Source organism: Panicum virgatum, chromosome 2K, assembly GCF_016808335.1.
Source record: "Panicum virgatum strain AP13 chromosome 2K, P.virgatum_v5, whole genome shotgun sequence".
NCBI lineage: Eukaryota > Viridiplantae > Streptophyta > Magnoliopsida > Poales > Poaceae > Panicum > Panicum virgatum.
Window position 1 is genome coordinate 12,182,153 of NC_053137.1, and position 71,775 is coordinate 12,253,927.

The window sequence follows — 71,775 nt, forward strand, 5'->3', positions numbered from 1 at the left end:
GGTAAGAGCTTAAATCTCTGCATCAAGATAGTTCGATGTGCATGACCTGTCTGTTATCCCCGTGCGGTACTTCATTTGTGATTGAAACCGTTGTTTTGTCACTTCTTTTTTGCGCTAAGAAAACATGTTGTCAAGGCACCCGCAAATATTTTCTTTGTGCCGTTGTTTAACATAGTGGAAGTATGAAACTATTACTACATTATCAAGGCTTTATTCTAATTCTTGTTGTTTCTTTGTAGGATGGATCGGAAGCAGCGTATGGGATTTGTCGCTTCGCATATACTTGTTACGGGGTTAGAGGCTAAGTGGGTTACATTTTCCATGAAATCTATTGATACATTCACGTCACATTCAAACTCTTTTATGACCATTCATTGTGTGTTTCCAATAATTGCATCATGTACGTTTTTATTTTGTTACGGAGGATGGATTATCAGCGCGGCCTATTTTGAACATTTCATCCACAATATTGTATCTTATCAAATTTGAAGGATTGAGTCTGAGTTAATAATATTTGCAAGGAATTAATGTTTGATACATAACTACTACCCATTGTGACCCAACAAAAGTTTCTGACGTCTGTGCATCTTGAGGTTACTTGAAAAGATTTGCTCTGGAATCTGGATTGATTATCCCAGAGACCAAGATCACGCCCTGGGTCTGGATGCATCCAGACCAGGCAGCGTATCTGCAGCCCGGTGACCCCGTTTTTCTGAGCTCATTTGTTTTTTTTTGGAAACCAAACTCTTTTAGTACAAACGGTTAGGGTGGCCTCACGGGTGATCTCACCCTGTTTTTTTTTATCAAAGGAAGAATTGTATTATATCAAAGCTGAGTACATCATCAAGTTACACACAGCACTCTCAAAGTACTCACGCACTAAGCTGCTTCAAATCTCAATCCCAAATCTGTGTAAAAAATTAAATAGAAGGCCACACAGGCAAACACTCAGCAAGCAAGTTGAGATCAAGCGCCCAAAGAACGGCGACCACCATCCCTGTAGGCTGGAACGAGTACAATCTTTTTCTTCCTTCTTGCGTCTTTCTTCTTCCTCTTTCTGCCACCGATGAAGAAGAGAGACAGATCCCAATCTATCCAATCCAAGACTGATCGACATCAGCTTGGGAGACAGACTTATTCTCACAAGCCTTTCACCGTGGTTGGACCTAACCACGACAAAACGAAGAAGTTGCCGGAGAAAATTATTCTACGACGACGGCACCATCCCCGTCTCAATGATGCCATCTGGAAACCTAATTCTCCATGTCATCGCCCCAAGAAAGTTGCCGACACCATAGATGCCGCCACCTCATTCATCGGAGCCGCCATGGAGAGACCCAATCCACCCTATCTCTTCATGGTTGCCGGAGAGGAGGAAACAAATCTCCCGTAACACGAAACGCGGCATGGAGAAATTCTAACCCTAACCTAAACTGATTGATCTATTAGAGACTATTGGACGAGATGGATCCCCAGAAGTGGGAAGGGAGGGGGACCAAACGGTGGAGGAGGTGAGAGCCGGTGGATCGGTTGGAGGGGACGGGACGCGCTGCCCGTGTCACTGGGCAGAGCGGTATGTGGTTTAATGGCCGGCCGATCTCAGCCTAGTTAGTATTCTAGAAAGTTGGCAGCAACATGTTACATGGATCAAGAAAGTGCTAGCTTAAAATTCTTTTTGGTTTATTTTATCTATTATAAGAAAGAAATTATAATTTACATAAGTACTAATTGATCGACAACTTATATGGAAGGAAGAAATGAAATAAGCCCGGAGAAACATTAGGCCCACGAAGGACTGGAATGGCCTGCCTCAGAGAGCCTTAATACGACAAAACATGTCCCCCGCCACACGGCCCGTCTCCTCTCCTCGCCAAAAAACCCTAGCAGCATCTCAGCCCTCCTTCCCCTGCAACCAGGTGGCAGTGCGCTCCCATGACTTCTTCCTCTATCTCACTAATCCCTACGAGCGGAAGATGGCATGAGTTCCTCATCAAAATCTCTGTACCTGCCCATTTCTTTTTTTAGGGTCAACGGGAGGGGAGAGAACCCCCCACCTGATTCATTTCATTGTGGCCCCTAACGGCAAGCATGATAATCAAAGTTTTACACCATTTGTCTAGCATAAGATGAAATGTAGCATAACACATAGCAACATGTCATAGCTCAAGGACTCAACCGTGACATAACCACTGATAAAAGAACTACAACTCACACCAGTAGGCGTTGCATTTAGAAAATGGCAAGCATGTAGTAACATGATGTGCAGAGGTGGGCACCTTCCCGCCCCACGCACCGGGTGTGACGCTTTTGCTGCACATCGGTCATTACTTACAGGCCATGTGTGGGAGGGGAACCGTAGCGACGACGCCTCTAAGGAGGTGAACGGCGCCAAGGGTGTTGTCGTCATCGAGGCTGGCTAGATTTCGGCAAGGCTTTTGCCAGCGATTCTACTAACCATTTACCTCATTGCTTGAGCCCTCAGCGGCTCGAGCGTTGCAGCAAGGTACTCCACCATTGCTCTCATTACCATACTCCGGCCGCACCCCGCTGTTTGAATAATTGGTGATTCGCACAAGCAGCAAGGCGCAACATCGTGAGTTGTAGCCATGGTGCCACCCGACCGCTTCATTCAGAGGGCATTGATGCGCCAGCTGCACGCAGCAGCTTCACAGCTGTGTCGGCCACCGCCTCTGGCCAGACAGCACAAGAGGCCATTGCCGACCACAGCTGCCGGCACTGGCACCCGCTAGCGTTTGTGGCCCCACCTCCGCGTCCATTGCCTCGCTCAACCTTGATGTCAACCTAGCTTTTTTCTCTCGATTTTCAAATCTCAATTTCATCTTCGAGGGCAGCAATCTTGGCTTGCGCTTTTGCAAGCATCTTGCTCTTCTCATACAAATCATCACCCATTTGATGCATGTGCTTCCTCATGAACTCTAGTTTGTCGAAGGAGTCGGATGAGTCATCGTCGCCGGAGGCAGGCCTCGAGCCCCCGGATGCCGCCTTCTTCGGTGGCCTCCCGCGGGGCCGTTTAGCCGGCGGCGAGGCCATCGACGGAGCTCCGCTGGGTCGCTTTCTCGGTGATGAGGCCACACAGGGTGCCAAGGCTGAGGAGGTCGCCGCATCCTTTCGCGTGCGCCCACGGGGGCCCTTGTCTGCCGGCGATGCCGCGGAGAGCGACGCAGCCTTTCGCGGGCGCCCACGGGGGTGCTTGATCACCGGCAAGGCCGAGGACAACGATTTAGCCTTCCGCGGGCGACCATAGGGGCGCTTGGCCGCCGGCGAGGCCGAGGAGGACGACACAGCCTTTCGCGGGCGCCCACGAGGGCTCTTGACCACCGGCAAGGCCGAGGATGGCGACTTAGCCTTCCGCGGGCGACCACGGGGGGGCTTGGCCGCCAGCGAGGCCGTGGAGATCTCCTTCGACGTCGGTGCGAGACCATGGGGCTGGTTGGCCGGCTCCAACAGTTGCAAGGCCGCCGTCAGATCGGCCGCCGACACGGGGAAACCCATGCTGGAATCGGAGTCGGAGTCGCTGTTTACCTCGATGAGAACCATACCGCTCGCCAGGCTGGTGGCTGGTGGCTGGTGCTGGTGCTGGATACAGATCCATTCAGGGAGATTGGGGAAAAAAGGGAAGAATGGAGAGATGCTCAGGGGCATGTAAGTAATTTCCATCCATTCAGATTAGGCGTGACCATGCGTTCAAGACTAGGTTGTTGACGCGTCTTGCCACATCCCATGACAAAGAACCTTTTTGTCCTTGCCTTATCCTTTAGGACAACCCGAGAGCACGGACCCGAGCCAGACGCGCCTCACTGCGCATCTCTGCTTGCCGCTAGAATCTGCCCCTACTCACCACCCGCAATTGCCGCTGGCACAAAAGGATGTCGCGTGTTGTAGATTCCTCATCTGGATGGAGGCAGTGTAGGGAAATGGGCACCGAAAAACAAAATTTTTCTACCCATACCCAGGAATTACTACTGTTATAGATCACGAGATTACCACTAGACGCGCGGCTTCGGAACTTTTGCAGCGCATCGGTGTAGTGCAGATGGAAGCCGGCAGTGCAGTTGCGAGAACCTCCTCACGTTCGGCTCGTCCTTGTGCAGCAGATGCGACACCTCCAAGGTATCCACACGTACGGAAAGAAGCGTCATGCTCCGGACTACTAGATCCACAAGAGCGACCTAGGGCTTCAGAGCGCAGGAGGGGCGGCAAGCAAGAGGGAGCGACTGCCAAGGAGAGAGGCTAGGGTTAGACCTCTTGGGTGCCCCCTTGTTTTTATAGCCCCTAGGGGTGCCCCCTAGGTGGGCTCCCCTTGGACCCCACCTTAGGCGCACCTTTTGGGCCTGACGAGGCCCATTAGTGCACCAAATCCCAGTTTAACTTGGATCTCATCCTTATCAGGCTTCTTTCCCTTAAGTGTGTGACCCTATGGGCACACATGCGAATAGACATGGCCCAAGTACTCTTACACGGTCCAATAGTAGACAGTGGCCTCTAGCAAGACATGTCAACTCCTATACGCATGCAAAGATCATATCAGACGAGCCGTCACAATGTCATATACATGTTGTTCCTTTTGCCTCACGATATTTGGTCTTGCTCTAAGCTGACATCTCTTTCTCGATGCTGTGATTCAGATCCTTGGTTAACACTTAACCTTCGCATGGCCATGCACTTCTTGATCTGAATCACTCGAGGAGCCCAGAGATATCTCTCTCAGGTAGAGAGGGGCAAATCCCATCACGACTGTCCATGTCTCACAACATGCTTCTTGACTAACTCGAAAACCACCTTTATAACTATCCAGTTACGGAGTAGCGTTTGATGGCTCCTAAGTAAGTCAATTCACATCTTGAGTACATACGACAATCTCAGATCTAAGGACACAACGTACATGTTGTGTAATGAGAAATCACCATATCTTGTGTTAGGTCAGTTCGAACTCATGTCCTACATGAGTTCACACTATTAGTTTGACATCTCCATGTCTATGACTTGTGAAATATAGCCATCAACTAATACATGTGCTAGTCTAATATTCATGTGTGTCTATGCATGAACTCCGACTAGGAACATCTTTGGAATATCCATACAAGTAAAGAGTTTCACAAACAATTCACATAATCGTTAATCAATACAAGTCGCCTTTCATGGATATTCAATGAACACTTTATTAATCATGAATACAAGAAAATATGATCATCTCTATGATTGCCTCTAGGGCATATTTCCTACAGTCTCCCACTTGAACTAGAGTCAATCTAGAATGTATCTAATACCCATAGCTCTTATGTGAGCCTCATGCTTAGGCTGCGGGAATGGTTTTGTCAACGGATCTAAAACATTCAGATCTGTGTGTATTTTGCATATCTTGATCTCACCCCGTTCGATGAACTCTCGAAGAAGATGGAATCACCGCATAACGTGTTTGCTCTTCTGGTGATTCCGTGGCTCCTTTGCTTGCGCAATAGCCCCACTATTGTCACACTAAAGATCCAGTGGACTGGATGCATTTGGAAACACACCAAGCTGAATAAGGAACTTCCTTATCCAAACACCTTCCTTCGCAGCTTCCGAAGCTGTGATGTATTCGGCTTCTATCGTAGAATCGGCCACCGTCTCCTGCTTGGAACTCTTCCAGCTAACATCACCACCATTTATTGTGAACACGTAACCTGATTGGGACTTTGAATCATCTTTGTCAGTTTGGAAGCTAGAGTCGGTCTAACCCATTACAACGAGCTCTTCCTCACCTCCATAGACCAAAAACACATTCTTAGTTCATCTTAAGTACTTAAGAATGTTCTTCACAGCTGTCCAGTGACTCTCACCCGGATCGGACTGGTACCTGCTTGTAACGCTTAGAGCATAAGAAACATCTGGACGGATACTTATCATTGCATACATAATAGATCCAATTGTCGAAGCATATGGAACTTTGCTCATGCGATCCCGCTCATCAGTTGTCGTAGGGCACTGACTCTTGCTAAGATGTATGTCATGTGACATAGGCAAGAACCCTTTCTTCGCTTCTTCCATGTTGAACCGTTTCAACACTTTGTCGATATAAGTATCCTGGCTTAATCCTGTAAGCCTCCTTGATCTATCTCTATAGATCTTGATGCCCAGAATGTATGCTACCTCCCCTAAATATTTCATTGAAAAACTATTTTTCAGTGAAGTTTTTACGGACTCAAGCATAGGAATATCATTTCCAATCAGCAACATGTCATCTACATACAGGATTAGAAATGCAATAGATCTCTCACTTTCCTTCTTGTAAACACAAGCCTCTTCTTCGTTTTTAATGAAGTCAAACCCTTTGACTACTTCATCAAAATGAATGTTCCAACTCCAAGATGCTTACTTCAATCCATAAATGGATTTACGAAGTTTGCATATCTCTCCAGTATTGCTTGGATCGACAAAACCCTCGGGTTGCATCATATATACGTCCTCGGTCAGATTTCCATTAAGGAAAGCTATTTTGACATCCATCTGCCATATCTCGTAATCAAAATATGCAGTAATAGCTAGAATAATCCGAACAGATTTAAGCATCGCTACGGGCGAGAAGGTCTCATCGTAGTCAACTCCTTGAACTTGTCGAAAACCTTTTGCAACAAGTTGAGCTTTGTGGCTGTGAACATTTCCATCCATATCTTTCTTCTTTTTATAGATCCACTTGCACTCTATGGTTTTGACACCATCAGGTGGGTCAATTAAGTTCCAAACTTGATTTTCCCTCATGGATTCTATTTCGGATTCCATGGCTTCTTTCCACTTCACGGAGTCAGGGTCTACCATCGCTTCTGCATATGTTGCAGGCTCATCGTTGTCTAATAATAATAATTCCTACGCTTGGCGGAGCCTTGCCGACCTTCGTGGTTGTGGCGGTGCATCCCTTGCCATAGGCGCCTCAACTTGTTCAGCTACATTAGCATCACTTGTAGAGTCTAAACCTATTGGCTCATCTCGAACTTCTTTGAGTTGCACCGTTCTTCCACTTTTCTCTCCTTTGAGAAACTCTTTCTCTAGAAAAACACCGTTTTGAGCGACAAACACTTTCCCTCAGATCGGTTGTATAAATAGTACCCTAAAGTTTCCTTTGGGTATCCCACGAAAATGCACTTATCCGATTTGGGTGCAAGCTTGTCAGACGGCAGACGTTTGACAAATGCTTCACAGCCCCAAATTTTCAGAAAAGACAAACTGGGACTCTTCCCAGTCCACATCTCATATGGTGTCTTAACAACGAATTTAGACGGTACCCTGTTTAATGTGAAAGCTGTTGTTTCTAGAGCGTAACCCCAAAACGATAACGGTAGGTCCGACTGGCTCATCATCGATCGAACCATGTCCAACAGAGTTCGATTACATCGCTCAGACACACTGTTTCTCTGAGATATTCCAGGCGGCGTAAGTTGTGGAACAATTCCGCAACTCTTTAGATGACTGCTAAACTCGTGGCTCAGATATTCGCCTCCACGATCAATCGTAAAGCTTTAATTTTCTTGTCACACTGATTTTCAACTTCATTCTGAAATTCTTTGAACTTCTTAAAGGTTTCAGACTTATGCTTCATCAAGTAGACATAGCCATATCTACTCAAGTCATCAGTGAAAGTTATGAAGTATTGGAATCCACCTCTAGCAGTCGAGCTCATTGGTCCACACACATCAGTATGTATGAGTTCCAGTAAGTCCGATGCTCTCTCTGAAAAATCTGTGAATGGCGTCTTGGTCATCTTGCCTAGCAAACAAGCTTCGCATGTCTCGTATGACTCAAAATCAAACGAAGTTAGAAGTCCATCCGAATGGAGATTCTTCATGCATTTCTTGCTTATATGACCGAGACGACAATGCCACATGTAGGTAGGATTCAAATCAGCAAGCCGAGGCCTTTTAGCATTTATATTACAGACAGGTGAATCATCAAGATTTAAAACAAATAGCCCATTCACAATGAACGTAAAAGCCACAAACATATTATTCTTAGAGATAGAACAACCATTGTTTTCACTCACAAAAGAATATCCATCCTTCATCAAACATGAAGGAGATAGAATGTTTTGACTCAAACTAGGAACAAAATACCAATTACTAAGCTCCAAGATAAATCCTGACGGTAGGTGAAGTTGCATCATCCCGACGGCCACAGCAGCAACTCTTACATTATTGCCAACGCGGAAGTCAACTTCTCCTCTTCCAACGCTTCTACTCTTTGTTAGTCCCTGCATCGAATTGTATATGTGAGCAACCGATCCGGTATCAAATACCCAAGAATTAACATAAGAATCAGCGAGAAATATTTCTATAATATGAATAACAAATGTACCTGAGGTGGAAGAACGATTCTTCAACGAGGCGAGGTACAACTTGCAATTCCTCTTCTAGTGTCCCTTCTCGTGACAATGAAAGCACTTATTTTCTGCAGCTGGTCCAGGTTTAGCCTTGGATGCAGAGTTTGGCTTAGGGTTCGCAACCTTAGCCTTACCCTTCTTCTTCCAAGAAGAACCTTTCTTCTTGAAAGCAGGTTTGTTCTGGATAGCCATCACATGGCCGCCGCTTGTGCACTTCTTGATGTCACTCTCTGCTGTCTTGAGCGTGCCACATAGTTCAGTTAGGCTCTTTTCAGCCCCATGCATATGGTAGTTCAAGATGAAGTTCCCATAGCTTGGCGGTAAAGAGGCGAGAATGAAATCAGTGGCCAACTCTTGGCCAAGTGGGAAGCCCAGCTTCTCTAACCTCTGTGTGTAACCAACCATCTTGATTACATGCAGACCCACTGTTGCACCTTCTGCCAGCTTGCTCTCGACAAAGGCCTTGGACACATTGAACCTTTTCGTCATGGCCTGAGTTTGAAACATGTCCTGAAGCGCCACGATCATATCATGTGCCTCATGGTTTGTCTCGAACTGCATCTGTATGTCAGGTTCCATGCAAGCGAGCATAAGGCAGCTTACTTCAAGGTTGTTGTCACAAGCCTTTCTGTAAGCAGTCTTTTTCTCAGCAGGTGCATTATCAGCAGGCTCTTCTGGTAATGGGGTATCCAGAACATCTTCCTTTTTCTCTGCCTTGAGAACAATTTTCAGGTTGCAGATTCAATCCGCATAGTTAGTCCCATTCAGTTTGTCCTTCTCAAGGACCGAATGCAATGGAAATGATTGGGTGTTGTTGCAGACCATGATCTACAATAAAATAATAATGCAAAATACTAAGACAAACGTATTCATGATGGAGTAAACGACATTAAGTAATTAATAGAATTTACTCCTACTAAAACCAATATCCCTCTATTGATTCTTAGCGATTCAAGACCCACAACTATCAAGTTGACTAGTGAGCTTTAGCATCACCGCTAGAAGACTAGATAGATCGGTAAGCAGCTCTTTGCTAATCATATCACATATGACTCTTATTGTTGGGTGACATCTCTATATCTCGGCTCCCAACCTTTATGCCCCAAGGTCCTTAACCATTAAGATAACCTTGTCAAGCTAACCAATCTTTATGCGTGTAAATATCCGATACAAACATGTCTAGCCAAGGAAAACTGGTGGCGCCCTAATTTCATAGACCCACCACCAATCGTACCTGATATGGGACAGTGCAAAGTTTAGTTGGTAGGGGATGATAACTTAAAATTTGTGAGGGATCGATCATTCTACTTCTACCGTATGCATAAAACTCTTTATTGCATATTGAAGTAAAACGACAAGAACGGCAAGCACATGGTTGTGAATCAGTATAGCACATGTTCTTTTGGTGATCTCCATCTCCATAGAACCTATTCACCATGTTGATCTCCATCTCCATGACTTATGTGCATCATCCTCCATGTGATGAAGCCTCCAAGAACTATAACTACCTTAATCTAGTTACATTGTTGGTACGGATCAACACAAGTTGGCACGCAGGCCATTACATCAAATGTAACAACTCATATGGCTCCTGCCGAATTGTCATACTCATGACACATAGGTCATGAAACAATTACACACATGCATCTCATACACATACGGGCCATACCGATCACAAAATCCTGCAAAACCGAGTTAATCGCTTCCGACGTCCAAACTAAAATCGCCGAAAACTCGCTCTTCTTGGCTGAATTTCACAAATCTAAATTTGGTAAAACTCCCATTGGTAGTCGGCATCATGTGTAAAATTTTCTGTAGATGAATTTTCATATAAAAATCGCCTCAATCCGAGTTCGTATGCAAAAGTTATGGCTGTTTTACCGAACAGCGTGTTTTTGCCTCTCTATCACAACTCGGTGAGCAGATCCAATCTGCCTTGTGCATCTCATGCATCTGGCGAACCATCCAAAGTTTCAATATGATCAATCTCCTTGATCTCCTCATGCTATGACTGGGTTTACGTGCGTCACTTAACTCAGATGGCGGATACCCGACCGGTATGAGTAATTCGTCACATGACCATTGTAGCGACGACATGAAACAAGGATTAGGGTTTCATCTACGCCATGCATATCTCCATATGCATGCACCACGAACCTATAACAAGCAGCATCAGCTCTGATACCACTATAGGGAAACGGGCACCGAAAAACAAAAAATTTCTACCCATACCCAGGATCTACTACTATTATAGATCATGAGATTACCATTAGACGCGCGGGTGCGAAATTTCTATAGTGCGTCGGTGTAGTGTAGATGGAAGCCGGCAGTGCAGTTGCGAGAACCTCCTCATGTGCGGCTTGTCCTTGTGCAACAGATGCGGCACCTCCAAGGTATCCACACATACGTGAAGAAGCGTCGCACTCCGGACTACTAGATCCGCGAGAGCGACCTAGGGCTTCGGCGCGCAGAAGGGGTGGCAAGCAAGAGGGGGCGGTAGCCAAGGAGATATGCTAGGGTGTTGACGGTCACTAACAGCCTATTTTGACTATCAACTCCTACACAAAAATGAACCATAATGTGAAATAAATGCTAGGATAGATTTATTTACTAATGAATTCCACAGATGATGTTCTAGAATGTGTGCAGGTGATTTCTAGCTAATTTTGCAGCATAATGGTGTGGTTTGATCCAAGACACGATGTTCCAGTGAATCAGGACGCGACACGTGTCAGAATATGGAGTAGAGGGCCCACTAGAGCAAGAAACCGACATGACAAAAGCCAATACCCGTGCCAATGACAAGTGGGCCCAGGAAGGAACTCATGGACCAAAAGGGAAGGTTGGTGGGCCCACTGGGAGGCCGGCCGACCTGCCCGTGGGCCCCACCGACTTAAACTGGACACGTGGGGGAAGCTAATTGGATGAATACATCGGTTTGCCAAGGATCAGCTGCAGAAGATGCCTCTCTTGGCCGTGGCTCCCTCCTATAAATATAGAGGGAGGGGGGGTGAAGAAATGAAACACAACACACCACACCCAACTCAACTCACCCTTCTCCCTTGGAGCTTGTGTCCTTCATCCTAGATGCTTAGGTAGACTAGGAGGTGTAGAAGAAGAGGAGGAGAGTGAGGAGGAGTCGGGGAAGTGCCGGGTCTATCGGCACTCTTCTCCGCTTGTACCTCGACGGATGCTTATTCGGTTGTAAGTGTTCGAGACTTTCTTTGCTTATTTAGAATTAGAGTTTAGATCGCAAGTTATCATCTCTGCCTTATATTAGTTGATGTGTATGCTAGCGAGTAGCATTTGATCTTAGCTTAAGACCCCGGATAGAAAAGGGTAGTCTTGGCCAGGGCTAAGGTTAGTAGTGAAAGGCGTAGACATGGTGTCTAGGCTGGACTATACCACTCAGTTGTCTGATAGTCCCATAATTTGTAGAGGTAGCCGGTAGGTGGTGACAGCCCTGTTCGAGCCCTAGTAATCCCCCACGTTCGGATATTGGATAGAGCACTATTACTAGAACTATCGGCTTGTATAAGCCGGTCGAAACCGGTAGCTCGAAGTATAACGGCGACGTGATCTCTTCTTCTAGGCATAGATTCTAGATCTAGAAAGTCCTCTCCTTTGTGTTCTCCACACCGGCATGTGTGTCCTTGGATGAACCTGAACCCGTAGATAGCGTACTCACGTTCCTCAGTGGATACATTACCATGAAATACTCTTGGGTGAAAGCTACAGCGGTATCCGTGCGCTTGTGGATTTTATTCGTGACGTTGCAAAGTACCAACATAGGGTTAGACCCCTTGGGCACCCCACTTGCTTTTATAGCCCCTAGGGGCACCCCCTAGGTGGGCTCCCCTTGGGCCCCACCTTAGGCGCCCCTTTTTGGCCTGACGAGGCCCATTAGTGCAACAAAGCCCAGTCTAACTTGGATCTCATTCTTATCAGGCTTCTTTCCCTTAAGTGTGTGACCCTATAAGCTCACATGAGAATAGACATGGCCCGAGTACTCTTACACGGCCAATAGTAGACAACGGCCTCTAGCAAGACATGTCAACTCCAACACGCACGCAAAGATCATATCAGACGAGCCGTCACAATGTCATATACATATTGTTCTTTTTGCCTCACGATATTTGGTCTTGTTCTAAGCTGACCTCTCTTTCTGGAAGCCGTGATTCAGATCCTTGGTTAACTATTAACCTACGCATGGCCATGCACTTCTTGATCTGAATCACTCGAGGGGTCCAGAGATATCTCTCTCAGGTAGAGAGGGGCAAATCCCATCTCGACTGTTCATGTCTCACAGCATGCTTCTTGGCAAACCCGAAAACCACCTTTATAACTATCCAGTTATGGAGTAGTGTTTGATGGCTCCTAAGTAAGTCAATTCACATCTTGAGTACATGCGACAATCTCAGGTCTAAGGACACAACGTACATATTGTGTAATGAGAAATCACCATCTCTTGTGTTAGGACAGTTCGGACTCATATCCTACATGAGTTCACACTATTAGTTTTACATATCAATATCCATGACCTGTGAAACATAGTCATCAACTAATACATGTGCTAGTCTAATATTCATGTGTGTCCATGCATGAACTCCGACTAGGAACATCTTTGGAATATCCATACAAGTAAAGAGTTTCACAAACAATTCACATAATCGTTAATCAATACAAGTCGCCTTTCATGGATATTCAATGAACACTTTATTAATCATGAATACAAGGAATTATGATCATCTCTATGATTACCTCTAGGGCATATTTCCTACAGGAAGATGGCAGAGCTTCTTGGTGAGGAAATTGGGTTGCCCATGGTAATTTGCCTGAAGTGCTCGAGGGCAAGCATGCGTGAGGCTCGGTCGAAGAAGGAGAATTTGAACATCGGTCGGGTGTATATGAAATGCCCGGTCAGTGAATTGAGTTTTGATTTGGTTTTTGTGCTTTCAGATCTCTGATAGGGTGTAACCAAGGGTTTCTTGTTCATGCAGTCTTGTGGTGACTTCAAATGGCAGAGGCGTTACTTGGACGATTTGATTAAAGCAAAGAAGGTCCAACTACGTTTAGATGATCAAGATGGGATTCAAGAAGTCTATTCCATGGAGCAGATCCATGCTGCTGGGAGCTCTGTTCCCATGGGACCCCTCAGTGACGGTTTCATGAAGAGCAACGAATTGGAAGCAAAGGTTGTGAGATTAACCCAAGCTATGATTTTCTGTGGTGTGTTTGCTGTAGCCCTTGTTGCCATGGGAGTTGGTTATTTGTTAAAGTAGAATGTAACGATTAGGTGTTGATTTCCACATTCCTAGCATCAGCTTTTGCTTGACTAGAAGAACAATGGCAATTTCAAAAAAATAAATAAATAAAGTGTGTTTCCATAGTAAAAGACTTTGATTTTATATGCAGTTTACAAAAGAATCAAGTAATTTTGAGGTTTTACAAGGGAGAAAGGCTAATCCAAACTTCGAATCGGATATAATAAAGAGAAACAGTCATGTTCCCAACAAATGGTCGCAACATTCATAAAGGGTTTCCACTAACACCGACGTGTGGGGTCCATTGGTCAGTGCGACATGCGCGCCGCGGTTTCAAATTTTACCGGGCGTCAATTCTGCCGCCGAAGCCGAAAGCAATTGTGCGAAATGTCCCTCCTACCCCTCGGGCAAAAGGCCCACCGGCACCTGCTACCCCATCTCTCCACGATATTTGTGAGAATCTCCCCCAGCTCCCCATATCCATGGCCCCTTCTCTAGCGCTTGGAACCATTGCGCATTTCCCCTCCAGTCCACCTCTTGCCTTTCCTCTCTGCCCCTCACCTCCCCCGAAGGCCACGGACCCAAAGCTGCCACCTCGTCGACGACACTGTGCGCATCGGAGCTGCTTCCCCTTCGACGACGCTCGTCGCACCGGATCTGCTACAACATCGACGACGGGCGGTGCACCAGATCTGCTACCCCTTCGATGAATCCCGTCCCATTGGATCTGCTACAACGTCGGTGATGGCCGACTCACCGGATTTGCCACCCCTTCGACGAATCCTGTCGCACCGGCTTTGCTACAACGTCGACGATGGCAGGCTCACCAGATCTGCTACCCCTTCGACGAATCACGTAGCACCAGATCTGCTACACTCTCGTCAGCCAGTACCTCCTCACCGGATCTGATACAAGTACAAGTAATATGTTTGCAATGCTTGTGAATTCTCCCTTTCGAAGTGTACAGATTCCTAGTAAGGTCTGTGGAACGAGGACAAGAGGTGCAGCCATGGCGCCAGGAGGTAGGCAATCGGAGAGGATGAGGTCAATCGTTCCTGCAGCTTCAGCACGGGTACTGCGGTCATCATCAGCACGTCAACACCTTGTGCCTGAACAATTTTCACCCAATTCAGAAAACAGTAGTGGAGGTGAAAATGTTGTGCAGGAAGAATTGACAACAACTGCGGACAACAGTAGCTGTCATGAGAACTTGAAAAATCCAGATGGTGCTAATGGCATCAACAAAACCGAGACTGGATGGAATACCGACTCTGGGCAGACTAGTTCCCGCTCTGAAGGTTGGTTGTTGTGTTTCACTCAAGAGTTTTAGAGCTGTTAGTTTTTAATTTGATGAATAGTGTGAATTTGAATGAAATCACTGCATTACCTCCACAAAGAGGTGGCCGGAGGAAGGCAACCAGGGGAGTTTTGCTTGACAAGATGACCAAAGCTATGGGGAGAAGGATGCCCATCTCTGTTGCTGAGGGGAACCTAAGGCCGCATGAACCGGTGCAAGCTGCCAAGTTTGCATCAGAGGCTGGTGTTATCGTTAGGTCTCAAGTTCCTACCTTGACCCATTGGAATCAATACATGGAACGGACTGAGCATTTTGATGGCTTCATGGGAAGGCTATCTGTGAGTGCCTACATACTAGTTCTTTTACATTCAACTCTTTTTCCTATGGCAGTTGTGCATCTCGAATTTCATTTCTGGTAACCAGGGGAGGTTAGCAATGGACACAAGCCACAAGGCAATGGCACATGCTTGTGCTAGCATATTCAAGGCAGCCATACGGCAGAATAGGTATAGGTTGAAGCAAGATTACTTTGTTGGCATCCCTGCTAATGAGATCCCTACAACCTCTCCTCTCCCCATCATGAATGATGGACAGTGGCGTCAACTTGTTCACATGTGGTCATCTCCAGAGAGCAAGGTATTCTCTCTTAGTGTGCTTTCAAACATGTACTTATGATGTATACCAACACTTGCATCTCTTGCTGGGAGTTTTAGACCAGAACAAGTAAAACCGTGCTAGAGTCAAGTGGCCTACAGCAACAGGATCTCGCTGCTATGTTGCTCAGTTGTATTCATATGTAAGTGTCAACAGTCTTGTGATGTAATCTCTCCACTCTTCTGCTTCCTTAAATGAGTACACACATGCACCTCAGATGTCTCTCGAAGCAAGTCCCATTATCAGCTATTCCTGGTTTTGCTGCTTGTTTGACCACCATTTTGGTGCATCCATCAGAACAAGAACAAGAAAAACTCTATAAATGTCACTGAATTCAATGAGGAGGAACCCCAGGAGCAAGTTGGTGAAGCTGACAAAGAAATCGATGCCGTGGAAGCCTTCAAGGTCTGCCATACCAGCTGCAAGAAGGGTATGAGCGACGCGGCTAGGGAATCAATTGTAAGTCTTAGCACATGCTTATTTTCCCTTCTAGGATTTATCTAAATTGATTGAAGTTTGTACATGTAATTTCTATTTGTTGCCATGCTCAACAAGTCAGTACGACCAAGCCTTACATGATTCTTAAACTATTCATCAATTCTTTTCTACTTTGTCCAACACTCTCTTTACATGCTGCATCATAATCATATATTTTACACTCTTTTTACATTACCACTATTTAATAGCAGTTATCCAATATACTTTTGTTCCGAGTCTCTTTAATAGTTCATTTTTTTTCCATTTTGTAGTTGTCAATGAAAACTTTGCGGGCACAAACTGTTGATGATGGGCAGGCACCAATGCCTAGTGCTCAGGTTGTTTTCAAGGTCTTGTCGCAGAACAGCTCCAACAACATATTCTTGAAAAATGCTGGTCTACCCACTCCTTCCTCAAAGTCTTCTCCATCTCGTGAAGCGGCGCTACGTCAAGAACTTAATGCTCAAAAATAAAGTTCAACTGTTCTCCATGATCACCTGGAAGAACTAAGGAAAAAGACTGCAGCAGCAGAGGAAGTGTTGGAAAGAACTGCAAGCCTATTTGATGAGCTCCAGAAGCAAGAACAGGAGAGCCATCTCATGCTTTAGAAATTCGGGCACGTCATCACCTCTGGCTCACTTGGTTGTGTCATGAACTTATTTGGTTGTAACATTATCGATTGTGGTTTGCTTTCTCAGAATAATAACGCTAATTTCTTGGAATAATAATGCCGTTTCATTGGTTCTGTGATGAAATGGATCTGTATTGGTTCTGTGATGAAATTGATCTGTATGAACGTCGACATGTGATGGTCATAAAGGACAGGTTTAACATCCAGGTTTCGGACATGTGGCGGTCCGAAACGGGCATTCTCGAGAATGAGAAACGGATGCATGGTCCAATAAGAAACTGCAAGTGGTCCAATAGGAATATGGCTCCTGTCGGAACCTCGAGGCGACACGAGGCCGCATAGAAACTTGCCACGTCGACGCCACGTGTCGCTACCAGAAAGGCACATGTGGCAGAATGAAAAAAATGACACGTTGATAAACGGGAAGACGACACGTGGCACAATAACAAAGCGGCACGTCGAAGCATACGGAGACACCGCACATCCAAACTCGGTGCCGACACGTGTCACAACAAGATGGTGACATATGAATAAGTACGGAAGCGGCACGTGTCACAGACCAGGCGGCGACATGTGGTGAAACTTAGTAGGGCCAAGTGGACAAGTGTGACAATGCCACATGTCAGAACCTGGTGGTGACACATGGCCACACTATTTAGTGCCATGTGTGCAAGTAACCAGAAGACACATGTCACAAATCTGGAGGGGACAGGTGGCCGAACCATCAAGTGACAAGTGGACAAGCAGGAAAGTGACAAGTGTCCGAACAAGGAGGCTCCTAATAGGTGGACACGTGTCGTTCTGCTAGCCCGCCTCGTGTCTGTCCGTTGGCGAAACGGGCTGCCAGCGCGGCACCTAACGGCGCTGACTGCGTTGACGGCATTGATGGGGACACGTGGATCCGGATGTCCGGTGACGTTCTTGAGGCACGTTGCCAAAGAAAAAATGGTTAGGTGACGTAAGTTCCTTTGTCATCGAAAAAATCAGTTTCGTGACGTTTTTTCGGGTTCCATCATTGTGGAACAAACTTGACGCGGCTTTCACGACATATTAAATTTCTTCATTAATTCGTCACCAAACTTTCTTTATGATGAATTTTGGCCCTGCAGTCAAGAAGAGGGAATCCCATCTTGTGACGTTTCGTAGTAGACAACACTCGAGCCAGATCGACTTTATTCTTGCTAGGAGGGAGGACAGACGTGATTGCTTAGATTGTAAGATGATACCTGGGGAGTGTGTTGTCCCTCAACACAAGCTTGTGGTGGCGGACTTTCACCTTCGGGTACGTGTCCACCGGGACAAACGTGCCAAGATTGCGAGAACAAAGTGGTGGAAGCTTAGAGGGGAAGTGGCACAAGCGTTTAAGGAGAGGATGCTAGGTGAGGGGCCTTGGGAAGAAGGAGAAGATGCAGATGACATATGGCTAAAGATGGCAACATGTGTTCAGAAGGTGGCCTCAGAGGTGTTTGGCGTGAGTAGGGGAGGCAAACAGGAGGGGAAAGACACCTGATGGTGGAACGACGAGGTGCAAAGGGCTATTAAGGAGAAGGAGTGTTTCAAGCGCCTTCACCTTGACAAGAGTGTAGCCAATATCAAGGGCTATAAATTAGCGAAGAGGGTTGCAAAGCGAGATGTGAGTGTAGCAAAGGGTAAGGCGTATGATGACCTGTATCATCGGCTAGGCACGAAAGAAGGGGAGAACGACATTTATAGGATGGCTAGGATCCGCGAGTGGAAGACAAGGGACATCAACCAAATCAAATGCATCAAGGATGGGACAGATCGACTGCTAGTGAAGGATGAGGAGATCAGGGATAGATGGAGAGAGTACTTCGATAAGTTGTTTAATGGGGAGAGTGAGGGCCCTATCCTTGAGTTAGATGACTCTTTTGATGATACCAACATACGCTTTGTGAGGAGAATTCAGGAGGTAGAGATCGGGGAGGCTTTGAAGAGGATGAAGGGAGGTAAAGCGATGGGCCCTGATGGTATCCCCGTTGAGGTGTGGAGATGACTAGTTGACACAGCAATAGTATGGTTAACTAAGCTTTTTAACCTCTTTTTTCGGTCAAACAAGATCCTGGAAGAATGGAGCAGAAGTATATTAGTACCTATCTTCAAAAACAAGGGCGATGTTCAAAGTTGTACTAACTACCATGGGATTAAGCTGATGAGCCATACGATGAAGCTCTAGGAGAGGGTTATCGAGCATCGCCTAAGAAGAGTGACAAGTGTGACCCAAAACCAGTTTGGGTTCATGCCTGGAAGGTCAATCATGGAGGCAATTTTCTTAATATGACAATTGATGGAGAGATATAGGGAGCAGAAGAAGGACTTGCACATGGTCTTTATTGACCTCGAGAAGGCGTATGACAAAGTACCGAGAAATGTTATGCAGTGGGCCTTGGAGAAGCACAAAGTCCCAACTAAGTACATTACCCTCATCAAGGATATGTACAAGGATGTGACGACGTTTGTTCGGACATGTGATAGCGACACCACTGACTTTCCTATTAACATAGGCCTACACCAGGGGTCAGCATTGAGCCCTTATTTATTTGCTTTAGTGACGGATGAGGTCACAAGGGATACATAAGGTGAGATCCCTTTGTGTATGCTCTTTGCTGATGATGTGGTGCTAGTTGACGAGAGTAGGGCATGAGTTAATAGGAAGTTAGAGTTGTGGAGACGCACGTTAGAGTCGAAAGGGTTCATACTTAGTAGGACCAAGACCGAGTACATGATGTGTGATTTCAGCGCGACTAGGCATAAGGGGGGAGATGTTACTCTAGATGGGCAAGTGGTGGTCCAGAAGGATACTTTTCGGTATCTAGGATCGGTGCTACAAAAGGATGGCGACATTTATGAAGATGTTAGGCATAGAATTTCAGCTGGCTGGTTGAAATGGCGTCAAGCTTCTGGCATCCTTTGTGACAAAAGGGTGCCATAAAAGCTAAAAGGCAAATTCTATAGAACAGCAATTCGCCCGGCGATGTTATACGGTGCTGAATGTTGGCCTACAAAAAGGCGACATGTCCAGCAACTGAGTGTAGCAGAGATGCAGATGTTGCGGTGGTTTTGCGGGCACACAAGGAGAGATAGAGTCCGAAACAAAGCTATTTGGAATAGGGTCGGGTGGCACCAATTGAGGAGAAACTTACCCAACATCGACTGAGATGGTTTGGACATGTCCAACGGAGGCCTCCTGAGGCGCCGGTGCATAGTGGGGTTCTTGAGCGGGTCGATAATGTAAAGAGGGATAGATGTAGACCTAAACTGACTTGGGATGAGTCGGTTAAGAGAGACCTTAAGGATTGGAATATCTCTAAAGAGATAGCTTTGGACAGGAGCGCTTGGAGACTAGCTATCAATGTGCCTGAATCATGCCCTTTATTTCTTTTGGGTTTCATCTCTATCCTACCCCAACTTGCTTAGGAAAAAAGGCTATGTTGTTGTTGTTGTTGTTGTTGTTGTTGTTGTTGTTGTTGTTGTTGTTGTTGTTGTGACGAATGTCGTTTGTCACCGATGCATCAATTTTCACTAGCCGCCGGAGTCGCCTGAGTCGCGCGGCACAGGCCGGGGGACGCCGCCACCACGAGCCACGAGCCCACTCCTCTTGCCACGAGTCACAGCCGCCGCAGCAGCTTTAACGTGCTGCAATACGGGGGGTGGAGGGAACCACCACCGCTGCGTCGCGTAGGACCAGCCCCGGGGTCAACGGATCTAGTCCCAGGACGCTGGACCCGGAGACCTAGGCCGCCATCGCCGCCATGCCTGCCTCCGGCTTGTTGTGACCGCCGACGGTCCATGCGCTGAAGCAGAGGGGGAAGCCGCTACCACCGCAACGCGCAGGACAAGCCCCGGGGTCGCCGGATCCAGTCCCCAGGACGCCGGCTCTGCAGCCTTGGGCCGCCGGCGCCGCCTCCATGCCCCGGCGCCTCCATGCCCAGCGGTGGGAGATGTCGAAGGGAGTCGAGGAAGACCCCGTCGCCGCCTTCCCAGCAGGCACACGGGCTTCCGGTGCCCTGCTCCAGTGGCGGTGAGGGTGAAATGAGGTCGGGAGGGGTGGTGGCGGCGGCGGAGGGTGGGACGCTGCCCGAGTTGCCTTCGGAAGGAGACGACCACCTGCCCGTTTCTTCATCTTGGTTTCCCGAGTGGCGAAAGGAGTGATAGCCCCTGATTGCTTCGGTGGTAGACCATTGTAAATGTTTTGCCCTGAACTATTGCCGGTGTTTTGGGAAGTACCTGCGTTATTTGAGAGTTTCGTTTCGTGGTAGTTGCGCCAACTGTACTGCTTGGGATGAAAATATTTTGTTCGGTCTCCGCTCCGACCCGTGAATGATTGAATTTGTCAGAGAGCAATGTGTTCTTGAGAGAGTGTGAGAGCAAGACATGCTGGCGATGTCGTCGACACAAGTGCTTAGTGATCAAATTTTTAGTCCTTAGCACATTTTTGAGAGTGTTAGTGCTAAGACTTGGAATTTAGGGTTTAGTGGTCCATCAGTGGCCGGCCGGCACGCCAAGTACGTGGACGTGGCTGACTCAATTACCTCCTCCCCTGGCCCTAGCCACTGGTTCGCGCGTCGCCGTCCATCAGCGGCCGGCACGCTGCACGGCCTACGTCCTCCCCGGGCCGCCGGCTCGCACGTCGCTGTCCATCAGTAGGTAGAGAAATGCTAGACGGCGGCACCCACTTGCTGCCATGATCGTAGATGGAAAGCAACCAAGCAGGACGGCCGGCCAGGGTGATCTCAGCATGTTTACTGTTATTCTGACTACAAAATATTCTCATTAAAGCACTGCGTCAACACTAAGTTGCACTATCTCATATTCTCATTAAAGCACAAATTAATTAGTTTACTTGTTGAATTATCATACATGTATTAATTAGCTTTTCCAGATCAATTGAGTGTTGACTTGAATCTAGCTATTTCCTCTTGAAACATTATTCTTCCGCAAATTGACCGTTCCTGCTTGCTCCCTCAAATTTATTGAATCTCTATGTGGTATGCTCCTTGGAATGTATATTTGATATATATATATTAATTGAACTATTTGTTTGTGAATTGGTATTCTTATCTTTTTCATCGTACATGAATCGATAGTGACACATATTGTGGGTAGTGTTCTATATAAATAATATATTAATAATGATAGAAATAGCAATTTAGGATTTTATATTGGTGCACTTCAATATTTTACTATAATTATATAATTTAGATTCATATTTAGGGGTTACTTTAACCTTTAATAATGATACAATTGGATAATTTATGTGCAAATATTTGGGGAATTATTTGCATTATTTTTATAACAGCATAGTGGGTAATTTACATGAAGATTACGGGGTTCTTTAGATTTTTTTTTACAATGACAGAGTTGGATAATTTAGATACGGGTTACTTTAGTCTATTTTCATAATAACAGAGGTGGATAATTTATGTCACACCCGGTTTTAAGGACAAAACCGAATGCATAACTATATGTATGTCAGGATCAAGTTTCATACATATAGAGACATAAGTGAATAATCAGTAACAATATCACGAAAAAGAGAACTAAAATAAATAAAAAACTATCAGAGTTATACAGCTTATCCTGGAAACGAAGGCTCCAAACTTCACAGGCAATCGACTGGGGGTTGCGTACGCCTAGAACTCAGCAACATCTTCAATAGACTCCACCATAACTTTCTCCTTCTGAGCAGCAGTAAGCAAGGGTGAGTACACTTATGATTGGTACTCAGCAAGACCACAAGAAATAAACAGAAAGTGATTTAAATCCATCTTTAAGTTTATTAATCATATGAGGGTCCAAACCGCTCTTGACCGTGAGCACGGCTGATATATCAGTTTTACACTCTGCAGAGGTTGTACACTTTCACCACAATTCGCGTAAAAGTTCTGAAGAACTTTGAACCCAACCACGCATGTGCTAGCTAGTCACAATACCACACTTCCAAGGTGTGATTGCATAGGGACTCTACGAGACCTTTACAAAGATTCCCTAACTCGTGACAATCCGCTAAGGTTTCAAGCCAAAGCGGTCATAACACTGTCCAAATGAGGTGGTACCTTGCCAAAGGACCATTAAACAATACCAATTGCCCCAAGAGGACCGAGCTATACCCCGTCGATGCATCCCCTCTTGCCCTTTTGGTAAGATTGTCACAAGCTAGAGTCTCTAATTAATCAGCCAAGACCAGAGCCATATAGTATTGTGGTTGTACTGTTTTCTTGGGTGGTTCTCCATGTTCCAATTAAACATATAATCTTATAAATAAAGCATAGACAGAAATATGGTTAGGGTCACTTGCCTTTCTCCAATGAAAAGCTACTCTTACTTCTCTTCAGCTTTTGCTCACTTGGAACTCTTGATCTTCAATCTTCAAACAGCGATCCTTCTACTCGGAGCAATCAACGAGCAACCATACAAAGCAAATAAAAAGATACATCTAAGAACAATACACCAAAACAAAGAAAGACTTTAAAAGAATGCACTAAAGGATAGGGCTCGTTGCTATGGTTACGAGAGCTCAAGAAACGCAGAAAACGGAACTAAAACGGAGATTCTATAGACTAAACGGTGCTTCAGGGATCTAGTCGCGATTAACTATAGAGTTAAGAGCTAGCGGAAAAAGTTTGCAAGATACATAAAACTGTGCTCACAGAGGATAACAAGGTCATAAAACTATTGCACACGTTGCAAGGATCACGTGAGCGCAAGAATCGATGAAAACGGAGTTAAAACGTGAAAGATATGGCTAAAACAATGCACCAGGGACTTGTTAGTGACAGTTTTGAACTTCCAGGGGCTAGCATCAAAAAACTGAGGGTCTAAACATAATTAAACATTAAATGCAGGGGCTAACATGCAAAAACTCGAGCTCTGGACGGTGGGTTCAAATTTATAAAAGCGTAGGGGCTAAAACAGAAATAAAAGGACTTAAACAGAATTATTTTTGAACAGAACAGGACGGCGGGTTGATTTTGAGAAAACCGAGGGGTCTTTTTGCAAAACATCTAGGGTTGACCGGTATCCAGGACATTGACTCAGTTTTAGATCTAATCTCGCCCGTCGATTTTAGATCGGACGGCCTGGCTACAAAAGAGGTGATGGGTGGCGGCGCCGACGACGGCTGGCGGCGGCGAGCGGCGGCGAGCTCGCCGGAGTTCACCGAAACGGTGACTCAGGGCTCGATTTCAACTCGGGTTTGGGTCAGGAGCGAGCTAGGGCCACGCGGAACGTGTCTAGGGGATCGTTTGGTCGAGTGGGAGGCCGGACAGGGGCTTGCGACGGCGAGAGGCGGAGCGGCGATGACGACGTGCGATTACCGTAGTGAGGAGGCACAAGAGAGTGGGAAAAGAGGCCGGCGAAGGTTCTCACCATGACGTGAAGCTCCGGAGGCGGTTTGTGGAGGCGACGGAGCGGCGAGTTGGCGGCGGAACCGAGCTCAACAAACTTCAATGGCGGCGGCGGCTAGGGTTTCGCACGGGGGGAAAAAAGGCGGCGGCCTGGGCGTGCGGATCAAGGGTGTGGGGGGGCGATGCTATTTATAGGGCCCGAGGGACCTCGGCGTGCGGGCCCGGGCTTGGGATACAGCGGGGCGCGTACAACGGCCGGACTCGGACTAGCGTCCGGTTCGGTTGCGAGCTCGTGGGGAAGAGGGTCCGGGTCGGCGCGCGCGCGGGGCAGAGCTGGAGAGGACCTCGGGTCGGCCAGCTTGGACGGAGGCCCACGGGCAGTGACGGAGCACGGCGTGGGGCCAAAAACAGAGGCACGGTGCGGGCGGGAGAAGGAAGACGACCCTGACAGGTGGGCCCCACCTATCAGCGGCAGATCGGGTGATGAAGCGGCGTCGGGCTGGAGAAGGAGGCGGGCCGCAGAGCTGGGCCGCTCGTGAGGAAATGGCCCGCGGCGTTGGCCTTTGGCCCGTGGGGAGAGAAAGAGAAAGGGAGAGGGAAAAGGAAAATGAGAGTGGGTTGGGCTGAAAGGAGATAGGGTGAGGGAGAGGTTTTCTTTTTTTTCAACAAAAGATTCAAACAATTCAATTCAAATTTAAATTCAAGAGGATTTAAACTCGAGTTGAATGCAACACAAAAGAACAATTTTATTTAATTTATTTAGAAGACAATCAATTATTATTATTTTTGTACAAAATTCCCTGAAAAGAAAATAAATGTTGGCAATTTTTTAAAAAATTATGAGAAAATTGTTGTTTTATTTCTAATTTTAATCACATCCTGAAATCCAAAAAATTCAGGGTGTGACAATTTATTAGGAAATATAACAGTTCCAATATTTATTATAATTAAAGTTATCGAATTGATGACATTATTTTTTTGATTTTTAAGAGAATTTTTGGAATATCTCTATTTTTGTAAAGTATTATAGGTGACTCCACGTAGAGCTTTAAAATGAGCCTCCCCACTCCCCACTACGTCCAGTGCTGTTCACACGAACACTAGATCAGGTCGACGGAATCTTTTCAGGCCATCCGAGGAACTGCAAGCATGCGGCCCATGTGATTCTTGTCCAGATTCAAATTCAGTTCAGGCAAAGACCGGTGCTGGAGGCAGCGCCGCATGCGCATGGAGGGGCGCCGGCCGGCTAGGCCGCCGGTGGGCAGCAGGCAAGGTGCGTGCAGGGCATGTGGGGCCACGAGCCCTACACGCCTGACCACCGGGGCGTGGAGGCGCAGGGGCAGTGGCGACCGGGGCGCCAGCGCGGCGGCACAGGACGCGGGAGGCGACAGCGCATACGTGTGCGAGGCGACAGCCGGGGTCATGCACGGCGGTGAGTGTGCAGGTGCGCGCACGAGGTACGGGGTGTGCACGGCGGCCGGAGCTGTATGTCACGACACAAGCTACTCCGGCTGTGGAGGAAGAGCTGGGCCGAGGAAAGCGCATCAAGAAGCCCGTCAAGAAGCTAAACCTGTGAAAGTCGTTTTGGGCTTGGCCCATTCTGCTATGTAATATAAAGTGAGGGAGAGCTGAAGAGAGGGTCCATCGAACATGTAAAACCCAGACATCGACTCCTTCCCCAACCTGTTCTCTGTTCTTCTTCTTCCCCTCCTCCAAGACTTCTCCAAGACCTCTGAATTCTACTAGATACTACCCCATATTATCCTGTGTTGCGTGATCCACATCACTCTCGTGACATTTGGCATCAGATTCGGTCGATCCCTTGGTTCTCAGCGTCGATCTATCGAAGGGCAAGCAAGCGGCGGCTCTGAATTCGCGGATCGCCATGGCGGAGTCGGATCTGAAGACCATCAGCCAGAAGCTCGACATCATTCTCGACATGATCGACGGCATCAACAAGTGGCGCCCATCGGTGGACACGGCAGTCGAAACCTTGTCCCACTCTGTCACCACTCTCACGTCGTGCATCGAGGTGTTGGAGAACACTCATCTCCAGCATTCCAAGGTCCCGCTGCGCGAGGAAGAGGGACGGGCCAGCATTCCAAGGTTACCAGGGGTCTGATAGGGCTCTGATCCCTAAACAGCCCCTGGTCAAGGGTGAGTTCTCATTGCCACATATCACCAGTCGTGTTTACCATGAGTTTGGAGATGCTATAGGTCGTCCTTACAATTCATATGGAGGTCATGGTAGTGGATCTTACTTTCGGATGCCTAAGACTGATTTCCCTAGTTTTGATGGTGATAATCCTAAATGGTGGAAGGATAAGTGTGAGAAATACTTTGAGATGTATCAAATTCCATATCATGCTTGGGCTAGTTTTGCTTCTATGCATTTTGTTAAGGGTGCTGAGCGTTGGTTCCAAACTTATGAGGCTATGCACAAAATAGAGTCCTGGCCTGAACTAGTTGTGGCTGTTTTTGATAAGTTTGGTAGGGATCAGTATCAGAAATTCATGGATGAATTGCTCAACATTAAACAATCAGGTTCAGTAGAGGATTATCACCAAAAATTTGATGAGCTTAAGCATAGAGTTTTAGTGCGTAATGGCAATCTAGATGAAAGTTTCTTTGTTAGTAGATTTATGCAAGGAGTTCATGATGATATCAGTTCTGTCATTAAGTTGCATAAACCAAAAAATGTTGATATTGCTCTAGCCCTTGCTATCACACAGGAAGAAGTACTGAGTTGCAAAGAACTTCTTAAGAAGAAGAATTATTACAAGCCTGATTCCAGGGACTCTTACAAGAAAGAAGTTCGGCAGCCCAATACTGCTAAAGGATTATTAGGGTCTTCACCTGATCAGGCTGGTCCATCTGGTACAAAAGTTGAGCCTAAGAAGAGTGAGGGCAGATTTGACTCCTTGAGAGCCCAGCTGCGAGCCCAGGGGCTTTGCTTCAAATGCAGAGAAAAATATGTCCCCAATCATAAATGTCCTACCAATGTCTCACTGCATATTGTGGAAGAATTGTGGGAAGCTTTACAGCTTGATCAAGAGGGCCAACTGGAGGTTGATTCTGGTGGTTCATCGGATTCAGAGGAGATTTTGTTGAGTTCATCAGTGGCTGCACAGGAGGGAACATGCCATAAGAAGACCATGAAGTTGATGGGCACAGTGGCCGGCCAACAAGTGTTAATTCTTGTTGACTCAGGGAGTTCTGGGACTTTCATCAGTGAGAAGTTGGTGCAAAACCTTGGATGTACTTTGACTGAAGTGACTCCTGCTAATGTGGCCATTGCTGATGGTAAAACTTTATTGTCTACATCTATGGTGGCTCATCTGGATTGGTATACTCAAGGCCAGAGCTTCACCTCTAACATGAGAGTGTTGCCCACACACTGTTATGACATTATTCTTGGCATGGACTGGCTTGAGCAATTCAGCCCAATGTGGATCCATTGGAGAAAGAAACTAATGAAATTCACCTTCCAAGGAAAGACAGTCACTCTGAAGGGTATCCGTGACAAGGTCAAGAGTTGTAAAATGATTTCTGCTCACCAACTACAGCACATCATTCAGAAGGAGTTGGCTCAACTCATCCATCTTTGCAGGGTGTCCCAGTCTGCATCTTCTGCAGAACACCCAATGGAAATCTCCCAGCTTCTAGAGCAGTATGGTCATATCTTCCAAGAGCCACAAGAGTTACCACCTGAAAGACCATGCTCCCACACCATTCCCTTACTGCCAGGCTTACCACCCGTTCAGTTGAAACCATATAGATACTCTCCTCAGCTGAAAGATGAAATATAGAAACAAGTCAAAGAGATGTTGCAGAGAGGCATCATACAACACAGCACCAGTCCATTTTCATCACCTGTGCTTCTTGTCAAGAAAAAGGATGGCACGTGGAGATTTTGTGTGGATTATCGAAAATTGAATGCAGTCACAGTGAAAAATAAATACCACATGCCTGTGGTAGATGAACTCCTAGATGAGTTGAGTGCGGCCAAATGGTTCACCAAACTGGATTTTCGCTCAAGCTACCATCAGATATGTTGGCCAAAGAAGATGTCCACAAGACAGCATTTAAAACCTATGAAGATCATTATGAGTTCAAGGTCATGCCCTTTGGGCTGACTAATGCACCTGCCACCTTTCAGGATGTGATGAACCAGGTGTTTGCTGCCCTCAACAGAAAGTTTGTGCTCATTTTTGTGGATGACATCCTGATATACAGTAAATCCTATGCAGACCATGTGTAGCACCTGCAGGAAGTGTTTGAGATCATATCACAGCACAATTTCTTTTTGAAGCCCAGCAAATGTTCCTTTGCTCAACAACAGTTAGAATATTTGGGACACATTATTTCAGCTCAGGGTGTTTCTACTGATCCTCAGAAAATTCAGGTGATCAAAGAATGGCCAGTCCCTGTTAATGCTAAATAGCGCAGGGGGTTTCTTGGCTTAGCTGGTTACTACAGGAAGTTCATCAAGCATTATGGGGTCATTAGCAAATCTCTCACTGAACTACTCAAGAAGAATGTGATCTACCAATGGACTGACACACAACAAAAAGCATTTGATGCTCTCAAGCAGGCTCTCATCTCTGCACTTGTGCTGAAACTGCCTGATTTTTCTCAGGAATTTGTCATTGAAACCGATGCTTCTGAGCAAGGCTTTGGTGCTGTACTCATGCAAGGAGGACACCCACTAGCATTTCTGAGCAAAGCACTAAGTCCCAAAAATAGAGGCCTCTCTACATATGAGAAGGAGTGTCTGGCTGTTCTCATGGCAATTGATAAGTGGCGCCAGTACCTACACCATGCTGAGTTCACTATTCGAACTGATCAAAAGGCACTCATACATTTGGAGGACCAGCACTTGAACACTCCAATGCAACAGAAGGCATTCATCAAGCTATTGGGCCTGTCTTTCAAAATCCAGTATAAGCAAGGCACCACTAATAGAGCAGCAGATGCATTATCTAGATATCCACATGCTGCTGAGGCCATGGCTTTGTCTGTCAGTCATCCTACATGGATTACTGAGGTGATGAATGGATACTTTCAAGATGAACATGCTCAAAAATTACTCACTGAGTTAGCAGTTGACCCCTCTCAGAATCACCATTATTCTCTGCAAGATGGCCTTATCAGATACAAGGGCTGACTCTGGATTGGTCACAACACAAAGGTACAAAACTCTATTCTTACTGCTCTGCAGAGTAGTGGATTGGGTGGCCACTCTGGCATCACAGCGACATACAACAGAATCAAATCCCTGTTTGTTTGGCCCAATATGAAGAATCAAATTGAGGCATTTGTCCAACAATGCACTGTGCGCCAACAAGCCAAAGTGGAACATGTTAAATTGCCTGGATTATTGCAGCCTCTGCCTGTCCCAGAGCAAGCTTGGTCTGTGGTGAGTCTTGACTTTATTGAGGGTCTTCCCAAGTCTCAACAATATGACACTATACTAGTAGTCATTGACAAGTTTTCCAAATATGGTCACTTTATTCCATTAGCTCATCCTTTCACTGCTCCACAAATTGCCCATCTTTTCCTGACCAATGTGTATAAATTGCATGGTATGCCCATAGTCATCATCTCTGACCGGGATCACATTTTCACTAGCACGTTTTGGCAAGAGCTTTTCAAAGCCACTGACACCACATTATCCATGAGCTCCTCCTACCACCCACAAACTGATGGTCAAACGGAACGTTTGAATCAGTGTCTTGAGACATATCTGAGATGTTTCATACACTCCTGTACTTCTAAATGGTCTCAGTGGTTACCCTTAGCGGAATTCTGGTACAATACATCATACCACTCAACTGTGGGCAAGACTCCGTTTATGGTTCTGTATGGTCAAGAACCACGACAGCTGGGCATCAGGACAGTTACTTCCACACCAACCTCTGATGTTGATGAGTGGCTTTCCCAAAGGAATCTGATGACTCAACTCATTCAACAGCAGCTGCAACGAGCACAGCAGAGGATGAAACATCAGGCTGACAAAGGCCGATCCGAACGGGAATTTCAAATTGGTGATTGGGTGTTTCTCAAGCTCCAACCATATGTGCATATGTCTGTTGCCAACCGTACTAACCAGACACTGTCCTTCAAGTACTTTGGGCCTTATTTGATCACTGACATGATTGGTGCTGTTGCATATAAGCTACAACTTCCTGCTAGCAGCCGTATTCACCCTGTGATCCATGTCTCCATGTTAAAGAAGGTAGTTCCACAGGAGGCTCAGGTAAGCATCGACATTCCACCAGCTTGTAACCCTGAGACTGATATGATTGCTCAGCCTGAACAGTTTCTGGAGCGCCGTCTCGTGCGCACTGGTGACAAGGTGATCATGCGTGTTCTGGTCAAGTGGAAGGGCTTAGCAAAATCACTGGCTACCTGGGAAGATTTATCACTCATGCATGAAAGGTTTCCCTGATACTCTGGCTTGGGGTCAAGCCATTTCTTATGGAGGGGGAGATGTCACGACACAAGCTACTCCGGCTGTGGAGGAAGAGCTGGACCGAGGAAAGCGCATCAAGAAGCCCGTCAAGAAGCTAAACCTGTGAAAGTCATTTTGGGCTTGGCCCATTCTGCTATGTAATATAAAGTGAGGGAGAGCTGGAGAGAGGGTCCATCGAACATGTAAAACCCAGACATCGACTCCTTCCCCAACCTGTTCTCTGTTCTTCTTCTTCCCCTCCTCCAAGACTTCTCCAAGACCTCTGAATTCTACCAGATACTACCCCATATTATCCTGTGTTGCGTGATCCACATCACTCTCGTGACACTGCAGCGGATCGGCGCTGCTACGATGGATACTGGCCGGAAGGGGGGTGATGAGCTGGCGGCGGAGGTGTGGCGTGGAGGGGCGGCGGTGGATCGGAATAAGGGCGGCGTCGCGCCGCGCCGAGCTGGCAGTGTCCGCTTGAGTACTGTCCGAGAGCGGACAATATTATTGGAGACGGACCAGCGAGCTACGGATCGCTCATTGAAGACGCGGCCACGCAAGCAGCATGTCACCGATGTGGAGTTCCTCATCGGAGACGCGCACAGTTAAATTCGTGTCGCACTTTACGAACACTATGGATGACGCTGGTTTTTAAGACGCGTCACCGATTGTCCAAGTCCATTTTTGGCGTTTGTTTCATATGTGTCTCCGATTCTCCGATATAGGTGACGCATTTTGAATTTCATCGGCTGTAGCTGGTATATAAGTGACACGGCTAGTTATTAAGCACCACTAAAATAGTTTTGGTGACACAGTTCCATTCCGCGTCACCTAATATGGTGTCTCCTTTGTTATATTCTGACACAGTGGTCCATCATCAGTGTGCCCGGCTGGCACGCCTAGCACGTGGACGTGGCTGACTCGATTACCTCCTCCCCTGGCCACCGGTTCGCGCGTCGCCGTCCATCAGCGGCCGCCACGCCGCACGGCCTACCTCCTCCCCGGGCCGCAGGCTCGCACGTCGCCGTCCATCAGTAGGTAGAGAAATGCTAGACGGCGGCACCCACCTTGCTGCCATGATCGTAGATGGAAAGCAACCAAGCAGGACGGCCGGCAGCTTTTTTTTTTTGCGAGAATCTCAGCTTGTTTACTGCTATTTTGACTACAAAATGTTGGTACGCTCTACGTCGTCGTCTAGCTGAATATATATGCCATGCGTCAACACTACGTTGCAAATTGGTGTGGCCACTAAAATCACCAACGACCCCTTTTTTAAAATTGTTAGACAAATAATAATCAAACTAAAAATGGTCTACAGAGATCCTTGGGACACCAATATAATCTACACTCTGCATTCAACATGTTCAGATGGGATGAAACAGCGCTGACAGGGGTTCGCAATTCACAGAAAAGTTTACGTCCATTTGCAAGGGGTTTTTTTCGTGAGCACTCCTATCTAATAAACACTTTTATTAAACCATGCACAAGTAATAAGGTATCATCCCACTACGTACTACCCGGCCCAGCGCATGCTGTTCGCACTAGATCTAGCAATAGTAAAGCAAGTCGACGGAATCTTTTAGGCCATACGAGGAACAAGCATGTGGCGCCATGTGATGCTTGTCCAGAATCAAATTCAGATCGTGCATGGAGATCTTCTCATCCTCGAGATTAGCTTAACACTTGCATTAAAGATGAACCGCCCAATGCAAAGGATCAGAACAAAGCGCGCTTTTCTAACCCCCGCAGTCTACACCACTGAAGTTGTACAGTAGTTTAAACAAGAATAATACCATTCGTACGATTGCCGTGTGCAGCCGCAGGGCATGGTGACCGGTACGGCCCGTGCCTCTTTTGACGCCGTGACCCTGACGATGCCAGTCGGATGCTGGAGTAGGACGTATAGCAGTGCTAGCTGTTTAAACAAGTGACAGAATCAGCTGTATCTTCAGGCCTACACTTGAAACAAGCAGGTCCCCATATCCATCATCTTATCTCTGGTCACACTTGTGTGAGAAATGGCCGTCTTCGCGTTGATCTTCGCCTGCAGCTTTGAGGCCACTTGAAGCTGCTCGCGATGATAGTGATGAGCAAGCTTGATTCGCTCGATTAGGTGAGGTTGGGTGAGATAGCACCCAGATTTTTTACTATCTTTTACATGCTCGATAGGTAATGGAGTCTGTTGCGCCTATTCAGACGATGTTTATGCTTTGTTTATTTGCTACTTGCAGTTGGATCAGAAAGATTTTGTCCACAAATTCTTATGTTGCATATTCCTGCAAGATGCACTGAATTCATGGACTGATGAAGGGCATCTGTCTACTGGTGCAGATCTAAAGCCCCAGATCTCCTAGCTCCAACCTACAAGACATACACTAGCTAGCAAGTCTGTCACTTAAAGATAAGCCAAGATGAACATCGCTACAGGGGCAATGGACACACTCCTTCCCAAGCTTGCAGAGTTGGTGGTGGGCGAGTACAAGCTGCAGAAGGGTGTCAAGGGAGAGATTCAGGAACTCGAGAAAGAGCTGAAATGCATAACTGCCGCCCTCCGAAAGGTGTCTGAGGTGCCGGCAGACCGGCTTGATGAGCAGGTCAAGATCTGGGCCTGTGACGCGAGGGAACTATCCTATGACATCGAAGATGCTGTTGACACCTTCATGTTGCGCAGCAAGGGCCGCCAGCAAGAAGGCCAAGACACTTCCAGCCTCAAGGGTCTCATTGGTAAGGCCGCCAATTTGTACAAGAAGGCCAAAAATAACCATCAGATCCACAATGTTGTCAAAAACATCATGGACAAGGTCAAGAAGGTCAGTGAGCGCCGTGATAGGTGCAAGGTTGACAACTTTGCAGCCGGACCAAGTTTGGTGTCTGTTGATCCACGCCTAGAAGCTATGTACAGGAAGGCAACAGAGATAGTTGGAATTGATGGGCCAAAGAAGGAGCTAGTCATGAGGCTTATGAATGAGGACAGCTCATTGTTGAAGCAACCAAAGATAATTTCTATAGTAGGATTCGGAGGCTTGGGGAAGACAACTCTTGCAAATGCATTGCTTCAGGACCTTAAATCAAAATTTGATTGCCACTTTTTTGTCTCTGTATCCTTTAATCCTGATATAAAGAAGATTTTCAAGAACATTCTTCTCCAACTTGATGAGAAGGCGTACGGCAACATAGATGAAGCATGTGAAATAAATCTTCTCATCAACAAAATTATAGAGTTCCTCAAGAATAGAAGGTATGTTTCCATTTTATACCTGCTCTTCATCGTCGAAAATAAATACTTTTCCCATTTCATTGAGCAATAAATTTATGGAGCAGCGGGTCTTTTTCAACTTCATGTATTTTCTCTAGCCTGTGGTTATTAGATGGTATTTTTTGTAAACTAACGATTATTTCGTGAAACTTTCAATAGTCATACACTTGTTAACAATTTATCCAACAAAATTGCCTTACATGTAGGCTGTAGGATAACCATCATTAGAAAATAATGTTCAGGTTTTATTTAATGACACTGCAAAAGTAAAAATAATTGCATTTTCGTCTAAGATAGGAGGGATACTTGGCTTGTGCTTTGTTTTTGTTAGGACAAACCTTGACCTAAAGTTACCCGGTAAATGCATAAACTTTTTAACAACCAATGTTGCAAGATCCGTATTATTCAAAAATACGTACTTATAATTATGGATCTGAAATTATACAAATCATATTAGTGGATCGGAGTAATGTAGGTCAAGCCCTTTCCTAATGAAATAAACGAAACCGTACATTTTGGGATGAAGGATGAGGAAGCCTACTGTTGGTCAAAGCCTTTCCCAATTCATGTTTTGTATTGATCTTCCACCTTTCTGAATCTTAAGGTGATTATTCAGGCATCTTGCAGTTCACTTTGCTACTCATCATAACTTTTTCATTATGTGACATGTCAGACTTTTTATTTCTATATTCAGATAGGCTTTCAACCAATTACGTCTTGGTTTCATAACATGACTGTGAACACTATTAACCATTACCAGGTGCTTATGCTTGATTGATGACTTTTGGAAAGAATGGCCGTGGGATACTATCAAACTTGCGTTGCAGGATGGTAATCGTGGAAGCAGGATAATCATAACCACTCGCAATAAGGCTGTCGCGGAACACGTTGGTGGTGGTATTTATGAACTAAAACCTCTTTCTACTGATAACTCAAGAGAGTTATTCTACAAGCGGATATTTAAATCTGCAGATGATTGTCCTCCTGATTTGAGCAAAGTTACTGGGAAAATTTTAAAGAAATGTGGTGGCGTACCATTAGCCATTATTACCACAGCAAGCTTACTGGCTAATAAACCGAGGTGTTCGGTGGAATGGGAGAAGGTGAATAATTCTATTGGTTCTGGATCTGAAAATAGCCCCCATATGGGCAAGATGAACTCAATATTAAGGCTCAGTTACAATGATCTACCTTTCCATTTGAAGATTTGCTTGTTGTCTCTGAGCAAATATCCCGAGGACCATGTGATTAGAAAGGATGTTTTGATATGGAGCTGGATAGCAGAGGGTTTCATTACCCCTACAGGGTCAAGCTTGCTGGAGACAGGGGAGGGTTACTTCAATGAGCTTATTAATAGAAGCTTGATACAGCCCGTGGACAAACCTCCCTTTTCCATGCTTGGTGAGAGTGAGGTGTATGCTTGTCAATTACATGACATGGTACTTGAACTTATTATCAAGTTGTCAGCTGAAGAAGGCTTTGCTACCACTTTGTTGTCAGATGATGAACAAGCAGGTGCGTCTTGGTTGCATCAGAGGAAGATTATCCGGCGGCTGTCGATCCACAACCGCAGAAACACCATTGCCTCAATAAATGAAAGAAAAGGACTGTTCAAAGTGAGGTCACTTGATGTCTTTGGTCATGCTGATTTAATGATGTGTTCCCTGTCAAGATTTCGTGTTCTACGCGTATTGCAAGTAGAGGACTGTTCTAGACTGGATAACAATCAGCTGAAGGATCTCTGCAAGTTGTACCTTCTGAAGTTTTTGCGGCTACGGTGTTTGACGGTCACTGAGCTCCCCGAGAGTATTGGCAAGCTAGAGTCTCTAGAAACATTGGACATAAGAGGAAACATAGCGATAAAGTTACCACTATCTTTTGGTAAACTTGGAAAACTGGTACGGCTTCACGCTGATATAGTGGAGCTGCCCCATTGTGTGAGTCTGGAGAATATGAAATCTCTGCAAGAGCTAATAGGCATACGCAGTACCTTGCACGCCATGATAGAGATTGGTAAACTGAGAGAGTTAAAGGTCCTCGAACTTGTCATCATGGAATCAGATATCGGTATTAGTAATGCGGAGGAATTTGTTCGCACCTACCTCAAAATGTGCCCCAATTTATTACAAGTATTGGTGCTAAGAAGTTCAATATGTTTTCCCCTGGATTTCGGATCCCAGGTTCCTTCTGGTCTCCGAACCTTCATGTGCGATATCTACTTTTGGGCATTCCCCAGGTGGATTAATTATCAGTCGCTCTCCTCACTCACTGAATTGTCCATCATGCTGTGGCGTGTGCGTGTACAACCTGAGCACCTTGACAAGCTTGCTGAGCTACCATCTCTTCGCTTCCTCAGGATACAGGCACCGCTTCCACCGCCAGAGCAAGAAAAACTCGTTATTCACAGCAGTCCATCTGCATTCCCATGTCTAACAGATCTTCGAATTTCCAGTGGTTTGATGTTCCTTAAGATTCAACCTGGGGCTATGCAAAAGCTCCAAAAACTCTACCTTAGCTTTGATGCCACAAAGACCGCTGAGCGTTATCAGACTAATAACTTCGATTATGGACTCCAAAACCTCACTTCTCTCCAACATGTCGTCCTTACCTTTCTGGGGGGCGAGCACCCCGAAGCATATGATGCTATTAGGAAGACAATTAATGATCATCCCAACCATCCTTCGCTCAATCATGCTATTAGGAGGACAATTGATGATCATCCCAACCATTCTTCGCTCAATCATGCTCTTAGGAAGGCAATTAATGATCATCCCAACCATCCTTCGCTCGATTTTTCCTATATTTGAGAATTAAAGGTAATAGCTGACTCCTCTGCATCAAGATATATAGCTCAATTTTTATGTGGCCTATCTGTTATCCCCATGCGGTATTTCATTTGTGATTGAAACTGTTGTTTTGTTACTTCTATTTCACGCTTAGAAAACACATGTTGTCAAGGCAATCGCAAAACTTTTCTTTGAGTTACCGTGGTTTAACCATCAAGGTTTCATTCTAATTTTTGTTGTTTCCTTTGTAGGACGGAAGCAGCCTATATGGGAATTATTGCTCGTCATACATTGACACGGGGTTAGAGGCTACGAGTGTTGCATTTGCCATGATGAAGTCTATTGATATGTTTATGCAAAACTCAAATGCTTTTTACCATCCGTCGTCATGTGTTTTGAGTAATTGTTCTTATCATGTACTTTGTTGTAATAACTATGAATCCATTATCAGTGTGGCCTATTTTGGATATCCCATCCACATATTGTATGTATCAAGTTATTCAATTAGGAGGATTGAGTCTGAGTTAATGTTTTTTATTAGGGATTAATGTTTGACACATAGCTACCGGTTGTGGCCCAAGACGCGTCTTCATGTCACCGGGCTATGAGTCTTGAGGTTGCTTGAATAATGGAAGGGAACAAAATTTGCTCCGGTTTGGTATCCCAGAGACCCAGACCATGGCGCCTGTTGGGTGGATGCATCAACGTACGTATCTGCTGTGCCTATAGGATCAGATGCCTGGTGGGTGGCCGACTGGACTACAGACTAAAGCTACCCAACAAAGCATCAGGCCGACTAAGGTCCAGAAAGCTCAGCGAAGCATCTCACTACCGGAACAAACTGTCAACATAAACTATTTTAATTGGTACCTTTTCTTTTCCCATTATTCGTCTTCCTGGAATACAGAGAGCATTGAGAAGAGGGGGTCACACGTCCACACTGTAGCACCCCTCTTTTTCTTTTTCATAAAGCAGCATCCACTAAGCAAAAGGCACAACTTCCACTAAAGCAGCACCCACTAATTGATACCTCTTCTTTTCCCATTATATTCGTCTTCGCACTATATTGTTTAAACAAATGCTGAGAAGAGGAGGTCACCAGCTAGCTAGCAGCAGCGCGCCGGAGCAGGCGTTCACAGCTACGCGCGGTGGCGTCCGCGCACCTCCATATATCACAACTGCATGCTTGTTGGATTGATTTGGTGAGAAAGAAAGATTGATCTTCTTGCTTATTATTAGTATCAGTTGACAAAAGGAGATTTTGCTTATCGACAATAATAATTGGCATACTAGATGAGAAATTTAGTGCTTATTATCTTGCCTCTAGCAACATGATTTAGTATTTCGCATGGCGTTCTAGCTTCCATCAGATGTCTCACGATGTTACTAGGTTAACTGAGTGCTCCTTGTGTTCTTGATTATATTCCTAACAAAAGGGCTTATTAACCACACCTTTCCGTTGGCCAGCGTAATCCAACCGCATAATATATACATGTATATGCAGAGTGCGCCGTCACCAAACGAAGATCTGGTAACATGGACCTTGCCACTGGGGCGATGAACACCCTGCTCCCCAAGCTTGCGGAGCTGGTGGTGGGCGAATATAAGCTGCACAAGGGTGTCAAGGGAGAGATCAAGGAACTCGAGAAAGAGCTGACATATATAAGTGCAGCCCTCCGCAAGGTATCTGAGGTGCCAGTACACCAGCTTGATGAGCAGGTCAAGATCTGGGCACGTGACGCGAGGGAGCTATCCTATGACATTGAAGATGTTGTTGACACCTTCATGCTTCGTGGCAAGGGCCGCGAGCAAGAAGGCCAAGGCGCTTTCAGCCTCAAGAGGCTCTTTGGTAAGGCCACTGATTTGTACAAGGAGGCCAAGACTAACCATCAGATCCACAATGTTATCAAAGACATCATGGACCAGGTCAAGAAGGTCAGCGAGCGCCGTGATAGGTACAAGGTTGACAACATTGCTGCCGGACCAAGTTTGGTGTCTGATGTTGATCCTCGCCTAGAAGCTATGTACAGGAAGGCAACAGAGATTGTTGGAATTGATGGGCAAAAGAATGAGCTAATCAGAACGCTTATGAATGAGGACAGCTCATCGTCGCCGCAACAAAAGATAATTTCTATTGTTGGATTTGGAGGCCTCGGGAAGACAACTCTTGCAAATGCATTGCTTCAGGACCTTAAGGCAAAATTTGATTGCCACTTTTTTGTCTCCGTATCCTTTAATCCTGATATAAAGAAGATTTTCAAGAACATTCTTGTCCAACTAGATGAGAATAAGTATGGCCACATAGATGAAGCATGGGAAATAAATCTTCTCATCAACAAAATTATAGATTTCCTCAAGAATAGAAGGTACATTTCTATGTTATACCTACTCTTCATGGTCGTAAATAAAATAACTTTTCCCATTTCATTGAGCGACGATGTATGAAGCAACGGGTCTTTTCACTTTCATGTATTTTTTCTGACCTATGGATATTTATGGCATTTTTGGTAAACAAATTAATGATTATTTTGCGAAACTTTCAATAGGCATACACTTGCTGACAGTTTATCCAACAAAATTACCTTATAGTTTATCCAACTAGTGTTGCTAGATTCATATTCAAAAGTATGTACTTATGATTATGGATCTGAATCATACAATTGATATTAGTGGCGTAAAGTAGGTCAAGCCCTTTCCTATTGAAATAAACTAAGCCTTACATTTTGGGATGAAGGACGAGGATACCTAGTGTTGGTCAAATTAGCCTTTCCCCAATTTATGTTTTGTATTAGTCCTCCACCTTTCTGAACTATAAGGTGATTATTCATGCATCTTGCAGTTCACCTTGCTACTAATTTCGTAACATCTTTTTCATTATGTGACATGTCAAATTTGTTTTATTTCTATACTTTTTAGATAGGCTTTCACACAATTACCTCTTGGTTTACTAACATGACTGCGAATCTGTTGACCATTATCAGGTGCTTGTGTGTGATTGATGATTTATGGAAAGAATTGCCGTGGGATACAATCAAACTTGCTTTGCAGGATGGTAATCGTGGAAGCAAGATAATCGTAACCACTCGCAATAAGTCTGTCGCAGAATATGTTGGCGGTGGTATTTATGAACTAAACCCTCTTTCTAATGGTGACTCGAGAGAGCTGTTCTACAAACGGATATTTAAATCTGCCGATGATTGTCCTCCTGATTTGAGCAAAGTTACTGGAAAAATCTTAAAGAAATGTGGTTGTGTACCATTAGCCATTATTACTATAGCAAGCTTACTAGCTACTAAACCGAGGTGTTTAGTTGAATGGGAGAAGGTGAATAATTCTATTGGTTCTAGATCTGAAAATAGCCCCTATATGGATAAGTTGAACACGATATTAAGCCTCAGTTACAATGATCTGCCTTTCCATTTGAAGACTTGCTTGTTGTCTCTAAGCAAATATCCCGAGGACCAGGTGATTAGAAAGGATGTTTTGGTATGGAGCTGGATAGCAGAGGGCTTCATTATACCTGCAGGGTCAAGCTTGCAGGAGACAGGAGAGGGTTACTTCAATGAGCTTATTAATAGAGGCTTGATACAGCCCGTGAACCTCTGGAGTCCCTTTGATGTGTTTGGAGAGACGGAGGTGTATGCTTGCCAATTACATGACATGGTGCTTGAGTTTATTATCAAGTTGTCAGCTGAAGAAGGCTTTGGTACCACTTTGTTGTCAGATGGTGAACAAGCAGGTGCATCTTCGTTGCATCAGAGGGAGATCACCCGGCGGTTGTCCCTCCACAATAGCAGTACCACCAATGCCCCAATAAATGAAAGAAAAGAGCTGTTCAAAGTGAGGTCACTTGATGTCTTTGGCCATGCAGATTTAATGATGTTGGCCCTGTCAAGATTTCGCGTTCTACGTGTACTGCAGCTAGAGGACTGTTCTCGACTGGATAACAATCATCTGAAGGATCTCTGCAAGTTGTACCTTCTGAAGTTTCTGCGGCTACAGGATTTGAATGTCACCGAGCTCCCCGAGAGTATTGGCAAATGGCAAGCTAGAGTCACTGGAGACATTGGACATTAGAGGTAGTGAGCCAGAGACAATAATGTTACCACTGTCTTTTGGTAAACTAGGAAAACTGGTCCGGCTACTTGCTGATGGGGTGGAACTGCCGGATGGTGTAGCTTTGGAGAATATGAAATCTCTACAAGAGCTAGTAGGCGTGAGGAATGAGCAGTACTCACTCCTTACTGTGATGAGTGAATTGTCAACCGTGCGGTTTGATCGTGTGCTTGGTCATTGGTTGCAGTTACACGGGCGTCGAGTGTCGACGGAGAGCTGCCGTGGAGGTGTTGTGGCCGATGTACCGTGCGGTGGACGGCGGTGAAGGGCAGCCGGGACTGGTGCTCGGGCCGGGCGGCAGCTGTGGCGTCCACTCCTGGATCGAGGGCGCAAGCACCGGTGGAAGGCAGGTTTCTTGGTTTGCGCCACAAAACCAAGCTGGCGGACGGCGGTTGAAGACGCCAAGTCGTGGAGGCACGGGCGTCGGTCTCGGGACTGGCGGAGGAACGGGCGTCGACGGCGTCCAGGGCCATGGCGTGGAGGCGGGAATCTTCCCGCGCGTGGAGTTTTGGCGGTTTTCTCAAAACCGGCCACCTACCCGGGTTTCGCGGACCCTCAAAAACCGCGGACCAGAGCTTCATCGACGTGGCGGCATCGCGGAGAAGGCTTCGAGTCGAAGAAAGAAACTCCGCCGTCGGATGAGATCTTGTACCCTTTCCGGTTTTGCCCCTACGGCCTTTTTAGTGTATGAGTCAAGGTGGAGGTCAAATCTGGGAGGGACCGGTCTGACCGGTCGCCCCCGAGGATGTATAAATACATCTCACCTGCCCCCTTGGACAGGGGAGCCTCTAAGCCACGAGTCCTTTTCTGATTTTCCTTGCTCCTCTCTCTGTTCTAGGGTTAGGCCGAGGTCTCCATGGCAATAGTGGTCTAGATTATAGCTAGGTCCAAAAATTTGAGTGGGTGGATGAATGGGTGGAGATCTAGCTCTTGTATAGGTGAATTCCTCTGTAAATCACGATGAACTTGAATGAAATTGAGGACCCTTATGAGCAGCTCTCTTGTGTTTCCGTTCATCTTTTGTTCATAGATTGATTTTCTCTATTTTGGTGGTTTTTGGTATCAAAGCTTTCTCTTGGTGGATTTAGGGACTCCGTAAATTGCTTCTCAACCATCTAGCATAGAGCTAAACTCCCGAGAATCACGAGTCCCTCGGATTGAGGTTTTTGGAGTTTTTGGAAAACCCTCTTTTGCCTTTCCCCCCACGAAATTCTTGTGATCCTTTGTGTTTTGGGTTGATTCTTTTTGTGGAGAGGTTTGTCTCTATCCCAGGAACCTCCCTGCAAATTTTGAGATCATTTGGTGATGATTTGAATGAGTAATCTATGAAATCACCTCGAGTTCACGGGCTGGAACTCTGCTCTGGGCAGAGGCGGTCTGACCGGTCAGAGCAACCGGTCTGACCGGTCAGGAATTTCAAATCCGCCCCAACCGGTCTGACCGGCCAGAGAAAACGGTCAGACCGGTCTGGTCCAGTGACCCTGCTGTTTGTGATTTTCTCGCTGTTATTTCCGCTTAGTTTCCTAGGGCGTTTTGCAAAGAGATAGCTAGTCCATAGCTATTCTCTCATATCCTAGATTTGAGGGCTTGTGGTGATTTTCGGGATATAGGTCGATGGATCGATTTCGAAAGAAATTTTGATCGGCTCCCATTCACCCCCCCTCTGGTCGCCAGTCTCGATCCCTCAATTGGTATCAGAGCTTGGTTAAGGTTTTCAATACCCTAACCGGTTCGAAAACCACTTGGCGACCATGGCGAGTCTTGGTAAGATCTCTGTATTTGCTGGCGAGGACTATGCTTACTGGAAGGTTCGTATGCGTGCCTTCTTGCAGAGCATGGGAGCCGAGATTTGGGATAAAACCAAGAACCAGGCTTACGAGGTGCTTGCCGTTCGGACCACTCCTCTTCAAGTGACTGAGCACGAGGCTAACGCAAGGCTATCAATGCCTTGTTCGCTGGCATTTCTCGTGCGGAGTTCTCACGCGTCCAGGGTTTTCAGGAAGCCCACAAAGTTTGGACGTGCCTTGAGAACTACCACGAGGGCACACCTCAGGTTAATGCTAGGCTTTTCGAGACTCACCGGCGTGAATATGAGAACTTCACACAGGGGCCGGGTGAGAGCATTGGCGACATGTTCAGTCGGTTTCAATCGATTGTGAACAAAGTCAGTGCGAACAGATCTGCTGATGCCCTTGACTACACAGAGCATGAGAAGGCTCTCAAGTTGCTCTACGCACTTGACCGCTCTGTGTGGGATCTCAAGGTGAACACGATCATCGAATCTGCAGGCTATGAGATTCTGACCGTGAATGAGCTCTTCAGCAAGCTCAAGGCCACTGAGGTGGATAACCAAACACGAGCTAAGCTCAATGTTGCCCCTCCTTCCAAGAGCATCGCTCTTGTGACTGGCCCAGGTGGATCGAGCTCTAACGCTAACTCTGCTCTTGGCTTTTCTCTTGCCTCTTTGCCTTCTGTTACAGATGAGCAGTTGGAGACGCTGGGCGACGACGACTTGTGTCTCCTCATCAGTAAGTTCTAGCGTATCTACCACAACAGGCAGAGGCAAAAGAACCCCGGGTGCTACCACTGTGGCAATCCGAACCACTTCGTTGCCGACTGCCCCAAGAAGTCCGGCGGTGGCCAGAACAACAACTTCGACTACTATAGCCACCGCGACCGCGACGAGGGAGGCTCCAACAAGGAGCGTCGGTGCCACAAGCACCGCAGTCGTGACCGGGACAAGGGAGGGCGCTTCGACATGGAGTCGCTCAAGAAGCGCTTCCAGTACAAGGCCAAGAAGCGGGAGAAGGCTTTCTTGGCGCAGCTCAGCGACCTCGATAAGAGCTCCGACACCGACCGCTCTTCTTCACCGACCTCCGACGACGATGACAAGAAGAAGAAGAAGAAGCAGGACAAGGAAGCCACTGGCTTCATCGGCCTTTGCTTGGCGGCCGGTCGGCGCAAGAGTTTCTGCACCATGGCGGGCGAGGCCAATGGTGCTCGTGCGTCTCCAAGTGGACATGCTACACCGACGCACGACGACTCTTCTCCTAGATCCGAGAGTGATTCAGAGGTTGGAGGCTTGGAGAACAGGTGGATCATGGACTCCGGTTGTTCGCGCCATATGACCGGGAATGACAGATGGTTCTCCAGCCTCACCCCAACGCGCCACAAAGAATACATCATATTTGGGTATAATGGTAAGGGCAAGTTACGTGGTGTTGGCACTGTTAGAGTTTCTGATCGCTTCACCCTGAGAGAGGTTGCTTTGGTTTCGAATCTTGGCTTTAATTTGCTCTCTGTTTCGCAACTTCTTGATGAGGGGTTTGAAGTTCGCTTCAAGGAGGGTTGTTCTCGAGTTTTGGATTCCAGAGGAGACCTGGTTTGCCGGATCATTCTTCGTAACCGAGTTTTCTTGGTCGATTTCTCTGGAACTCCTTTTGGCCCTTCTTGCTATTTGGTGGCGACTCCTTCTGATCTTTGGAAATGGCATAGGAGACTCGGTCATTTGAGCTTCGATTTGCTTTCTAGACTCAGCTCTCTTGACCTGATCCAAGGATTGCCTAAATTGAAGTTTGAGAAGGATCTTGTTTGCCACCCGTGTCGCCACGGGAAGATGGTTGCCACCTCTCATTCGCCTGTTAATCAGGTGATGACCACTGTAAGGATCACCGAGGTGTCCGACCCTAGAGGGGGAGGGAGTGAATAGGGTCGCTAATCGCTTTTTGTCCTAGGGCTCAAATTACTTGCATAAGATAAACCTAACACGTCCTACACATGCTAGTTATGACTAAGGTTTATCTATGCTACTCTCTACATACCCCTAAAAACTTGCAACCTATAGCCAATCCTAATCAAACTAACTAGGAAAGTAAAGGCATGCAAGATAGAGTAAATGCGGAAGCGTAATACGATAAGTAAAGAGGTAAGTGCAAGAGGGATGCAAACTCCTGAGTATACACGGTCATGTAACGTGGTTCGGCACAAACGCCTACGTCCACGGGTCACCGAGGCTCTTCCGATCACGTCTTGCACTACGCCACTAAGGCGATGCCGGCAAGCAAAGGCAAGTGCCCACAAGGCACTAAGTCTCGTGCACCGCCACCGTCTCTCTCGGTCACTCGGCCGAAATCCACTACGGAGCTTCTCCACCAAGGAGGGGGCCTCCTCTTCCCCCGCACAAAGTGTCGTTGCCACTCCACACCAAGACGGAGGGTCACACGACGGATCACAAGTTGCTTGCCGTAGCAAGACTTCTCTCAAGGGAGCTCTCGCAAGAACTAATCCCTATTACAAGCACTAAGCACTCTCACAAGTGTGCTTAAGCCTATATGATGTACAATGAAGCTCTATGGTGGTTGGAGATGATCTTTGGCTCTTGTATACTTCCTTGGTCCCCAGCACTCTCAAATGAGCCATGGGGTGGCATATATATAGCCCACACATCCCAAACTAGTCGTTGGAAAAAGGCTGACAAAAAGTGCTATCACCGGTTAAAACCGATGCTCCCATTTTTGTCATCACCGGTTTAACCGGTGAGTGCAATTTCCAACTAGCCGTTATACTTCAACGGCTACCTCAATCGACCGACGTAATCAACCGGTGAATGTAATTGCTGAAAAACTAACTCTCTGGACAACTGCACCGACGTTCACCAATATCTAATCGTCGGTTTAACCGGTGTATAGAATTTCCTCTGTCTTCATCTGTCAATGCACCGACGTATGCAATTTCTTTAGCGTCGGTTAATCCGGTGTAAAACCCTAGCCCGCAAACCTTCTCTGTGATTGCACCGGTGAGTTCATTTTGCCCTACGTCAGTTTAACTGATGATAGCAAAATGCCTCAATCCTTGTCCCTTCGACCGAAGAGCTTTCAGGGGCGGCCCTTCGGGCCTTGCTACGCCTCTCTTCTCTTTGTCATCACTTGAACCTAAAAGCCTGAGAATAGTCATCGTAACAATCACATTAGTCCAAGTGGTGTGTGTCATCAATCGCCAAAACATTATATTGAAATATGGCACGAGAGGCCATTTTCGCTACAACCACTCACCCTGGAGAGTTGCTACATATGGACACAGTCGGTACTTCTCGGGTGATGTCGGTTGGTGGGAAGTGGTACGTTCTTGTGATTGTGGATGACTTCTCTCGCTATTCTTGGGTCTTTTTCATGAGAACCAAGGATGAGGCTTTCGAGTTTGTTCGAGACTTGATCTTGAGGTTGAAAAACGAGCTACCCCAGGCCATGAGAGCGATTCGCAGTGACAATGGCACAGAATTCAAAAAAGCTCATTTTGACACTTTTTGCAGTGATCAAGGTCTTGAACACCAGTACTCTTCCCCCTTGTAGCAGCACCGTCCAAATTAAACCGGCTTAAATGCACTAACCATCATCTTAATACTTAATCAAGTTACTGTGCACTTAAAACGGTGTAACCTGACAGGCTGTCGGGTAAAATCCCGATTAAACTACTGTACTCCAGGATTACAATTGCACTTAGACCCGTACGAAGACAAGCACAGGTGATACCAGCACACAGAAAACTTCAAATTAATTTACAACACAGGTTTTACATAAAAGGTTTAAATACAAACGACAGAGTTTAAAACACAGCGGAAGTTTAAAACTGAGTTCGAAATACAATACGATAACTACGACGATGATAAAAGGTGAGCTCCACATCCTGCCCACCGATATGATGCCAACCTGCCCGGTCTTCACGAGGAAGACAGGGCCCACTCGACAGTCCAACCAGGAGGAAGCGGCTGTCCAATCCAGGACGCGCAGATCTCCTCGAAGTCAGCGGGGACACAACCTGCTTAAAAGGGGTACAACAACAACCCTGAGTATACTAATACTCAGCAAGGCTTACCCGACTCTAGGTATACTTAGCCCATTACCTAGACATGCAAGGCTTTTTGGTTCTGGAGTTCTTTTGCTGAAATGCTACTAGGAGTGAATCCTTACTTTCAATATTTTAGCTCCATTTAGTACAGCGAGTATTAACTAAATTCGCCTAAACATCTAGAGCACACATGGTGGAGAAGATTATTCTTCAGAACAACAGATACAACATTCCATCGCTACCTTCAATACTTATTCCACTTCTTACTACGATGTGACGCAGTGACCAAGGTTCTCTTAACCGATAGAGACGGCGAATCGATCCGATTTAACCTTGCAAGGTGGACCTAACTCACACGACGCATGTAAACCCCGTCGGGTCACGCGCGTCAACTGTTTCCATCATTACCACGGCATCTGAACTACGCCTGCTAAAACCCAGGTGATGGGCCCTTCGCGGTGAACTCCCGGAGAACCCGGAGGCGGCATCCTATCCAACACCCGCCAACTCCCACGCCCAGCGTAGCATGACGGAATTCAAATCACCGCTGTAAAGTGGTACACAGCTCACCGGTTTCGACTACCTCCTACTTCCGGTATGTGGTTAGTACTGTTCAAACTTGGTCATCAGGGCCAACAACGGTACGGTCCTCAATCGACACAGGCGGAAATTCATTTTCTCATCTAATCCAACTCATTCCCGCCCGGTCTCCAATTCTTTTTACTCATCAACGTATTTCCAAGCCAAAGCTAAGGGATCAAGATCCTAAACTCGCGAGTGACAGTAATCACTCGACTTCTACCGAAATCCTATTTAGCAAAGCATTTCTATCGACACCTGCACTAGTATAGGCCCACGGTACCTAGGGAAAACATGCATACTATGGTTCCATTCAACTCCTAGAACATAAATGCACAATACTTAAATAAACATTGAATAATTTAAATTATGGTTATGCTCCGGGGCTTGCCTTGCAGGTCAGCGGGGTTAACAAAAACCTCTGGAGCGGGCTCAACGGCGACCTCCTGCTGCTCTCCTGCCCGTGGCTCCTGGACCGGCTCAGCAACTAGCTCGTGGACAGCTTCGTTCGCGGCGTCTACACGAATAAAATATGACATGCAACCATTAGGACACAGAGCAATGCATAAGTGCTTACAATGCGAAACCAAAGTTCAACATTTAGCCTGAAGTGCTTCCTTCCGAAACAACTATTACTAACTTGCTTAGAGCAGCAAGGAGTGAGACAGAACTAGCTTTGCTAAAGTTTCAAGCAAGAAACAATTAACTAACTCATTAATAGGAAAAAGCATAGCTAGGGCAAAAATAAAAGCAAAACCTAACTTGCATACACGATCTATCAACAAAAATAAACAGCGTAACGTGAAGACAGTAAAGCATGCCACAGAAATTTTGCCAACAAATAACAACGATAGAAAAACATTTCTTTTAGCCCTAGAAAGGAAAACAACACTATCAGATCCACAACCAAGAACATAGGCCATGCATCTGAAAACTTTACAGTGGACAACACATACCAAGAGTAAGCCACTGCAAATTTTACACAATTTTTAGAGTTATAGAACAAGTGGTACAAAATAAACTAGGTTAAACACAAATTGAATTTTCATCAGAGAAAAAGTGATAAAATGCATGCTTAAGTATTTTTCCTCTGAAGATCATGATTTTATAAACCTAACAAAATTTGTTTGGTATTTTTCACATTTTTTTGTGAATTATTACACAATCATGAACTTTCAGCCGAAAATAGAATAAAAACACAAATTGGAAAACATAAAAGAGGGGGGGCTGACAGCCGGGCCCACTTGCCAGTGGCCCAGCCCGCCCCCACTCCTCTGCTTTGTGCCACACAGGTGGCCGGCGCGGCGACCAGGCAGCCGCGGCGGCGCTCCCCGCCGGCGGGGCCGACCGGCGGCGGTGCGGCGGGGCTGCAGGCGAGGCCCAGGGCGGCCGGGGGTGCGGGGTGGCAGGCGGCTCGGGGGGAGGCGCAGGGCCAAGGGCGGCGGCGGCGCAAGGCCACGGCGGCGGCGGCGCGTGGTGTTCCGACCCGGATAGGGCCGGCCGATGGCGAAGGCGGGCGGCACCGCGTGCAGCGGGTCCCGGCGGCCCTAGGGCGCGCGAGAGCGGCGCGCGGGCTGGAGCAGGGAGAGCCGGCGGCGTGCGCGCGCGGCGGGCGGCGCGTTCCGCGGCGGCGCGACGGCGATTCAGCGGCGGCGGCCGCAGATTAGGGTAGGAAGAGGGTCGGGGAGCGAGAGCAGGTTGCGGGGAAGCTCACCGGGGATTCGTTTTGCGCGAAGGAAGGCCGGAAGGGGGTCGTCGACGGGAGGGGCGAAGCTCGGGGCGGAGCTTGATGAAGACAGCAATGGCGGACGGCGTTTGGGGCTTGACTTCGGCCGGGGTAGGGGCTCGGCCGAGCACGTGGAGGGTCGGAGTGGGTGGACGGCGAGTCTACGCGGCTCCGGGCGCGACGAATCGAGGCGGGGTGGCGAGCAGTGGCCGGCGCGGCGGACGGCGGCGACTTTGCTCGCCCTAGCTCCGCTCGAGCTCGAGGATGGGAATGGAAGGGAAGGACGGGAAGGTTCGAGACATCCGCGTGGCTAAGAGCAGCGCTCAGACACCGAGGTTGAGCGCGATTGCCGACGCGTGGACGCACTCGCCGGCGACCAGCGGCGGTATGGGCGTCGGGAGCTTCACAGTAGAAGCACTGGAGACTACTGTTTACTCGCAGAATGATTTTGACTCTAGTTTGACCAGCTAAAACTCCAAATTTCATATAACAACTTGAAATTTGGCCAAAATAAAAGTTGTAGAGGATTAAAAGATCTACAACTTTCATTTTGGGCGGAAGTTGATTTGGAGCTCAGATCAAGGACAAAAACGAGATCGAACATCGTTAAAACAAAGATTTCTATGCGAATCCGATTAATGCTAACGATGAACTGAGTCCACAATTAGCGAGATAAATCATGATTAGCGAGCATGATTAACACAGGGGTGTTACAGCCTTCCCCCCTTAAAAGAATCTCGTCCCGAGATTCACGCACAAGAGAAATCAAACATGCGGAAAGGTTCAAAGATGTAGTACCTGGATGAGTGTTTAAAAACTCCGGATACTTGGATTTCAGAAATTCCTCCTTCTCCCAAGTAGCTTCATCTTCGGAGTGATTACTCCATTGAACTTTGTAGAATCGGTTGGTTGTGCGACGAGTAACTCGATCCTTGCAATCAATAATCTTGATAGGATGCTCTGGATAAGTGAGATCGGACTCTAATTGAATCGAGTCACTTTCCACAACTTCCGTCAGAACTCTAAGGCACAATCTGAGTTGTGACACATGGAAGATGTTATGAACTGTAGAAAGATTTGCCGGAAGATCCAACCGATAAGCCACAGGACCGCATCGTTCCACAATTGGATATGGACCGATGTAGCGGGGAGCTAGCTTTCCTTTTATTCCAAACCTTTGCACGCCTTTCCAAGGTGAGACTTTCAGATAGACGTGGTCACCGACCTTAAAGACGAGTGAATCTCTTCTTTTATCCGCATAGCTCTTCTGCCGAGACTGTGCAATCTTTAAGTTGGCTTGGATAAGGCGGACTTGTTCTTCGGCCTCTTGAACCATGTCGGGCCCAAAGATTGTTCTTTCTCCAGTTTCAGACCAATTGAGAGGTGTACGACATCGACGACCATACAACGCTTCGAATGGTGCCATTTTGATGCTCTCTTGATAACTATTGTTATAAGAGAATTCAGCTAACGGCAAGCATTGATCCCATTTCTGTGGATAGGTTAAGACGCAAGCACGGAGCATATCTTCCAAAATTTGATTTATCCTCTCCGTTTGGCCGTCTGTTTGAGGGTGATATGCAGAGCTGCGAATAAGATGCGTTCCCAAACAAGCATGTAATTGAGAGGTTAAGAAATTGCTCGATCGGAAATGATAGTCTTTGGCACACCATGTAAACATAGTATGCGATCCATGTACAATTCCGCATATTGCTTGGTCAAGTACGTCGTCTTAACTGGGAGGAAATGTGCCGCCTTGGTTAGCCTATCAACTACAACCCAAATAGAGTCGTAACCCTTTTGAGTTCGAGGTAAGCCGACGATAAAATCCATACTTATATCTTCCCATTTCCATTCTGGAATATTCAAGGGCTGGAGAGTTCCAGCTGGTCTGAGATGACTAGCCTTAACTCTTCTACAGATATCACACTCTGACACATACTTGGCAATTTCTCTTTTCATCCGAGTCCACCAGAATCGTTGCTTCAGGTCTTGGTACATCTTGTTGCTACCCGGATGAATTGATAACCGTGAAGTATGGGCTTCGTCAAGGATCTGTTTTCTGAGTTCAAAATTCTTAGGCACCACTAATCGGTTTTTGAACCATAATACATTCTCAGTATCCTGGTGGAAGCAATTCACTTTAGGGTCTCCTTCTGATAGTCTTCTCTGAATTTCCTTCACCCCTTTATCTTGCTTTTGTGCCGCTATGATGAGATCGCGAAGAGTAGGAGTAAGCTCTAGATAAGCCAATGTGCCATGTGGTACGATACTTAAGTTCAACCTTTCCATTTCATAGCAAAGAGACTCGCTTAATGGTATAGCTGAAATGCAATGACAGTGAGCTTTGCGACTTAGCGCATCGGCAACTACATTCGCCTTCCCAGGATGATAATGCACTTCGAGCTCATAATCTTTAATCAACTCAAGCCATCTTCTTTGACGCATGTTCAAATCAGCTTGAGTGAAAAGATATTTGAGACTCTTGTGATCAGTATAGATGTTGCACAATGAACCTAAAAGATAGTGTCGCCAGATCTTCAGAGCATGAACCACAGCTACTAATTCAAGGTCATGCGTGGGATAGTTTTCTTCATGACACTTGAGTGATCGTGATGCATAAGCAATCACTCGGTTCTCCTGCATCAAAACACAGCCAAGTCCTGTGCCCGAGGCATCACAGTAGACATCAAATGGTTTTGTAGTATCCGGCTGGGCCAAGATTGGAGCTGAAGTGAGAAGTGTTTTTAATTTTTGGAAAGCTTCCTCACATTGGGCACTCCAATAGAATTTGACACCCTTCTTAAGAAGTTCAATCATCGGCTTCGCAATTCTGGAGAATTCTGGGATGAATCGACGATAATACCCAGCTAAACCCAAGAAACTGCGGATTTCAGGAACTGATGTGGGGGCTTCCCAATCAAGTACATCCTGCACTTTACTGGGATCCACAGAGATGCCCTCAGCAGATATAACATGACCGAGGAATGGCACTTCCTTCAGCCAGAAGTCACACTTGCTGAATTTGGCATAAAGCTGGTGCTCTCTCAGACGCTGAAGTACTATGCGAAGATGATGAGCATGTTCTTCCTCATTCTTGGAGTAGATCAAGATGTCATCAATGAAGACCACGACGAACTTGTCTAACTCTGGCATGAATACCGAATTCATGAGGTACATAAAGTAAGCTGGAGCATTGGTTAATCCGAAGGACATCACTAAATACTCGTAAAGACCATAACGAGTAGAGAAAGCTGTTTTTGGTATATCCACCGGTCTGATTTTGATTTGATGATAACCAGATCGTAGATCTATTTTTGAGAATACCTTAGCTCCGGCTAGTTGATCAAAAAGAATATCAATACGAGGAAGTGGATATTTGTTTTTGATCGTGACTGCATTTAGAGGTCGATAATCCACACATAGCCTCAGTCCGTGATCTTTCTTCTTTACGAACAGAGCCGGGCAACCCCAAGGTGAGGTGCTCGGTCGAATATAGCCTTTATCCAGCAACTCTTGTAATTGGATTTTTAATTCTGCTAACTCGATTGGAGTCATTCTATATGGCCTTCGAGATATGGGCACTGTGCCAGGCTGTAACTCAATGACAAACTCGATATCCCGATCGGGAGGCATGCCTGGCAAGTCCTCCGGAAACACATCGGGGTATTCGCAAACCACCGGAATTACTTCTAGAATTTTTCCCTCAAGATGGTATATGACAGTGGCTGGAATTTCATGCTTGGAAAGATGAATATCCATAGAACCATACATGGAAGAGTTGAACTGAAGGATACGAGAAGAGGTATTGATGATAACGCCATGCTTCTTCATCCAATTCATTCCAAGTATGATATCTATCCCTTGACTTGGAAGAACAATGGGAGTGAGTGGAAAATTTTTCCCACCCAAGCTAAGGGGAACATTTCGAACTACTTGGCCAGCATTTAACCGGGTGCCAGGTGTCTGAATAATGTAGGGTCTCTCTAGGCATGTTACTTCTAATGAAGTCGTGCCACACATGCTTCACTGATAAAATTATGAGATGCTCCCGAATCAAATAACACAGTAACAGGGCATTGATCAACGGAGAACGTACCCGCCATCACTTGGGTGCCCTCCGGAACTTCTTCTAGAGCGGTGTAGTTCACGCGACCAGTCTTGGCAGGTACAACCTTCTTTTTCTGATCCTTCTGGCTGGAACCTTGACTCAGTGCTGGAGTCTTGTAGTTATTCTGCTGAGGTGGCAGACGGCAGTCACGTGCAAAGTGCCCCAGGTTACCACAATTGTAACATGGGTAGTTGTTGGGGCATGGAGCTTGTAGCATTAGGGGCCTCTGCGGCTGTGTCGGGAAACGGGGTGCCCACTGCTGCTGTTGCTGTGGTGGTCTAGCGACCCAACGGCCCTGCTGTGGAGGACGGATTGAAGCTTGCTGATTCCCTGTCTGAACCAGCTTGTATCTCTGGGGTGCATTGCTGGAGGATCCAGCAGGTGCCTTTCTCTTCTTGTCGGCTTTGTGTGCCAGTGTGGCATCTTCCTGCGTGATGGCCTTATTAACCAGATCAGTAAAGTTGTTGCAAGTAGTGAGAGCCAGTTTGTCCTGAAGTTTTGTGCTGAGTCCCCTCCAGAAGCAATACTGCTTCTTCTCGTCAGTATCCACATGAAAACCGCCATACTGGGACAACTGATTGAAAGTCTGAGCATACTGGAGCACAGTGTTGGTCCCTTGCTTCAGGGCTAGGAACTCTGCCATCTTTCTTCTCATCAAGCTTGTCGGGATGTGGAGGGCTTTAAAAGCTGCCACAAACTCATCCCAGGTGAGATGTGTACCAGCGGGAAGTAGAGCCTTGTGATTGACCCACCATATTTTTGCAGGTCCTCGCAGCTGTTGCGCTGCAAAAGCGGCTTTGTCCATCTCTGTGCAATTGAGGATGCTGAACTTATCCTCAATGGTGCGAATCCAGGCATCAGCCTCAAGGGGATCATCGGCCTTATGGAACAGAGGTGGTTGGGTGGCCAGAAAACCGACATAGTCAGTTTCTGCTGGTGCTAGTGGGGGAGCATGTCGACCTCTGCCGGCATTGACTTGGGCTTGCACCAGTTGCCTTATCAACTCTGTCTGCTCATTGCGGTCAGCGATAAGAGATGCAACAGCTTGAGCCAAAGAGGGAGGTTGCTGGGGCAGTGCTTCGTGATTGTCATTGTCATGATTATCACCCATCTGCAAAATAATCATTCCCCTAGTTTGCCATTTCGCTATCAAAACTAATCCATGCGATTAAAGAATGTGCATATATAATATGAACACATGGCATGAATCCTTCCCCTCGCGATATGGTTCACCAAGGGAAGATAACTAACTTACTTTGGTGGAAAGCGCATCAACTCGACAAGTTTCGTCCAAAGCAGCTCTAACGTATGCAACACTAAACATCGCTCAACAAAAATTTTCAGATTTGAAGACGGTCGAAGCGCAACTCATAGCTGAAATTCCACACACTGACAGAAAAGATCATCACGGGAGTAAAATTTACATTAAGCAGCCACGCTGCTTAAGCTGGAACAAGGTTCACTACAATACCAAAGTCCTGCTGCAAACCAACTAACATTAGAGAAGGGTTCACAAACGACCCGAGAACACACCACTACTAAAAAAAGGGTCTTGCACGACCCGGCTACACACCACACTACCAAGGGGTTATCCTACATGACTCGAACTACTGAGCCACAAAAGAATTCTCAACCCAAGGTTAGCCTAAAGCACTATGTTGGTTATCCTACCCAACTATCCTACAATTAGGCTACACTGCAAGGGGAGAATCAACACTATCCATCCACGTCCTCACGGAGTCCCAGGTCCCGACTCGACTCCAGACACTCCCTCGATCTCCTCAGGGTCCTCTTCTTCTTCCTCTTCTTCTGGCTCCTCTGCTGCATCAGCCTCCATCTCTGCTGCTGCCTGCACCTGAGCCTGGGCGTCCTCAATCCACTCCTGGGCCTGCTGAAGCTGCCCCTCAAGGTGCTGCACCATCTGAGTCCTGTTCTCCAACTCCTCCTGCAACTCCTGAATCCTGATCTTTCTCGCTCTGGACTTGGCCTTCAGGGTCTTGATCTTATCTTGAGTACCGATCATGTGCTGCTCATGGAGGTGAGCCTCTCGAGCCTTGCTCCTGCATATCGAATTTTCCTCGCACAGCTGTTCATACATGTTGCTCAAAGCTGAGGAGTAGCTGAACGAGAGTGCTGTCCTGACGTTGTAGTCGGGCATCATGTAGTTCAGGTTGCGGTTCACCCGATCTGCATAGGCCTGAGTAGTCTCATCCTTCAGAGGAAACACACTGTAAGGAGTATCTATCACCTCTGCATTATGCTTCTCTGAGAACTCCTCAATGGCCCTCCTAGCTGCAATCTCCCAGGAGTCAGCCAGCTTCCTACCATAGACAGTGAGCTGCCACGAGTCCCATTCCAAGCGAGCGGGGCAAGCAGGAATCTTCACGATCATCTGACAGCGCTCGTTGCCCAGCAAGCTAGACTCGTGTCCGGAGTACTGTGGGGGCTCAGTGTAGTCAAACGCCCTGAGCATCTGCCACAGCAGACGAGGAAAGTGGCCGGTGTGGAGGGCATTGGAGTGCGCCCAACCCTCAGCGTCCACGATCACGTGCGTGAAGCTAGCCATCTGTAAGAACACATAGCGCTAACGTAAGCCACAGTTTTCAAAAGAAACAGGTTTAAGTTTGGCAACGCAACATAAATAAATTTTTGAGAACGCATAGTAAAAACATAGCGATCCAATAAATTTTTATGAAGCGCAACCATAAGCAACAAAACAACAACAACTCAGGAATGCAAGATACAAGTTGCATGCACGTTCTAGCGTTTCTCACCCAAACAAGTACTAAAATATGGTATACGAGAACAATCGGTGGCACAATTACGTACTCTCCCTATATATAGACTAGTCGTTCCTACGATCAAGGATTTTATAACGCGCTTACGTGGTTAGTTTCCTGCAGAAGAACACAGAGACAGATATAATATCCATTTCTGGACCCTTCGTGCCAGCACACACGAACGGCCCCCATGTGTCCTACGCCACACGGGTAACGCATATGCAGTTTCCCACATATTCACACATATATTACCATCCACTATAGAGATGGCACCCAGACGTTCGACGCTGAATGGGCAGCGCTGCATACGTCATAACAACGTATTCACTTCCCGTACACTCGCCTTACGGGACATCCAAGGGTAGACGTGTCCCAAGGGTCACGGTCATGGCCAACCGCATGACAGGTTTACATCTCGTAACATTGCCTTACGAAATGGCCGTGATCACAATCACACGGCATGAAATCCGCACTCCATATCAGGCGGCAGATAGCGACAGGCTCGTTTGAATTGAGCCTTATCACCTCCTCGTATGCTCATCATACGGGACCCGCGCACGTATGAAACACGTGGGCTATTCTAAGGACTACCAGAATGCTTACCTTGCTTACCTCAACGTAGGTGCGTCGTTACAGAAGTAAGGTTTAACAAAAAGTAAAAGCTGGAAGTGCTGGAATAAAAATAGATACTTAGATGCCACCTAACTTACATAACATAATTAGGGCATACGAACTACCTATCCTATTCCTTAGCGCATCTAGCGTCAACTTTTCGAAAAACCCAAACTCGTTGCAAGGTCATCACCCCAGTGCAATTTAGAGATCTGATACCAGCTGTAGCAGCACCGTCCAAATTAAACCGGCTTAAATGCACTAACCATCATCTTAATACTGAATCAAGTTACTGTGCACTTAAAACGGTGTAACCTGACAGGCTGTCGGGTAAAATCCCGATTAAACTACTGTACTCCAGGATCACAATTGCACTTAGACCCGTACGAAGACGAGCACAGGTGATACCAGCACACAGAAAACTTCAAATTAATTTACAACACAGGTTTTACATAAAAGGTTTAAATACAAACGACAGAGTTTAAAACACAGCGGAAGTTTAAAACTGAGTTCGAAATACAATACGATAACTACGACGACGATAAAAGGTGAGCTCCACATCCTGCCCACCGATGTGATGCCAACCTGCCCGGTCTTCACGGGGAAGACGGGGCCCACTCGACAGTCCAACCCGGAGGAAGCGGCTGTCCAATCCAGGACGCGCAGATCTCCTCGAAGTCAGCGGGGACACAACTTGCTTAAAAGGGGTACAACAACAACCCTGAGTATACTAATACTCAGCAAGGCTTACCCGACTCTGGGTATACTTAGCCCATTACCTAGACATGCAAGGCTTTTTGGTTCTGGAGTTCTTTTGCTGAAATGCTACTAGGAGTGAATCCTTACTTTCAATATTTTAGCTCCATTTAGTACAGCGAGTATTAACTAAATTCGCCTAAACATCTAGAGCACACATGGTGGAGAAGATTATTCTTCAGAACAACAGATACAACATTCCATCGCTACCTTCAATACTTATTCCACTTCTTACTACGATGTGACGCAGTGACCAAGGTTCTCTTAACCGATAGAGACGGCGAATCGATCCGATTTAACCTTGCAAGGTGGACCTAACTCACACGACGCATGTAAACCCCGTCGGGTCACGCGCGTGAACTGTTTCCATCATTACCACGGCATCTGAACTACGCCTGCTAAAACCCAGGTGATGGGCCCCTCGCGGTGAACCCCCGGAGATCCCGGAGGCGGCATCCTATCCAACACCCGCCAACTCCCACGCCCAGCGTAGCATGACGGAATTCAAATTACCGCTGTAAAGTGGTACACAGCTCACCGGTTTCGACTACCTCCTACTTCCGGCATGTGGTTAGTACTGTTCAAACTCGGTCATCAGGGCCAACAACGGTACGGTCCTCAATCGACACAGGCGGAAATTCATTTTCTCATCTAATCCAACTCATTCCCGCCCGGTCTCCAATTCTTTTTACTCATCAACGTATTTCCAAGCCAAAGCTAAGGGATCAAGATCCTAAACTCGCGAGTGACAGTAATCACTCGACTTCTACCGAAATCCTATTTAGCAAAGCATTTCTATCGACACCTGCACTAGTATAGGCCCACGGTACCTAGGGAAAACATGCATACTATGGTTCCATTCAACTCCTAGAACATAAATGCACAATACTTAAATAAACATTGAATAATTTAAATTATGGTTATGCTCCGGGGCTTGCCTTGCAGGTCAGCGGGGTTAACGAAAACCTCTGGAGCGGGCTCAACGGCGACCTCCTGCTGCTCTCCTGCCCATGGCTCCTGGACCGGCTCAGCAACTAGCTCGTGGACAGCTTCGTTCGCGGCGTCTACACGAATAAAATATGACATGCAACCGTTAGGACACAGAGCAATGCATAAGTGCTTACGATGCGAAACCAAAGTTCAACATTTAGCCTGAAGTGCTTCCTTCCAAAACAACTATTACTAACTTGCTTAGAGCAGCAAGGAGTGAGACAGAACTAGCTTTGCTAAAGTTTCAAGCAAGAAACAATTAACTAACTCATTAATAGGAAAAAGCATAGCTAGGGCAAAAATAAAAGCAAAACCTAACTTGCATACACGATCTATCAACAAAAATAAACAGCGTAACGTGAAGACAGTAAAGCATGCCACAGAAATTTTGCCAACAAATAACAACGATAGAAAAACATTTCTTTTAGCCCTAGAAAGGAAAACAACACTAACAGATCCACAACCAAGCACATAGGCCATGCATCTGAAAACTTTACAGCGGACTACACATACCAGGAGTAAGCCACTGCAAATTTTACACAATTTTTAGAGTTATAGAACAAGTGGTACAAAATAAACTAGGTTAAACACAAATTGAATTTTCATCAGAGAAAAAGTGATAAAATGCATGCTTAAGTATTTTTCCTCTGAAGATCATGATTTTATAAACCTAACAAAATTTGTTTGGTATTTTTCGCATTTTTCTGTGAATTATTACACAATCATGAACTTTCAGCCGAAAATAGAATAAAAACACAAATTGGAAAACATAAAAGAGGGGGGGCTAACAGCCGGGCCCACTTGCCAGTGGCCCAGCCCGCCCCCCACTCCTCTGCTTTGTGCCGCACAGGCGGCCGGCGCGGCGGCCAGGCAGCCGCGGCGGCACTCCCCCCCGGCGGGGCCGACCGGCGGCGGTGCGGCGGGGCTGCAAGCGAGGCCCAGGGCGGCCGGGGGTGCGGGGTGGCAGGCGGCTCGGGGGGAGGCGCAGCGCCAAGGGCGGCGGCGGCTCGCGGCGGCGCAAGGCCACGGCGGCGGCGGCGCGTGGTGTTCCGGCCCGGATAGGGCCGGCCGATGGCGGAGGCGGGCGGCACCGCGTGCAGCGGGTCCCGGCGGCCCTAGGGCACGCGGGAGCGGCGCGCGGGCTGGAGTAGGGAGAGCCGGCGGCGTGCGCGCGCGGCGGGCGGCGCGTTCCGCGGCAGCGCGACGGCGATTCGGCGGCGGCGGCCGCAGATTAGGGTGGGAAGAGGGTCGGGGAGCGAGAGCAGATTGCGGGGAAGCTCACCGGGGATTTGTTTTGCACGAAGGAAGGCCGGAAGGGGGTCGTCGACGGGAGGGGCGAAGCTCGGGGCGGAGCTTGATGAAGACAGCAATGGCGGACGGCGTTTGGGGCTTGACTTCGGCCGGGATAGGGGCTCGGCCGACCACGTGGAGGGTCGGAGTGGGTGGACGGCGAGTCTGCGCGGCTCCGGGCGCGACGAATCGAGGCGGGGTGGCGAGCAGTGGCCGGTGCGGCGGACGGCGGCGACTCTACTCGCCCTAGCTCCGCTCGAGCTCGAGGATGGGAATGGAAGGGAAGGACGGGAAGGTTCGAGGCGTCCGCGTGGCTAAGAGCAGCGCTCAGACACCGAGGTCGAGCGTGATTGCCGACGTGTGGACGCACTCGCCGGCGACCAGCGGCGGTATGGGCGTCGGGAGCTTCACAGTAGAAGCACTGGAGACTACTGTTTACTCGCTGAACGATTTTGACTCTAGTTTGACCCGCTAAAACTCCAAATTTCATATAACAACTTGAAATTTGGCCAAAATAAAAGTTGTAGAGGATTAAAAGATCTACAACTTTCATTTTGGGCGGAAGTTGATTTGGAGCTCAGATCAAGGACAAAAACGAGATCGAACATCGTTAAAACAAAGATTTCTATGCGAATCCGATTAACGCTAACAACGAACTGAGTCCACGATTAGCGAGATAAATCGTGATTAGCGAGCATGATTAACACAGAGGTGTTACACCCCTACACTCCACAGCAGAATGGAGTTGTAGAACGGAAGAATCGGACGTTGGTTGAGATGCCTAGGACGATGCTCGATGAGCATAGGACTCCTAGAAAGTACTGGGCTGAGGCAGTTAACACCGCTTGTTATGTGTTCAATCGTAATTTCTTGCGTGCTTTCATGCACAAGACTTCTTATGAGTTGTGATTTGGACGCCAGCCCCATGTTGATCATCTCAGAGTTTTCGGTTGCCGGTGTTTTGTGCTAAAGGAAGGAAATCTTGATAAGTTTGAGTCTCGATCGTCTGACGGTATTTTTATCGATTATGCTTCTCACTCTAGAGCTTATCGTGTGCTGATTATTGATACTAACATCGTCAGAGAGACTTGTGAAGTCACTTTCGACGAGACTGCACAGTGCAATTCTTCTATCTTTGAGGTTGCAGAAGATGATGAGCTCGGCACCCCCATCTTTGAAGATGAGGAGGAAGAAGCTGCGGAGGGTGATGCTGAGGCTACCACGCGTGCTGTGGACCCAGCCGTCTCCGCCACGAGCTCGGACGATGATGATGGCCCCGACCTGACTACATCTACTTCCCGGGGGCCGATCGAGTAGGTGACTCAGCCTTCACCAGCTGCACCTGAGGAGACACCAGCTTTGATTGAGGAAGAGGCGACTTCGACAAGGGAAGCACCACGACACATTCAGCGTCATCATCCACCTCAACCAATGCTAGGTGACCTCAACGAGAGAGTCACACGGTCCAAGGTAACAAGTATCGCTGGCTTTGCTCATTCAGCGTTTGTTGCCTCTTTCGAGCCCAAAGATGTTGGACACGCACTTTCTTACTCCAATTGGGTCAATGCCATGCATGAGAAACTCAAAATTTTTGAAAGGAATCAGGTTTGGGTTTTGGTTGAGCCTCCGCCTGCTTGTAATCCCATTGGAACCAAGTGGGTTTTCAAGAACAAGCAAGGTGAAGATGGGTTGGTTGTGCGAAACAAGGCTCGACTTGTAGCCCAGGGGTTCTGCCAATAAGAAGAGATAGATTATGAGAAAACTTTTGCCCCGGTAGCACGCTTAGAAGCGATTCGAATTTTTCTTGCATTTGCTGCTTCCAAGGGTTTTAAAGTTTTCCAAATGGATGTGAAATCTGCCTTCTTGAATGGTTTTATTGAAGAGGAAGTGTATGTGAAACAACCCCCGGGTTTTGAAAATCCCAAGTTTCCAAACCGAATTTATAAACTACTGGAAGCTCTTTACGGTTTGAAACAGGCGCCTAGAGCTTGGTACGATATGCTTAAAAACTTCTTGCTTGCTCAAGGTTTTAAAATGGGATGTGTTGATAAAACCTTGTTCCTCATGCGCTCTGGCTCTGACTTTTTATTGGTTTAGATATACGTGGATGATATTATCTTTGGTGGCTCTTCTCATGCTCTTGTCTCCAAGTTTTTTGAGCAAATGTCCAGGGAGTTCGAGATGAGCATGATGAGTGAGCTGCAGTTCTTCCTCAGGCTGCAGATCAAGCAAACTCCTCAGGGCACATTCGTCCATCAAGCCAAGTATACCAAGGACTTGCTGCAGAAGTTCGACATGAGTGACTTGTCTCCTCAGCCGACTCCAATCAGCACATCGACGGCACTTGATGCGGACTTGGATGGTGAGGCGGTGGACCAGAAGGAGTACAGGAGCATGATTGGCTCTCTCCTATACCTGACGGCGACCCGACCGGACATTCAGTTCGGGGTCAGCCTCTGTGCGCGATATCAGGCTTCGCCGCGCACCTCCCACAAGCAAGTGGTGAAACGCATCTTCAGGCACCTCAAGTTCACTCCTGAATTTGGTCTTTGTTATTCTGCGGATTCATCTCTTGTTTTGGTTGGTTTTTCGAATGCCGATTTTGGTGGGTGTCGGCTGGATCACAAGTCGACTCCCGGCACCTGTAACTTTCTCGGTACATCGTTGGTTTCGTGGTCCTCTCGCAAGCAAGATAGTGTAGCACTTTCTTCCACAGAAGCCGAATACGTTGCCGCTGCTAGCTGCTGCTCTCAGATTCTTTGGATGAAACAAACCTTGTAGAATTATGGGTTGAGTTTTGGTAGGGTTCCCATCTTTGTAGACAACATGTCTGCCATTAGCATTGCAAAGAACCCTGTCCTACACTCCAGAACCAAATATATAGATATCCGGTTCCACTTCCTGCGAGATAACCATGAGAGGCCACATAGACATGATCCATGTCCCTTCAGAGAGGCAAACCGCAGATATCCTTACCAAACCACTTGAGCAGGACACCTTTGCTCGCTTGCGAGGGAAGCTTGGGGTTTGTTACCCCTTTTGATCGCTGACTTCTCTTTGGTTAGTTTTTTGTAGGTCTTTGTTTTTGTTTCTCTTCGCTTTCTAGCTTCTGATAGATGCATTTGCATTGTACATGTTTGCATTTCGCATTGCTTCACTACACTGGCATTCTTGCATACACTGTTATGATCCTCTAGTGCTTGCTAGTGTAGTTTCTTAGACTTGATCATGTATAGCTTGCTCTTCAGTATAGGTCATATCAACTGAGTTAAGCTATTTTGATTTGAAAATCTGAAAACATGATCACCCTGTCTTGGCTACTGGTATGTTAGGTTGTATTGATACGCTTTGCTATCCTATTCATGCTAGTGTGGCTTTTAATCTTTGACATGAGCTAAAATTGTTAAAATTATTTAATATATGTCTGAAATGGAATGAAAAGATCCAGATGGGATTGCTTGTCACACTGATCGAGCTTTCGGGACGGCTCACATAGAACTAGTGAGAACCAGGGCAAGGCTGTGCATGACTGAAGCGAGTGTCTTAAGCTTCTGACTGCCCTTGGCATAGGTTTGGTCTCGCTGCTAAGTAAAGCATGACAAGCTTTCAACCCCTGACAGAATCACTTGCTTGATATAACCTGTTAACTTTTCGTTCAAATGCAAGTTTTGAGATGCAGAATTGATTCATGATAAAATATATTGGCTGCTTTGGATCACCCTGTATGAGTTTGGTAAGCACTGCTTTTGAAGCGTCCCCTCATAAGAGAAGACTTAAATGTGATACAAAACACCAGTCCCAGGAGGCTGATGCCACATTTATTACATCAGATGGTTCAAAACCGTACAAACCTTGGAGGACACTCGATACAGATAATGATAATTATTAACCAAGCTACAACATAACACCAGACTGCAAACCACATGGGGTCTACTACGGGCTCAGAGTACTGCGACAGCGGAGGCATCTCGACAGGGCCGGTACCACAGGCAAGGTTGGGTGTAGAACGGTAACCCTACTCGGCGTCGTCTGGCACGAAGTCTGGATCTTCTTCTGTAAAAAGTAAGAGTGGGGTGAGTACAAACGTACTCAGCAAGTCCAACCACACCCACGGAGGGGTTAAATCAGAATAACATGCCTTGGTAAATCAAGGATAAGGTTATGGTTTAATTTGCAGAAAAACTATATTTTATGCAAGGGTTTGTTTTAAAGAAAACCTTTATGAAAATCAATTCCAGAAGTAACACGGAATTTCCAATTTTTAAACTGCTACCGGACTCCCCGTCCGTCGTAGCACACGGCACATCTGCCGGACACAATTCCAAAACAACTCACACCAGCCCATCCCAAAGAAACACTAGTTATGTGACCACACCGTAACTCGCCCAATACCGTGGGCACGGACTATTCGAATAGATTCTTAACTCTGCAGAGGTGTGCAACTTTACCCACAAGTAGGATACCACAACTCGTGCACCGTCGTGTCGGTGTAGATCCCATCATAGCCATTACCCACCATAGCTAAGCCTGACTAGCCATCACGGGCTGCACCAAGGGGTCATTGACCGTTCACTTAGGTATAACCGGCATAAGTCACTCGGGGCTTATCCCTTTTCCTTAGTCACCCGTTGCTCTCAGCTCTCCTGATGGCTACCACACCAACTAGTGGGATTTATGCTACGCCGTTGCCCATTCAACGGTCGAGTGGTTTGCACGATAGTGGAGTTAGGTGAGATGACACACCAACTCGGTCCTTAGACGCGACGAGATGGATATCTCCCTTCTTTGCCCTGCCACTCAGGCATAAGCACACCAATCGGCAAATCGCACAGAAATGCCGTCCATCTCGCCCATACTCATCTTTTCGAAAATCCACATTTTATCCCTTCCCACACGCACACATTTTCTTTATAAATCAAATAGTATTATGAGTAAAGTCCTAAACATTCTAATATCGATTAACGTCCAAACAAAATCAGACATTAATCTAGGTGGTCAAGGAATGGTCACCACAAATCAAGGGGTGGCTATCCAACCGTGTTTTCATGCAAGTAAAACATATGCAGTTTATAAAACAGGCCATTGGGTTGTGTTTATAAAAACTAGGACAGAAACATGCATCAAAGGATGGGATTGAACTTGCCGTCTTCAAAGCCTTCGGGGAAGTCCTGTCCTTCGGGCTCGGGGTCGCGGAACTGATCCTCGCTCTCCTGCTCACAGAACTGCTCGTTGACGGGCTCTCCCGCGTTCACTCCGTGGTCTACAGCACACACAAACAAGCATTCAATCAATTCAAAGTTCTATCGTTGAGCTCGAATCGGAATCGCATAAAATATGGAGATATAAGTGGCATTTTTTAGTGTCTCCCTAATGGCATGGCCAAGACTTGGTTATGAGTGGCGTGGTAAAAGTTTCGGGTTAATCAGAGGTTGTTTGCTACATGAAATGATAGGTTTAGCAAAGGTTCGGGATCGGGTAAAAGGTCAGGGGCCTAGTTGTAAATGAATCGGGAAAACTCGGGGCCTGTTTACGATTTCTAAAAGTATTTGGGCCTAAAAGGGAAATGCAGGGACCTAACTATTATTAGGTTTAAATTGGAATAGGGTTTATTTGCAAATATACTAATGGTGGGGGTATTTCTGCAAAAAGGCAAAAATGATGAAAGGTTTCTTTAAGAAATAAAGGAAAGGGGGAGGGGTTTTTGGCAAAATCGCCATCCCCTTCCTCCCTCCCACGCTGGGAAAACAGGGGAGGCGCCGGGGTCGCCGGCGGCGGCCAATCCGGCCGTCCAGGGCCAGGGCGGCGGCCGGGGGTGAGGGGAAAGGGGAAGGGTGGCGCCTTGGAGGGGATCCCGGCCTCACCTCGGGCTGGGATGGCGCGCAGAGGCGGGGCGGCGTGGGTCGGCGGCGGCGGGCGGGAATGGCTGCGGCGGCGGTGCTGCAGGTTAGGAGAGGGGGCTAGGGCCGGCGGGTGGGGTTGTGGAGCTGGCCGGGGAGCTCGGGGGCTCTTTTATAGCCGAGCTAAGGCGGTGGAGGTGGGTGGCCGGCTCGGCGAGGTTCGCGGGCGGGTTTAATGGCGGGCGGCCGCGTCTGGTTGTCGCGAGGCGGCGTGCAGCGGCGAGGGCGTCGAGGCCGCCCACTGTGGCACGTGGAGGAGAAGGCGGGGCGCTGGCCTCGGCGCAGATGGCGAGGCGGCGGCCCTGCGGCGGCACTGCTGCTAGGCGACGCACGGCGCGGCGGCTGCACGCGGGCACAGGGCAAGCGGGACCGGAGCGAGGCACTGGCGGCGGGCGTCGCGGCGTGCGGCTGGGCGGTGATGGAGGGGCGCCAGTCGGGTGGCCGCGTCGTGGCGCGCCGGGGCGGGGCGGTGCGGCGCGTGCGCGTGAGCGGCGCCGAGCGGGGCAGCGCGGGCGGCGTGGCCGCGGCGAGCGCGCGTGCTGGCACTGCAGCGGGGAGGCGCAACGACGCGCGGCGCGCGTCGTGGCCGGGCACGCACGCGGGCTCAGCGAGCGGCTCGGCGCGCGGTGCGGTGCACGCGGTGCGCGTGCGCGCGTCGCGGCTCGACGCGCCGGGCGCCGTGCGTGTGCGCGAGCGCGGCGTTCGGGCCGGTCGGGGCGGTCAGGCTGCTCGGGCAGGTGGCATGGAAGGGGAAGGGCGGGGAGCGGCCCAGGCGCGCGAGCGGGGAATGGAGCTGGCCTCGGCGGGCTCGGGGCGAGCGGGAGCGAGGCAGAGGAGGAGGAGGAAGGAAGGAGAGAGGGAGAGAAAAGAAAAGAGAAAAGGGGAAGAGAAAAAGAAAATAGGAAAAAGAATTAAGGAGAAAGGAAATGGGAAAAAGGGAGGGAGAGAAAGGAAAAAGGAGGGGGAGGGGCGGTGCGCGCCAGCGGCGACCGCGGCCGCGGTCGGCCACGCGTGGCGTGCGGCCGCGGGAGGTGGGGTACGCGGTCGGAGGGGAAGAGGGAAAAGGAGAGAGGGGAAAAAGGGGCGGGATTCGCGGCGGCCGGTCACGACGCGTCGCATTGAAGGAGATGGGACGTGGATTGAAGTCGGGTGTCGGGTTGTTCGGGAAAGGCTCTGGGGATTAGGGTTCAGGGTTTGAGTCGAGCTCAACGACAAAAACAACTTTAGCGCATAATTTATTTTTGGTGAGTTTTCGGGATGTTACAAACCTACCCCACTTAAAATGAATCTCGTCCTCGAGATTCGGCTGGTTCCTAAACAGGTGGGGAAACTCCTTCTTTAGAGCGTCTTCGCGTTCCCAGGTAGCTTCTTCCACTCCGTGTCTGCTCCACTGAACTCTACATATCCGTACTTCGGAGTTTCTGGTCCTTCTGGTGACAGTGTCGAGAATCTTGACCGGTACTTCTTGATAACGTAGGTCTGGCTGTAGATCTATTGATTCTACTGGCACATGCTCTGCCTCGGGTACTCTCAAACATCTTCTTAGCTGCGAGACGTGGAACACTGGATGTATATCCGACATTTCTTCTGGCAGTTCCAAACGGTATGCTACTGCTCCAACTTTCTTCAGAACTCGGTATGGTCCAATGTACCGAGGGGCCAATTTTCCTTGTACCTGAAATCTTCGGGTTCCTCGAATGGGTGAAACCTTGAGATACACAAAATCCCCTGGACTGAAACTTATCTCCCGTCTTTTCTTGTCGGCGTAGCTTTTCTGTCGGGACTGGGCTGTTTTCAGCTTTTCTCTAATCTCGGCAACTCTTTCTTCTGCTTCCTTTATGAGTGCGGGTCCGACTAGAGCACGTTCTCCCACTTCTGACCACATCAGAGGGGTCCTGCATTTTCTTCCGTAGAGAGCTTCGAACGGCGACATGCCCAAACTTGCTTGATACCCGTTGTTGTATGAGAACTCGGCATAGGGTAAGCTTTGTTCCCAATCTTTGCCATAAGTGAGGACACACGCCCTCAGCATATCTTCCATAATCTGATTCACCCTTTCTGTCTGACCATCTGTCTGCGGGTGATAAGCGGAGCTAAAGTCTAGCTTGGTGCCCATAGCTTTATGCAAACTTTTCCAAAATCTAGAGGTGAACTGGGTCCCTCTGTCGGAAACAATACGACTGGGCACACCATGCAACTTCACTATATTCTCCACATAGAGCTTGGCTAGCTTCTCTCCGCCATAGTTGGTCCGTACGGGTATGAAATGAGCCGCTTTAGTGAGTCGGTCCACTATTACCCATATGGAATCGTGTCCTTTCTGGGTTCTGGGCAGTCCTACCACAAAATCCATCCCTATTTCATCCCATTTCCAAACCGGAATGGGTAGGGGCTGCAACAATCCTGCCGGCTTCTGGTGTTCAGCTTTGATTCTCTGACAAGTATCGCAATGGGCAACAAATCGTGCAATGTCTGCCTTCATCCCATTCCACCAATATTTCTGTTTTAAGTCCATATACATCTTGGTGGATCCTGGGTGAATAGAGTAGGCTGAGTTGTGGGCTTCATCCATGATTATTTGCCTGAAATCTCCCTTCTGGGGCACACAAATTCTATCTTTGTACCACAATGTTCCCCTATTATCCACTCTAAAGTCTGGTGCCTTATTTTCTCCGGTTTGCTTCCAGATTTCCATCAGTCCCTTGTCCGCTCTCTTGGCCTTCCTGATTCGTTCTTCTAGAGTGGATTGAACGTTCAGCACTTGGCCGGAACCTCGAGGGACAATGTGCACATTTAATCGTGCCATTTCCTCTCGTAAATGGTCATTCTTGGGCCCGTAGGATTTCCGACTTAGGGCATCGGCTACTACATTGGCTTTACCTGGGTGATAATGAATTTCCAAATTATAATCTTTGACTAATTCCAGCCATCTTCTCTGCCTCAGGTTTAGGTCTGGTTGGGTGAAGATATACTTTAGACTTTTATGATCGGTAAAGATTTCTCACTTATTTCCAATCAAATAGTGCCTCCAGATCTTAAGTGCGTGCACTACGGCTGCAAGCTCCAAATCATGAGTCGGGTAATTTTGCTCATGAGTCCTGAGCTGACGGGAAGCATATGCAACGACTTTCCCATCTTGCATCAGCACACAACCCAATCCTTGTCGGGACGCATCACAATAGATGACAAAATCCCGATGAATATCCGGCAGGGTTAGCACTGGGGCTGTCGTCAATCTTCGCTTCAACTCCTGGAAACTTCTTTCACACGACTCCGTCCAGGTGAACTTCTTCTCTTTCTTGAGCAGCTCTGTCATGGGCCGGGCTATCTTAGAAAATCCCTCAATAAATCTCCGATAGTACCCAGCTAATCCGAGAAAACTCCTGATCTCACTGACATTGGTTGGTTGCAGCCAGTTGGAGACTGCTTCGACCTTCTCGGGATCCACTGCTACTCCTTCTGCGGTCAGAATGTGACCAAGGAAAGCTACTTTCTCCAGCCAGAACTCACACTTGCTAAATTTGGCGTATAGCCTATGCACTCTCAATTTTTCCCAGAACTACCCTCAGGTGTTGCTCGTGCTCCTGAATACTCTTCGAGTAAATAAGTATGTCGTCAATGAAGACTACGACAAACTTATCTAACTCGTCCATAAACACTTTGTTCATGAGGTTCATGAAATAGGCAGGTGCATTTGTCAGTCCAAAAGACATCACCGTAAACTCAAACTGACCATACCGGGTGACAAAAGCTGTTTTCGGGATGTCGCTCTCCCTGATCTTGAGCTGAAAATAACCGGACCTCAGGTCAATCTTGGAAAAGTATTTGGCTCCTTTTAACTGGTCGAAAAGGTCATCGATCCTGGGGAGAGGATACTTGTTCTTGATAGTAACTTCGTTCAGTGCCCGGTAATCAACGCACAACCTCATACTTCCATCCTTCTTTTTGACAAACAGAACCGGGGCTCCCCAAGGCGACGAACTTGGCCTGATGAAGCCAATCCGTTGTAACTCCTCTAGTTGTTTCTTTAACTCTGCCAACTCAGAGGCTGCCATCCTATAAGGTCTCTTGGCTATGGGGGCGGTTCCAGGAACAAGATCAATGACAAATTCTATGTCCCTATCTGGTGGCATACCGGGAAGTTCTTCAGGAAAGACATCGGGGTACTCACTCACTACTGGGACTTCTTCCAAGGACTTGGCTTCCATGCTAAACACCATCGGGTTTGCTCCACTTTCCCGGGTGTGACAGGTCACTCGGACTCCCTCTGGGTTTGTTAGGTGGACTACCTTGTCCGTACAACCTATGAGGCCATTGTGTTTGCTCAGCCAATCCATTCCGAGGATCACATCTATCCCTTCTGACTTAAGTACTACTAGATCTGCTAGAAACTCTACCTCACTTAAATTAATCCTTACCCGTAGACAACCCAGTTGACACCTGATGTCTCCTCCGGGCGTCCGGGTTAATAGGGGCGTTTTTAGTAGTACTGTAGGTATTTTATGTTTCTCCACAAAACTCAAGGATATAAATGAGTGTGATGCTCCAGAATCGAACAGTACTGTTGCAAGAGTTGAGCTGACTAGGTACTCACCGAGTACTACGCCCTGAGCTCCTTGAGCTTCCTGCGCGTCGATGTGGTTGACGCGGGCTCGTCCGAAAGACTGCTGGGATTGCCTCTGCTGATTGTTGTTGTTGGTGGTGTTGCCACGGAGGGGCACTCGATTGGCACCGGTCAGAACTGGCTTAGGTCCGTTCACTGTATTGGAGAAAGCTGAAGTAGCAGGCTTGTTCTTGGCATAGGGACAGTCGGCGATGAAGTGACCTGTCTCACGGCAATTGAAACAGGCCCTCACGTTGCTGTTGTTGTTGGTGACTTGGCTCGCATTACTCTGTGGGGCCCTCATGGTGTTCTGGCTTCTGAGCTGGGTGTTAGGGGCCCGTGGTCCTGTTGCTTGCGACTGAGTTCTGTACTGCATTGGGGCTTGGGACCTTGGTGCATTGTAACTGAAGCTTCTGGCCTTCTGGGAACGATCCTGCTGGCGGGCCTTGCTCTCCAGGAACTTGCGCTTGTTATCCTTTCTTTCATCACTCTTGGCCTTCTCAGTGAGGATTGCCTTGTTCATCAGGGTGTTGAAGTCAGGATAGATTTGAGGGGTGAGCAGGGTCCTGAGTTCTGGATTTAGTCCTTTCTTGAACATATCCTGCTTCTTCTCGTCGTCGTTCACTTCTTCTGGTGCATAGCGAGCCAATTCCATAAACTGGTGTGTATACTCCTCTACCGTCATATTCCCCTGCTGAAGTGCGCGGAATTCATCTGCCTTGCGCTTCATGGTAGCTGAGGGGATGTGATAGCGGCGGAACTCTCTCACGAATTCATTCCAGGTGATGGTGGAGGCATCTCTGGCAGCAGCGCAGTAATTTTCCCACCAGGCTAAGGCAGTCCCGGTGAGTTGATGTGCTGCCAGGAGGACTTTATCCCGATCTTGGCACCCAAACGGCTCGAGCTTCCTCTGGATCACGCGGAGCCAGTCATCTGCGTCCAAGGGGTTGCTGGATCCGGCAAAAGTGGGTGGCTTGGCCCTCAGAAAAGCTGTTAGCTTGTCGTTGAAGGTCTGCTCTCGTGGCTGCCTGTTCATTAGAGCATTGGCCAGTGTCTCCAGTATGAGAGTCTGGTTATGGATCACTTGTGCCAGGTCCACGAAGGGTGGTGGTGGTGGTAGCTGTGCATCCTGATTTTCTCCTCTGCCCTGACTCACTTCTTGTTCTTCCTGAGGGTGGTTTTGCCCGTTAAGGCGCACTCCTGCGTCAGCAGCTGCAGGGTCCCTGACACGGGAGGCCCTCGTGACGCTTCGGGAAACCATCTGCAGATTTGGTAGGGTTTTTGTGAGATTGGGATTAGGTGATGTTTAAGTTATTTAATTCGTATTTTTGAAAAAAAGCAGAATTAACCTTCTGCCGAAAGGCACACACAACAAGCACACAACAAGGCAAACAAGCAACTTTTACTAAAGCGAGGTAGGGTACAACACGGAAACACGACTAGAACGCGTACTACAAGTCCGGGTACAGGTTCAAACTAAGGGTACAACTTAAACCGAAAGGGCTAGAAGGGTACAACAACAGGGTAGGGTTGGACACTCTACTCGCGGGGCGAGTCTTCTTCTGGGGTGATACGAGCTTCCGGGGAAACAAACGGCTCGTCGTCCTCCGGGTTCCCGTTCTCTTGGGGCTGAGCAGCAACTTCTCTTTCTCTGACAGCAGTAGACCCTTCGGGGTTCTCGGGTGGAGCTCGAGGGCTTCCAAAGAGCGTTCCCCATCCTATGACGGGTGTCCCAAGTAGGACATGGTCTTCTCCGATGGCCGGAACTGGGGTCCCACTCCTGGTCCATTCTTGCATGCGCCGGTCTCGGGCCTGTCTGAGGCTCTCCTGTGCCACTGCTTCACTGCTGATCGCGGCTGCGGCTCTTGCCTCGGCTTGGGCTGCTCGGACCTGTTGGAGTCTCACTGC

The 71,775-nt window shown here is 47.4% G+C and overlaps 4 protein-coding genes across 5 annotated transcripts in view; 3 read left to right on the forward strand and 1 right to left on the reverse strand.

The window, feature by feature from the left end:
• Positions 1 to 491, forward strand: part of LOC120667000 (disease resistance protein PIK6-NP-like) — a 10,428-nt gene extending 9,937 nt beyond the window's left edge. Inside the window, exons 4-5 of the mRNA XM_039947012.1 lie at position 1; positions 240 to 491. The exon at position 1 is cut by the window's left edge and continues 1,959 nt beyond it. The gene's annotated coding sequence lies outside the window, so the exon portion shown is untranslated. The remainder of the gene's footprint in view (positions 2 to 239) is intronic.
• A 2,332-nt stretch (positions 492 to 2,823) lies between these two features.
• LOC120695101 (neurofilament medium polypeptide-like) lies at positions 2,824 to 3,558 on the reverse strand. The gene has a single exon (XM_039978415.1). The coding sequence runs from the start codon at positions 3,556 to 3,558 to the stop codon at positions 2,824 to 2,826; it is 735 nt and encodes a 244-aa protein (XP_039834349.1).
• A 28,776-nt stretch (positions 3,559 to 32,334) lies between these two features.
• LOC120666987 (disease resistance protein PIK6-NP-like) lies at positions 32,335 to 37,214 on the forward strand. Of its 2 annotated transcripts, none has more exons than XM_039946997.1 (4): positions 32,335 to 32,634; positions 32,753 to 33,759; positions 34,538 to 36,593; positions 36,815 to 37,214. In XM_039946997.1, the coding sequence occupies exons 2-3, from the start codon at positions 32,933 to 32,935 to the stop codon at positions 36,582 to 36,584; spliced, it is 2,874 nt and encodes a 957-aa protein (XP_039802931.1). In that variant the 5' UTR covers positions 32,335 to 32,634; positions 32,753 to 32,932; the 3' UTR covers positions 36,585 to 36,593; positions 36,815 to 37,214. The 2 variants fall into 2 exon arrangements, with proteins under 2 accessions (XP_039802931.1, XP_039802938.1); XM_039947004.1 differs by having other exon boundaries at positions 32,853 to 33,759.
• Positions 37,215 to 37,607: 393 nt separating this feature from the next.
• LOC120667011 (disease resistance protein PIK6-NP-like) lies at positions 37,608 to 40,813 on the forward strand. The gene is made up of 3 exons (XM_039947021.1): positions 37,608 to 37,765; positions 38,068 to 38,929; positions 39,545 to 40,813. The coding sequence occupies exons 2-3, from the start codon at positions 38,100 to 38,102 to the stop codon at positions 40,638 to 40,640; spliced, it is 1,926 nt and encodes a 641-aa protein (XP_039802955.1). The 5' UTR covers positions 37,608 to 37,765; positions 38,068 to 38,099; the 3' UTR covers positions 40,641 to 40,813.
• Positions 40,814 to 71,775: the final 30,962 nt, after the last annotated feature.

What these genes read in the sequence shown, in the direction of transcription:
- LOC120695101 (XM_039978415.1), bottom strand. Translation starts at nt 3,558, where the DNA reads ATGGTTCTCATCGAGGTAAACAGCGACTCCGACTCCGATTCCAGCATG.
- LOC120666987 (XM_039946997.1), top strand. Translation starts at nt 32,933, where the DNA reads ATGAACATCGCTACAGGGGCAATGGACACACTCCTTCCCAAGCTTGCA. An exon ending in GAGTTCCTCAAGAATAGAAG is followed by an intron (nt 33,760 to 34,537) that starts GTATGTTTCCAT and finishes AACCATTACCAG; the next exon opens with GTGCTTATGCTTGATTGATG.
- LOC120667011 (XM_039947021.1), top strand. Translation starts at nt 38,100, where the DNA reads ATGGACCTTGCCACTGGGGCGATGAACACCCTGCTCCCCAAGCTTGCG. An exon ending in GATTTCCTCAAGAATAGAAG is followed by an intron (nt 38,930 to 39,544) that starts GTACATTTCTAT and finishes GACCATTATCAG; the next exon opens with GTGCTTGTGTGTGATTGATG.